We start from the raw sequence: 72,089 nt of genomic DNA, 5'->3' as shown, positions 1-72,089 counted from the left end.
TAGCAGGTTATTACAGAAGATTTGTGGAAAAGTTTGCTTCGATTTCAGCGCCTTTGACAAGGCTAACTCAGAAGGGAGCTAAGTTCCAATGGACCGATGCATGTGAACGAAGCTTCCAGTTGCTGAAAGAGAAGTTGACTTCAGCTCCAGTTCTGACTCTTCCAGAGGGACCCGATGGATATGTTATTTATTGTGACGCTTCTGGCATGGGGTTAGGCTGTGTATTAATGCAGCCCGGCAGAGTTATAGCGTATGCTTCCCGGCAGCTCAAAAAGCATGAAAAGAATTATCCTACCCACGATCTGGAGCTCGCAGCGGTGATTCATGCTCTGAAGATATGGAGACACTATTTATATGGCGTTCATGTTGATATCTATACTGATCATAAGAGTCTCCAGTATATTTTCAGGCAGAGAGAGCTTAATTTGCGGCAGCGGAGGTGGCTGGAGCTTCTGAAAGATTATGATGTGGATATTCTGTATCATCCGGGCAAGGCTAATGTTGTTGCAGATGCGCTCAGCCGGAAATCTATGGGCAGCTTGGCAGATTTACAGCCAGACAGGAGAGACATAGCCCGTGATATTCAGCAGTTGGCTAGTCTTGGGGTTCGTCTAGCCGATTCTGGAGATACCCGGATTTCTGTTCGAGGGGTTTCTGAGTCATCCATCAAGGACGATATTAAGCGGCGTCAATATGAAGATCCTATTTTAGCTCGGTACAGAGACACAACCTATGATAAGGAGAAGACTCCGTTAGAGTTTACACCAGACGGAGCCTTACTATATAGAGGCAGGTTGTGTGTGCCTGATATTGCAAGGCTACGGCAGCAGGTTATGGGCGAGGCACACTATGCTCGCTATTTTGTCCATCCTGGGTCTACGAAGATGTACCATGATCTTTGATGCCTATACTGGTGGGATGGCATGAAACGGGATATCGCAGAATTTGTCGCCCAGTGTCCAAATTGTCAGCAGGTCAAAATTAAACATCAGAAACTGGGTGGACTGTTGCAAGGAATGGAAATTTCGACGTGGAAGTGGGAGATCATTAATATGGACTTCATTACAGGTTTGCCTCGCACTCCACGGAAGTATGATTCCATCTGGGTTATTGTTGATAGGCTGACAAAATCAGCCCATTTTCTCCCCGTCAGAACTACTTATTCCGCTGAGGATTATGCTAGGATTTATATTAAAGAAATTGTGCGACTTCATGGAGTTCCTATATCTATTATCACTGACAGAGGTGCTCAGTTCACTGCGAACTTCTGGAGATCTTTTCAGGATGGATTAGGGACTCAGCTGAGCCTGAGCACAGCATTCCATCCTCAGAGTGACGGACAGGCCAAGCGCACTATACAGACACTTGAAGATATGTTGCGGGCCTGTGTTATTGATTTCAGAGGTAGCTGGGAGGATCACTTGCCATTGATTGAATTTGCTTATAATAACAGCTACCATTCCAGCATCCAGATGGCTCCGTACGAGGCTCTGTATGGCAGGAAATGCAGGTCACCTATTGGCTGGTTTGATATTGGCGAGACAGAGTTAATCGGCCCAGATATGATCCAGTAGGCCGTTGATAAGGTGAAACTTATCCGGGAGCGACTATTGGCAGCCCAGAGTCGACAGAAATCATACGCCGATAAACGGCGTCGTCCTTTGGAATTCCAGGTTGGTGATTGGGTATTTCTAAAGGTATCGCCTATGAAAGGCGTAATGAAGTTCGGCAGAAAGGGTAAGCTTAGTCCGCGTTATATTGGGCCTTATCTGGTTGTGCGGAAAATTGGAAATGTCGCCTATGAGTTAGATCTGCCATCTGATTGGAAGCGGTACATCCGGTATTCCATGTGTCTATGCTCCGCAAATGCATTGGTGATCCCTCCAGAATATTTCCTGCGGATGATATTCAGGTGACGGAGCAGTTATCTTATGAGGAGCAGCCCGTAGCTATTTTGGACCGCCAGGTATGAAAGCTCCGGAACAAAGATGTAGCCTCTGCTAAGGTGCTGTGGCGGAACAACAATAGGGAAGAAATGACCTGGGAGGCCGAAGAGGAAATGAAGAAGAAGTATCCTCATTTGTTCCCTACGCCCGCAGGTAATCTTGAATCTTTGTTTAATTCTATTTCAATAATGAATGTGTGTCATATGTGCTATCTATAAACATAAACTCCCCCAAAGTATTTTCAGACCCTATAAGATTAATTTAACATTCGCGGACGAATGTTCTAAAGCGGGGGAGGATGTTATATCCCGTGTTTTCACACGTTTGGAAAATTTGAAATATCTTGGATTTTTGAGAAATGAGGTCAAATTTGATTTTATTTGACATAGGAGTTGTGCATGAAAGAGTATGGTTGTGAAAGTGTGGGATGAGGCTAAGGGTAAAATTGGAGTTTCGAAAATTAGTTCCGGGAATTACAAAATAAAATTCGTAACAAATTGGGCTAAAAAAAAATTAATGAATTGAGGCCCAAACCATGGACCATGGCCGGCCACCTTGGCCTTGGCCCAAGTCCATTTACATGGTCATGTGCTTGACCATGTGACTATTAATTATAAGAAGACCAAGTCTTCATAGTATATCCATTAGAGAGCAAGAAAACCAAAGCAAAAAAAATAAGAGCAAGAAGATAGAAGGGTTTCGGGTTTGCTTGGGAAAAATCACTTCCAAGAATATTGCTCCTAAAATTTTTATTTTGTGGTTTTCCTACTAAATTGGGTATTCTCTACAACTTGGTGTAGTTGGGTTGGAGAGAGAAGCACTTATTTCATCGAAGTGATCACAAGTTCAAGTGAAGAAGACTTGAGGAAAAGGTGAGAATTTATTCCTTATTCTTGTGTTATAAAGTCTTGTTTGTGTTGTAGCATATAGAAATGTGTTGATTGTATGGAAAAATGGAAGTTTGCAAAGTGGGTGTGTGTTATAAGTGTGTGGCCGTGTGCATGTATATGTTGTATAGCCATAAGATGTTGAATTCATGTTATGTTCTAGTTGTGGTTGTGATGAAATGCATATTGGAATAGGAAGTTGAATGATTTAGTTGAAGTTGACAAAAAAAAAGGCTTTTGGGCGTGTGGTATGTTGTATTTGGGATGGAAATGAATTAAGTTGTTTATTATGTTAGTGTGTTATTGTGATGGTTGCAATGTAAATGAAGTTAGAATGATATAAGTTTGTATTGAATGAGAATGTAGGAACCTATGTCGTTTTATTATGATTTTTCCGACATTAAGAAAATGAAGTTGTTTAGTTGCTAATTGTGATGATCATTGATGAGTTTGGAAGTTGGAAGCATGTTATGAAGTTGTATGCCAAAGATTTGATGTTTTGCACAAGTTATGACTTTGACGGAAAGTTGTATATTATGTATATCGAGTGTATAACTTAAGGAAAACGATATGAAATGTTTCTAGAACTATATTTTGATGATCTTGATTGTTAATGAATGTGAAATCATTGGTATTAGTTTGAAAGTTTGGGTTTGAATGAAGGTTATGTCAACTTGTTAGAAGGATGACTAGTTGAAGGATAATTGTGTTTTTAATGTTCGTTGTTGATGTTGATGTCGTCGTTTGGGTTGTGGGTGATATATGTATAGGGGAAGTGCTGCCGAAATTTCGGTAGACAAATATGCATTAAGTTGAAATCATGGCATCCATAACTCACAACTGGTAAATGCGACCATTTGCAGATTTTTGACGAAACGGGAAGTGAGCTTGGATAGACTCAAAAATCTCAAAAGGTATGTAAAGGTATCCCGAGTCTTCTTTTGGCATGGCTTAGAAGTACTAGGATCAGATTTACGCCTCGGAGGATATTCTGCTCATCGGAATCCGCGTCTGAAATTGTTACATTTTCGTTCAATAGAATTGAACCCTTTTTGTATGCTTTCTTGAAAATTATGCAAACCTTCCCAAAACTTTATGAAAAGTTATAGAATGTCCGTAGAACCTTCGTAGGTGACCCCATAAGCTGAAAATGCACAATATGAGCCCACCGCCTTGTTTGTTCCGAGGTGGGCCCACTATTCCCGGTTTTGCCCATATTGTACTTAAGTTCTATTTTCGAATGGTTTTTGAAAGAAATGTTTTGACTACCATTCTCATTACTTAACAAACATGGTTTTAAATATTCCATTAAGTCTGATAAATTGTTTTGACACTCGAAACTCATTTACTATGATCCCTTCCGACTTCATTGGATCGGTTTGTCTTTGATATGCCTCATCGAGTCTATGGAAACAATTATGATATTTTAACTGCATTAGTCTCTCACTACTCCATTCGTGGATGCCCCAATATTTCCCACACTGAGCCCGGGCCAGGATATGTTGTCAAGCGTATTCCCCTGCATTGTTCGCCGTGCCTCGATGTGAGGGGGCAGGTATACGTGTACATGGGTTTGTGGAGTATGCTGTGCCATGTACACATGTTCTGATATGATTTTTTATGGCCATCTGATATGATATATTATGTTACGGGGTTATGCCCCTATTCTAATTCTTCTGTGTTGTGGCACCAGCGTCGGGAGGGTGGCCACGTTCTGTCTGCCGAGTCCCTTGGCAGGGGCCGGATTTGATATGACATATGTTCTATACACACTCTGCATGTTTTGAAATTATGTGTTTGATACCTTGGATTTTCTGCTCACTTTCTGTACGTTCTGTACCAGTTATGATCTTGTTTCTGTAATTCAGGCTTTACATATTCAGTACATATTTCGTACTGACCCCCTTTCTTCGGGGGCTGCGTTTTCATGCCGCGCAGGTACCGACGACAGGTTTGCTGATCCGTCCGCTTAGGATCTTATTCTGCTATTTTGGAGCGCTCTTTTATCCAGAGCCATCTTTTGGTATAGTCTGTCACTTCTATATATGTATCTTCTCGTTCATGGGTACGGCGGGGCCCTGTCCCGTCATATGCTTCTGTCGGTCTGTTTAGAGGTCTGTGGACATGTTTGTGGGTTGGAGTCTTTCTGTACAGATGTATGTATATGTCGTGTTTTGGCGATTCCATTCGCCGCGGCAGCCGGTCCGCATATGTGAAATGCTGCTTTGTTGGCCCTGTGTGGCCTTTGTTGGTATTTTCTGCGTGCAGGGTATATTGGATAGTCCGTAAAACAAAGGAAACTCTGCCGAAATTTTTCTGGAAATTAATTAAATATGAAATAAAGCCTTGTCGGCTTCTGCTATATACTAGAATGCGTTTGATACGATTTGAGATAACATTTGATAGATGTGTTCGGGTGCCCAGATCGGGCACTAGTCACGGCCTACGGGGTTTGGTCGTGACAATACCAAACCATGCAGGAAATTGGCTTGAAGAAAAGGAAGAAGTTTTGGAGGAAGCTATCAGATTTTATAGAGATTAGTTCACAAGAGAGGAATATCCTACTGACTTTGAAATGTTGGAGCATGTTCCACAACTTATTTCTGATGATATGAATACTGAGGTGGAACAACTGCCTACTAAATAAGAGATCAAAATCATTGTTTTCAGTCTGAATGGGGAAAGTGCAGGAGGACCTGATGGTTTTACTGGTTTATTTTATCAGCCCTGCTGGGATATAATCAAGGAGGATATTGTTAATATGAGAAGGGCCTTTTTCTGTGGAGCATAATTACCAAGATTCATTACTCATACTAACTTGTTCTTGTTACCAAAAAAAGATGTTTTTACAACATTCTCTGACATGAGACCAATTAGTTTGAGCAATTTTGCGGGTAAGATTTTTTGTAGATTGATTCATGAGAGATTGGTAAAGAGATTGACAGACATTGTCTCTTTAAATCAAGCTGGTTTTCTTAAAGGGAGGAGCATAGTGGAAAATATCTTACTTACTCAGGAAATTGTAGTTGATATTAGATTAAGAACAAAGGATGCCAATGTGGTGATGAAATTGGGTATGGCTAAGGCATATGATAGGGTATCTTGGTTGTTTTTAACCAAAGTTTTAAGGAAATTGGGCTTCAAAGAAAGACTGATTGATATGGTTTTTAGGATTATCAGCAACAATTGGTACTCAGTGTTCATAAATGGGTAGCATAATGGATTCTTTCAGTCATCAAGGGGAGTAAAACAAGGGGATCCTCTATCTCCCACTCTGTTTATTTTAACTTCAGAAGTTCTCTCAAGAAACGTAAATGCTTTGTATCAGAAGAATCAGTTCAAGGGTTTTGGAATGTCTAAATGGAGTCCAAAGGTCAATCATCTAGCATATGCTGATGATATGATTATTTTCTCATCAGCAGATGTGTTATCTATACAACTTATCATGGAGGTATTGCAGAAATATGAAAAGGTGTCAGGTTAGAAGATTAATAAGGATAAAAGTGTTGTGTATATGCATCAAAATGTTCCAGGTGATATTAGTGTGACTGTGGAAGTTGCAACTGGTATTGACATGAAGGTTTTTCCTTTTACATATTTAGGCTGTCCAATTTTTCGTAGTAGAAGAAGGAAGGATTTCTTCAATGGGATTTTATTGAAAATAATGAACAAACTTCAAGGATGTAAAGGCAAGATGCTATCTTTTTGGGGGAAGAGCAATTCTGATAAAACATGTTCTGCAAAGCATGCCAATACATCTCTTATCTGCAGTCAACCCTCCTGACTATGTGATAAAACAGATGCATAGGATTTTTGCTCAATTTCTCTGGAATAATAATACAGAGGGGAGGAGTAGGCATTGGTCTTCTTGGAATCATCTTTGTTTACCCACTAATGAGGGAGGGTTGGGGTTTAGATCATTACATGATGTGTCTTTGGCTTTTTATTGTAAATTATGGTGGAGTTTTAGAACTAAACCCTCACTTTGGAATTCTTTTATTAGCAATAAGTATTGTAGAAAAGAAAATGTTGTGGTAGTACAGTGGAAGTATGGTTCTCAAATTTGGAAGAGGATGTTAGAGGCTAGGGATATAGTGGAGCATCATATTTGGTGGCAAACAAAGATGGGAAATTCTCTTTTTTGGTTTGATAACTGGACAGGGATGGGTGCTTTATATTATGCAACTGCTGGAGAAGTCTATGATGATAGAGTTCAAAATGTGAGAGATGTGGTGGTGGATGGAGCTTGGGATGGCAATAAGTTATCAGCTTTTCTTCCAGAGGACATCATTCAGCATATTACAAGCACAATATCACCTCCTAGTGAGCATAAAGGTATGGATAGGCCATGGTGGTTACTGAATAACAAGGGAGAAGTCACAGTCAAGTCTGCATGGGATTTTGTGAGATTAAGGGGTCAGGAAATGGATACTTATAAGAATATGTGGGTGAAAGGGCTTCCTTTCAAAATATCCTTTTTCATATGGAGATGTTAGAAGTTGAAGCCGCCTTTGCATGATGTGTTGAAGACTATGAAGTATCAAATGGTATCTAGATGTTGGTGTTGTTCAAATCCTATGGAAGAGACAATCCAACATCTATTTGCCTCGTCTTTTATTGCTAACAGGACTCAGTCCTATTTTTGTTCTTTTGCAGGTATATCTATGGAGGGCCTATAGGTACAACAATTAATAATTAAATGGTGGCAAGCACCAGTGATAGGAGGAATAAAACAACTGTTCAAGGCAGTTCCTGCTGTAATTCTATGGGAAATATGGAAAAGACGAAACAACATCAAACATGGGGAATCAAGATCTTTAGGAAGAGTAATTCATCAGGTTTTTTCTACTTTATAGAGATTGGTGCAAATAAGGAATCAATCTGCTCAAAGATTGCCTAATACTTGGGATGGATTGATTACAGGGTTGGAAGGAGGGACTGCACCTCTTAAAGTCACTAAAGTAGTGTGGATATTTCCTCCTACAAATTGGTTAATGTGTAATACAGATGGGGATTCAAGAGGAAACCCAGGGAGAAGTTCCTATGGTTTTTGTCTAAGGGATTCTGAGGGGAATTTAGTATATGCTAAAGCTGAAGAAGTTGGAATTACAACCAACACAAAAGTTGAGGTGATTGCAATATGGGAAGCTATGAAGGTGTGCAAGGAAAAGGATTTCAACAACGTGATAGTTTAAATTGATTCAGAAATGGTTTATAAAATCCTATCAGAGGGTTAGAAGCCACCATGGAGCATTGCAATATGGATAGAGGAGATACTGACTATGAACAACAACATTAATGTCACTTTCAGTCATATTTTGAGAGAGTGAAAAAAGTTGGCAGATGCTTTGGCAAATCAGGCATTGGATGAAGCATCAGTTCAGTGTCATACTTTTCAAGAATTGGATGCAAATTGTAGAAAGATCTTAAACAGTGATAAATCAAAAATTCCATACCTAAGAATCAGAACAAGATACTAAGAAATTGAGAAATGGAGTCAGCTATGATAATTATATAGCAGCAGTCTAGAGGCAGGAAAAATCATATAAGCAAGCGAATAGGCAACACAACAAAGGCATTCATCATCAAATTGACACACGAGGGAGTGCAAAGAAGCAAAAGTAAAGTAAGAGAAACTTACAAGGTTCATAGAAAATCGAGAGATAGGAGCAGATCTGGAAACACTATAACAACACCAATTAGTAGTTCTCGGGTAGATAGAAGTCGAATTCAATACATGAGAAACAAAAACAATCACAAAGTCAAGGTGAAGCATCAAGATCAATATTTTCGAGGTAGGATATGTGACAGAGAAAGATACTTACATGGTAATTGTCACGCCCCAAAACCCACCCTAGACGTGACCGGCATCCGACGTCATGAACAACATCGGAAGAACCTAAATAACACGATAATAATACTTGAACCTGCCAGGTTCAACATTCGCCTCCAACAGTTTATAAAATAAATGTAACAAGTCATGAATATACTAATTAAATCAGCGGAAGTCTTTATAATTTAAATAATTCACCCAAAACATGATAGTGTGCCCGAAAGAATTAACGACAACTCTTCTTCTACCCATATACGAATGTATACTAAGGAGCTTCTAAAAATAAGGAATAAATGTCTAACCCCTCGGGACGCAACCCGAAAACTAGAATAAATAAATGGAATTAAATAAATAGAGTGTCCCACGAATGAATATGTGCGCTCACCAAATCAGCAGCAACAACAAGTCCTTCCTAAACGCCTGGAGTATCAAGAACCTGCTCTTCTCCGTTACCTAACATACCATAAAAAACGACAATGGTATGCCTGAGTACTTCGTACTCAGTGAGTTACTCGGGAACAATAAGTAATAACAAAATAGAGTACATAATACATAAAGAAATTAGTCCTGAAAATGATGTGAACCCAATGTAAGAACAGTTATTCAGTTTATGTATCTCAATAATAAGTATCAAAACCAATTATAAAGCCTCTTGTCAAGTTACACCTTCATATATGACTTTTAAATCAATTAATATAGTCATCAACAATTCCATAAGAGAATAAGAATGTCACACATGCTAATACAGGCCCAAGAATCAAGCATACCGCGCATAGCGCACCACACCGGAAAATATAATTCTCGGTGGCTATCCTTCCTCCCGAATAGCTAGGCATAAATCACACCGGACTATGTAGTACGCAGTTGCTATCCTTCCTCCCGAATAGCTAGGCATAAATCACACCCCGGGTAGTGAACCCAGCGGTGGCCACTCTTCCTCCCGAATGGCTAGGCATAAGCCACACCCCTGGTAGCGAACCCAGCGGTGGCCACTCTTCCTCCTGAATGGCTAGGCATAAATCACACCCCAGGTAGCGAACCCAGCGGTGCCCACTCTTCCTCCTGAATGGCTAGGCATTAATACACTAGGATCCATAGTGGCTACTTTTCCTCCCGAATAGCAAGGCAAACACAACAACAAAGTCCATGGCATAGAAGTCGATTAACAATTTGTCTCAACGTAGTCACACCATCAATAACATTAAAGTTCATTATGTCATCTCGAAAGAATAAGTCATTCCAATCAATGTTTTGAAAACGTATAACTTCTTTACAAAAGATTTATATGTCCCAATTCATCAATGATCATTACAAAAATCCATAATTTCATAGATAATAATGAAAACGTTTCCACTTCTTTAAACAAGATCACTCTGTCATAGTTCCTTTGTAAAATCATCATTACCAACAATTAACCATCATCACTAAGCATCTCTCATAGAGGAAAACATTCATAATATCTTATACGTATATAGGGTTTTTTACAATCTAGGCTTAATGTGGGCTCGTCCCCTCACGCATATTAACCATTAATCAAAACATGTAATAGATTTGAAGAGTGTAAATCCAATTCATCATATCATTCAAAACATGATTTTATAAAGAATCAATCTTTCAAGAGAGTTTCTAAAAAGGGACATAAAAATCACCTTTATAGTCAAAAATGATTTTAAAAAAGACATACAAATCACATCCAAAGTGTTCAAAAAATCGATCGAAAGAGTATTTTTAAAAGAGACATACCTCAAATCCCACTCAAACGCACTTTCCAAGACTCAATAATCGCACTACAATGGTTTTAGATGATAAAGATTAGAATTTGAATAGTTTCTTGAAGGTTTCTTGGAATTTCGAAAACTAGGGTTTTTCGCAAGCCTTAAATCTTATTCTTGAAGCTTATGGAAATCATTGGTGGATCCTAACCTCTTTGTTTATTATAGTCTAGTTCAAACAACAATAATAATCCCATAAAATCAAGAGTCTTACCTTTTGATGGAATCCCACACGCCTCTCTTCTTCCTCTTCTTGAATGTATAAGAACTTAGGGTTTTAGAGAGATGATTTGCTATCAAGAGGGGATGGATATAGTGTGGGAATGATCAATATTGAGTGAGAACTCACATTAGAGTAGAGAGACTTTTCTAGGGTTCTTTTCCTCAGAAATACTGATTTGCGATGAAGTGGGAAATAACACAACAAAGTAGGAGTTAAAGCAAATTCGGAATCAGAAAATAACTCCCGATCCGTGTTGAGTCCGCGTAGCGGGTTCAGCACCTGATCATGTTTTTATTTTGGTCTGCAGCTGATTTTTCTGTGTTGGGACCGCGACGCGGGGCCAGCACATTTTTTTTTGTTTTTGACAATTGACCATTGCTTAGTAACAAATGATCATAACTTTCTGTACGTAACTTTGCTTGGGGTTGATGACCTACCACTGGAAAGCTATGTCAAATATCTACAACTTTCTTCAAGGAAGTTTTTCGAAATTCGCAGCACATTCATGAAAATCGCCTAGAAAACTGACCTACCAAAACTTAGGCGAATTTAAGAGCCCTTAAGAAATTCAACTATTGGTTTCGCTTCAAAACGACCATCTTCCACCCGAATTCATCAAGAATGGATTTATATAGGTATAATATCATCTTAAACTAGATTTTTAGACATTCACACCTAACTCAAATTTACGGGATGTTACAGTAATCCACAGTATCGAAGGAAGATGAGCATTTCCACACTGGAGCCATCATCGGAGGTGAAGAATCGAGAATAAGAAGACAACAATGGCAGATAGGGTTCAAAGTTTACTTTCCTAATTAGATGTAGGACAATTGCTATGTCCGTTCATTTTTTAGTTGGGTATCTGGGGTTGGGCCATGTTTTTGAGCTCAACCCATGTGTTGAACAATTTATTTTCATAAACAAATAAATGGCCCAGCAGGGTAAAATTTAATTAAAAAATAAAGCCTAATATTTCGAGGCTCAATTACAAAGCTAGGATGGCATTGATCAAATTTTTTCCATGCCTCTCCATCACTTGGATGACTCATTACCCCAGGTTCGCGACGATATTTCCAGTGCCATATCATATGTTCAGCTATTTTGTTGACATATATATCCTGTGTAATCTTGGAGTTATTGGAAAGTTGTCACGACCCAACCCCGTAGGCCGTGACTGGAGCCCTACTTGGGCACCCTGACATACCTATCCATATCTGATCACATCCAAATAGCATATACGACCATAAACACTATATGCCGTCTCAAACTATGTCAAACTGTATCGGACACAATTCAGCGCAAACATATACATATACTTATATCGAAAAGCCAGCAAGGCTATCAAATGTATCAAAAGCCGACAATGCTAACAAATGGCACAACGGCCCCAAAACATATACAAAATGCACGCCGACAAGGCTGCCATAGCGAATAGGATCATACAAACACATCTGAACAGAAGTAGGCACACTCACCCACAAATACGTCTACAGACCTCTAAGCAGACCAAACGGATCATATGGCGGGATAGGGCCCCGCCGTACCTCGGATCCAACAACGCGATAAAATGGAATAACGAGATCCAACCGGTGAACAATGTTCTTTTATTGGATTATGCTCTTTCACCCTTGTTGTATATCAAATGCTAACTTCTAACTTACTCGAAATCCTATCGAATTTGTCTTAATAGTGGTCTTGTCTTATCATCGTTTCATCGCACTACATCTTTAAGTCCATAACTATATGTTTCCCTTTTATTCTATACTCATACTCAATTAATTACATCTGTCTTGGGTGCTTCCTTTGGTATTCCTTTCATTTCTCCAGTCTACGTTCATCCTTTATTTTGTGCACGAGGAATCTCATGCTATTCCCGTATCTTTCAGAAAACACAACTTCTACATAAGCCCTTTCTCATTTTCAAATCATATTCTGTTTATCTCTTTTTATTCTTATCACACCAGTCATTTCTGGTATTTGTTCTGTCTTGTTGCTCATCTTCCTTTGGTTCGGTCTTTCACAATTCCATCTCCAATTAGTTGATTAAAACTAATAAAAATGTCACCATGAAGCATTCTCCAACCACCACCAGAAGAAAAACTAGAATCCGACAAGCACCACAAGACTTCTAGTGCTTGATTCACATAGTTTACCTCCATATTTATTCTTAAGTCGTAAGCGAATAATTTAATTCCCAACTGCTTGTTGTACGCTTTGTATTCTTCCAATAAGGTGAAACTTAATTACCGGATGTTTTGGCCCTTCAACATAGGCTTTTTCTAAATCTAAATAAGGTTGGAACGTATTATGGTCCGTTTAAATGAATTGTGAATTCGCTGCTCATATACGCTTCTTCAAGACAAGGTCTCCCAAATAAGAATGATGCCTCTTATAAATGACGTGGGGGTATTTCTTAAAGCTTTAGTCCAACATAATACACTTACCTTGTCGGTATCAACCTTCCAAACATATTATGAGCTTAGGTCTCATCTCTTTTCTTTTTTCCTCTTTCTGGGAAAATTTGGGCAGAGTTTCCTCTATACTTCTTACTATCCTAGAACCTGCACGCAGGAAATACCAACCATGCCTCACAGGGCCAACACATATACGTATATATATATCATATCATATCGCATCATAGCCACACAGGGCTAAAAATATCAAATAAAAGTATGAAAATGTCAAAACTTACCTCACATGCCTAACTCAAACGGCATCGGAGGCACTTTCCTGTTTACTTTTCTGTTCAATCTTCAACTTTATATTTCAATCATACCTCAAATAACTTCCCCGACATACATCTTTCATACCATTGCTTACCTGAGTACTGTGTAGCTTCCAATATTATCAGTCATTGTCTTCTGTCGATGCCGTTCTTTGGCTGAAATCAAAGGATAGTAGAAAGGAATTCATTTCCTACGGCTGGCTCTATCGCACGATCTAAGATCCAAAGAAAGGTAACACCCTAAATGTCCTGTAGCCTCCTATTTATAGATGTGGTGCACAACACACCGATAAACAAGACTCTACTAGACACGGTCTGTAGACATTCCGAGGACGAACCGCTCTGATACCACTTCTGTCACGACCCAACCCCGTAGGCCGTGACTGGAGCCCTACTTGGGCACCCTGACATACCTATCCATATCTGATCACATCCAAATAGCATATACGGCCATAAAACTATATGTCGTCTCAAACTATGTCAAACTGTATCGGACACAATTCAGCGCAAACATATACATATACTTATATCGAAAAGCCGGCAAGGCTATGAAATGTATCAAAAGCCGACAAGGCTAACAAATGGCACAACGGCCCCAAAACATATACAAAATGCACGCCGACAAGGCTGCCATAGCGAATAGGATCATACAAACACATCTGAACAGAAGTAGGTACACACACCGACAAATACGTCTACCGACCTCTAAGCAGACCAAACGGATCATATGGCGGGATAGGGCCCCGCCGTACCCCTGAACAAATATATATACATGTGTATCAAACAAGTATATATACCAAAATGTAGGCTCCGGAATAAGAGGAGCACTCCAAATAGCAGAAGAGGGTGTCCTGAACTGGTGGATCACCAAACTGTGCGTCTGTACCTGCGGGCATGAAACGCAGCCCCCCGAAGAAAGGGGGTCAGTACGAAATATGTACTGAGTATGCAAAGCAGAAAATACAGAAACAAATCTGAAGCATAAATGAAATAGTAGTACAGAACATAAGTATAAATCCAACATATCAAAATGTTTACTTTAAAACATAAGTCCTGCGTAGGGTACAGAAGAATATGGTCGTCCGCCCGTCGATGGCGCCATAACACAGCATAACACCAGAATGTTTCAAATCTCCGTATCCCCGTCACATATCACATCACAACATAACGCCATACACAGCATAACACCAAATATATGTGGAACCCGACCCTCTTTTGCAAGTAGCTCGGTGAACCATAAACACAGCATAACTCCGGAGTATATCAAAGTGCGCACGATAACAGAACCGGCCCGGGAACCGGCGAAAGATATAACAGAACGCACGAGCAGAGTCATGAGTAACCATATGCATAAAATCATTATCATAGACTCAAATATAAGTAAATGACCATACTTGAAATTCGAAATGATAATCATAGCAAATTCTTTCAAAAGTCATCCGAATTACATAAAGGAAAGTCGCGGGATCCACGGACGGGTATTGACCCTAGTCGGGTCCGCCTATGGAAAACATACTCATTATATGCCATATAAACTTCTACAAAAATATTGAAGCAATCCGATCCTTTCTGTGAAAGATATGGCGTTCACAAATTACAAAGTTCTTTAAAGTGAAACCTTTTTATGCAAAGTTCGGAAAGAGATTATTTCAAAGACATAATGGTTCATATTTCATCAAATCATACATAAGAGTGCCAAGGAATATATATATAAGGATCATAACATGCTCGGATTTTGAATTTAGAATTTCCTCGAGGCTCGTGATATAGCCTATTGAAAACTAAGGCATGCCAAAAGAAAGAAGGGTTGCGCTTTACATACCTTGTCGCTTCTCAAGTTAACCATTACTTAGGTCTTCGACTTCACCAATCTACAAATAATACCAAATATGCTAATAATTAAATTAGGATACTCTTTCAAACCAACCCTTAATTACTTAGAAATCTAACGATATTCGGGCAACATCTTCCCTAAAAACATAATAATCCTTGTGATTCCAACTTAGCTAAAATATCAATCACCATACCAACAACAATATCAATTTATCCGATTTCCAATACAGTTTTCGTAATTCTTTCATCTAGCAACGTAGATACGATTCGGATAGCTCAAATATGTCTAAAAGAGGGGATTATTACCTCATGTGCCAAGAAATAATTTTCTTCCGCCTTACTTCACTTCCAAGAAAGCCCGGATCCAACAACGCGATAAAATGGAATAACGAGATCCAACCGGTGAACAAACCCGAATATTATTCCCGAGAAAAATAATTAAAAAGAAAGAATTAAAATTGATCTCATGAATTTCTTGATCATGTTGCTGTAAACACAGTGTGTTGGCTACGTGTAATCACAAGGAACGAAAATTTGTTTCATTTAGGTGCTACCTCCGTGAAATTGCATCTATGTATGGCTTGGTATTTTTTTTTTTCAAACTGAAAATATCTCGTTGCTGCCTCCATTGTTGTTCCCAGCGCCCCTTTTCTGTATTTTCCTTTCATTTTTTTGAAGTGAGCTATCAACAATTCACTAGCTCTACACATTAATATAGAAAATGATGGACCTTTGGCGCTTACACATGCCTTATGGCTAGGCCCACTAAAGTCTACTAATTATATGGTCTTGCTTCCACATGTCCTTTATTCACAAGGGTATGTCCCTTAAAAGTTATCCACTAATCAATATATTTAGTTTCACTATACGTCCCCACTTAATTAATTATACACATAATTAATTTATTAATCTCAATTCACTTGAACATGAACCAATTTTAACTCACTTCGTATACTCATTATCATAACCATGAGGTAGAACTCTAGTTCATAGCCTCTTTACACATACACCAAATATTATTCTCAGTCACCGTCATCACACTTTTTAAGTCCTAAATTATTTTGGGACCTCAAACTCTTTGTACACAGAGCACTCAATTTTTATCCTTGAATATGATCGAGTTCTCCGGGCTCGAATAATTTTGCTCATATTGGACGATTAAATTTTTCTAGTCCAAAAATATGGGATATTATAGCTTGGACCGTATTTCATCAAATAAATTTCGAACCTCGACAAAGCTTATTTTCTTAGATTTGTTTAACTTCAATTATTTATAACACATTTGTACCATCACTACAACCACCCATAAGCTTGGGAGGATAACCTCGTTTTCGTTACTAATATCATTTTACTCACATGCTTTCCTATACATGAAAATACGGGATGTAACAAAAGTAACGCAATACTTTATATGGAACATCTTTTTTCCTTCCATTGCCTCTTTTCTTAGACTTATAGTGCGGTTTACCACATTTTGGACAATCTCTTTTGTCTTTGTTATCCATGTAATATAGGATGCAACCTGTTCGACATATATCTATCTTTTAATATACTATCCCAAGTTTTGCAACCATTTGTTTAGTCCTATAGTAATCATTGGGTAACTTAGCATCTTCGGTTAAGAGCACCTTCAAAAATAGAAAAAATTGATTATAGCAATTGACGCTGATGTTAAACTTAGACTTAATGTTTAGCAACCCGCACACCGCTGATAGCTGAGAATGAGTCAAACATCCATCAAATAATGGCTCTTCTGAAGCTTTTATCATATCAAAAAATTCTTGAGCATTTCGATTAGGAGGTTCTTCGTCTTCACCATCCTAATCAAATCCATCAGTATCAAAGTTGAAACTAGGACCAATTGCATCCAAGACCATAGCGCGGTATGGATTTATTTGTGGTTTATCAGCACCTATTCAATCGCCTGTTTAGGTTGATGTCACGAACCAACTAGTGGGCCATGACGGGTACCCGGAGCTGACTACCGAGCACCCCCCATTCTGCTACCTATCATACTCAACCTGGACATGCATCAACCTCAACACAAGACTTATTATGAACAATCTCCAAATATTCCTCAAAACACACACACACACACACACACACACACATATATATATATATATATATATATATATATATATATATATATATATATATATATATATATATATATATATGCATAAACCCACGAGGCAACAAAAATGAAGTACAAAATATACAACGAAGAGGTCACATAGCATCTACAACCCCACACATATGTATCTATGAACCTCTAACTAGAGTACTGAAAACATAAGGTCGGGACAGGACGCCGCCATGCCCCAATGTATATACAAAAGAATATACCAAGGAATGGCGAATCTGGAGTAGTGGAGTGCTCCTACAAATCTGCTGAGTGAGCTCCTAAGCGTCTGTGCCGTCAACCTGTCAACCTGTGGGCATGAACACCATCTCCCTGTCTACCTGTGGGCATGAACACAACATCCATAAAAGAAAGGATGTCAGTACGAACAATGTACTGCGTATGGAAGGCATGTGCAACGGCATAATAAAGAAATATAGGAGCATAAGATGAGAAGCAAACCTGTAATTGATTGCCTCTTAAGGCGGAGTCATGCATGTTAACTTTTATAATAAAAATAATATCATATCATACATATATAAGCTGCCTGACATATAGGTACGGTGTGATCATCATTAGCCCGCGTCCAGGCCTCTCGCGTCCGGGGCGTAAGCTACCAACTGTAGTGGTGTGTCTGCCCGGCCGCCTATAGGGCGGCGCTGTATTATACTGTCAAGCCATATAGGCACGGTGTGATCATACATGAAAATAAAATAAAAGCATGCATGAGAGCTCAAATAAAAGCAATAACCCTATCGGAGTGACATAAGTTCGGTAACATCCAATTATAGTATGGAACAATCGTGATCGTCATGTCTCACCTTGGAGGAACTTGTGGCATGAGGTGAGACTAACAACAATGAATATCATCAAGGAAAACATTGCATAAGCTCATAAACTCTATAAAGGCGTTTATTTATGCCTTTGGGGTCTTTAGAATTATAATTGTCATCATCGATATCATGGAACACATCTCATCTCTTTCTCTTTAAGAATCTTCAACAACATTTAACTTTCCACATTTGGAATATATGGAAGTCATGAAAATATAGAGGAAATCGTAGGGTAAGAGTCATGCCTTTGGAAGAAAGGGACTAGCCTTACATACCTTTACGTCGCTCTAGCTTTATCGACCAAATGTTTCCATCCAATATTCATAATTCTACATTCAAGATAATTCGTACTAAGGTTAGATAGTTGGAAACATACTTTAGGTCTCAATTAACAATCTAAGAGCTAACGAAAATTGGGCAGCATCTCCTTTGTTTCAATGACTTCCTCCACATAATAAACAACTCCCAAACATCAATAATAACACCCACAATATCATAATCAATAACTTCATCAAGCTAGACATTATTCAATCCTCAACATTCCCTATCAAAATCATTCATAACCATAACTATGGCACAATACCGTACCCATTCTCATATAATACTTCTTTAACACCATTTGCATCATTCACAACAATATTTTACTCATGTCATGTCAATAATCATAATTCATGTCAAGCCACTATTCAAGAATACCATTATTTCTACATTTGAGCTTCATTTTCCATTTCCTTCCCCAATCCAAGTTATTCAACCATTTAGTACTCTTAATAACATGAAATGAATATAAAACTAACCTTTAATGATGTAGGAATGAGCTTTGGATGGCAATATTTTACTTGGAGAGAAACCCACCTTCAATTCCAAAGAGATGCTTGGCTCCTACCAAGCCTAATGAACATCCAAACACTTGATTTCCTTGATTATTGGTGTTTGATTCTTGATTCCCCTTGAATTTATGTTGGTATGGTGCATGGAATGTTATGGATCTCTTGAGAGGTGTGGAGAAGATCGAAAATGAAAAATATGAACTTGGGACTAATATTTATAAAAAATACAAAGCTGCCCGTCAAGAATTACACAAACACTTATACGGTCCGTATTGTTACACCTCGGAAAATTTCATGTCGTCATGTGGTAGATAGAATAACGTAGGGTAAGAAGTATATGATGTTTCTACAAGTAAGAAGTAGTACTTAACGGTTCTAATTAAGACTCCAAAAACATTTGAGGCAAGAGAAGAAAGTTCGTTGAAGAATGTAAGGTATAAGTCGTGTTTTGGAAGGGTTTTGCAAAGCACCAAAATGTTGACTTAATAATGTCTTGAGGAAGAGTATGACTCTCCTTAGGTTGTTAATGAGGTGTTAAACAAGTTCTAAGAAGGTTCTATAAGGATTGGAGATCAAACGAAATGACGAGAACAAGTAAAGGTGGATTATACGACCATTTATGCGGTCCGTATAATGGTCTGTTTAACCATTACAGTGAAGGGCCATCACTGACGGTCACTTATACAGATCGCATAATATTATATGGACGGTATAAGGGTCCGTATAACTCTTGTCGGGCAGTTTTAATTTTTATAAAAAGATGACTTCAAGGTCTTATTTCTCATTTCTTATTTTCTCCACTTCTCTCTAAACCTCTAGAATATTCCACACACTTCATGTACATAAATTCAAGGGAAATAATATATCATGTACCAAAAACTAGTAGAATCAAGTGCAAGAATGCTAACTAGGGTTGATGGAAGCTAGAAATCTCTTTGGAATTGAAGGTAGGGTTTTCTCCAAGTGAAGTATTTCCATCCAAAACTCATTCCTTCACAATCAAAGGTGTGTTTTATGTTCATTTCATGCTATTAAGAGTATTGAATGGTTGAAAGACTTGGATTATGGATGAAAGTAGAGAATGGGTTACAAATATAAGAATAGTGGTATTCTTGAATAGTAGTTTGACATGAATCATGATTCTTGAGATGTTATGAGTGAAATCTTGTTGTAAATGATACAAATGATGTTAAAGAGGTATTATATGAGAACGAATACGATGTTATGCCATAGCTATGGTCATGAATCATTTTGGTAGGGAATTGTGGGAATTGGATAATGTCAAACTTGAAAAAATTATTGATTATGATATTATGAATGTTGTTGTTGATGTTGGGAGTTGTTATAGCATATGGAGGAAGCTGTAGAAACAAAGGAGACGCTGCCCAATTTTCGTTAGCTTTAGCTTAAGCTTAAGTATGTTTCCGATTATCTAATCTTAGTACGAATTTTCCTAAATGTAGAATCGCGAACATTGGAGGAAAGCGTTCAATTGATAAAGTTTTAGAAACGTAAAGGTTTGTAAGGCTAGTCCTTTCTTATCTAAGGCATGATTCCTATAACGTGACTTGCTTTATCTTTCCTTGACTCTCTTATATTCCGGAAACTATGAGTCTATGATTATTAAAAGCTTCTCATGAAACAAATATGAGAGATGCATTATGAATATGAAGATGATGATGATGATGATGAGTCTAAGTCTAAAGATTCCAAAGCTTATGATATGATATTCTTATGATGCTAATGATTCCTTGATGTTATTCATTGTTGCTAGACTCACCTTATAATGCTAGTCCCTTCAAGGTGAGGCATGCTGATCATGACTACTCCATAATGGAATCGGGGGTTCTTGACCTTACGTCACCCCGATAGAGTTATAGTTTGTACTTGAGTTCTAATGCATGCTTTATGATAAGTGTATGATTATGAGATTACATCGCCCCTATATGGCCGGGCAGACATCACATGGTGGGCAGCATATACACCATGTCTAGATAGCATGGGAAGACACCACTAGTGGGCGACAAGAGATGGTTAACCCGAACGCGGGATAATGATGATCACACCGTACCTATATGGTCGGGCAGCTTATATATGCATACTTGATATGATGTTGTTTATGATGTAAGTCAGCATGCATTATTCTGTCTTAAGTGACATTTAGTTACAGGTTATTTCCTTATCTCTTCGATATGTTATTATTGTTCATGCGTTACATACTCAGTACATTTTTCGTACTGACGTCCTTTCTTGTTGGACGCTGTGTTCATGCCAACAGGTAGACAGGGAGGTGGCCCAGACCCCTAGGAGCTACTCAGCAGATTTACAGGAGCACTCCACTATTCCGAAGGTGCCATTTTTGATACATTATTTTGTGTATATATATTTGGGCACGACGGGATCATGTCCCATCTTTATCTCTTAGTACTATAGTAGAGGCTCGTAGATACTGATGCGTGGGTATTAGTTGTCTCATGAATACATCAGTGTATATTCTTTTGTATCATTTTTGCAGCCGTGTGGGCTTATGTATATTTATGTAATGCCTTGAAGAGTATATGTTCTCAAGTTCGGTATGATGATTAGCATTATGAGTGGTGCTCGGTAGTCAGCTCCGGGCACCCGTCATGGCCTCTTAATCGGGTCGTGACAAAAGTAGTATCAGAGCAGTTCCGTCCTAGGGTATGTCTATGAGCCGTATCCAGTAGAATTTTATTTATGGGTGTGAAGCGCACCACACTTATAAACAAGAGGCCGCGGGGCATTTAGGAAAAATGATTGTTCTTCTTCTTATTAGATCGTGCGATAGAGCTATGTTATAAGATTCCCCTTATACTAATTGTGCGTTATGATTTCAGCGATACCGGTAAAGAGAAAAGCCACCGCCGCCCAGAAAGGCAAGGCTACTACAGTGCGGCGAATGGAAAGGGAGCCGCTAATGAATGTAGAAGAAGGTGAATCTCATAATGAGGCTCCATCCAATACCTCTCACATCCCGCCTATCCTCGAAGAGCAAGGAGGGGCTTCAGCTCCAGCTCCAATACCTCTAGTTCCTCCACCGGGTCCTTCGGGTCAACAAATAATTGAAGCTATTCAGCTATTGACACAGCTAGTTGCCGCTCAGGCTTAGTGGCAAAGTACAGGTCCAGGTGACAGGGCGACTAGTGCTAGAGCCGGTGATTTTATAAGTTTGAATCCCCCAGAATTTTTCGGGTCAAAGCCGGAAGAAGACCCGCTAGGTTTTATAGATAAAATGTTGAGGACGCTAAGAATCATCCATGCCTCCGACACTGAATCTGTGGAGTTGACATCTTATAGACTCCAGGATATAGCGGTCCTTTGGTAGAATAATTGGATTTCTTCAAGAGGAGAGGATGCACCTCCCCCGGTTTGGCAAGAGTTCGTCAAAGCTTTCATTTGTCATTATTTGCCACCCGAGCTTCGTTGGGCCAGAGCTGATAAATTCTTGAATCTTAAGCAAAGGAATATAAGTGCCCGGGAGTATAGCCTTTACTTTATTTCATTGGCTAGATGTGCTCCGACTATGGTGGCTGACATGGGAGATAGAGTACATAGATTTGTGAGTGGCTTAGGGCCACATTTGTTAAAGGATTGTCTGACGGCTTCATTACAGGAGGGGATGGATATTTCCCGTATTCAGGCCCATGTCCAGAACATAGAGGAGCAACAGTAGCTGCGCTGAGGCGAGCGTGATGTTGATAGAGGACAGAGCAAGAGGGCCAGATCTGCTAGTAGTGAGTATAGAGAGGGTCAGCAACAGTATTCCAGATACTCGGGTCAGTCCGCGATGAGTGTACCTCCTCGGTTTGCAGGCAGAAGATTTGATCGCCCTATTTATTCTGGTCAGGGTCAAAGTTCGAGAGTCTCAGGTTCTCATTTTGGAGGTGATCCCAGCCAGCGGAGACCACCGGTGCTGCGGTGTAGCTAGTGTGGTAGATTACATTTCGATCAGTGTCGCCGAGGTTCAGATGCTAGCTATGCCTGTGGTCAGGTTGGGCATATGATGCGTCATTGTCCATAGATAGGTGGTAGAGTTGGCGCTCATCCTATAGGATCAGCAGCTGGTTCTTCCTCGTTTGTGCGCCCAATAGGGCAGCAGACTCCCCAGGCTCCAACAGGCCGCAGTAAGGGCAGAGGAGGAGCATCCAGTTCAGGTGGCACCTAGCGCCATAATTATGCTTTAGCTGGACGTCAGGATCTTGAGTCCTCCACGGATGTGGTTACATGTATACTATCCATATTCCCTCATGACGTTTATACATTGATTTATCCGGGTTCTACAATGTCTTATATTACTCCTTATATTGTTGGCCGCATTGGGGTGAAACCCGAGCCAATTAAACCTTTCGAGGTATCTACTCCGGTTAGTGATCCAGTAATAGGCAGATAAGTGTATAAAAATTGTGTGATTGTGGTATGTGATCGTCAGACTAAAGTCGATTTAGTGGAGCTGGAAATGTTGGATTTCGATGTAGGTATGGGCATGGATTGGTTAACCTCTTGTTATGCCAGTGTTGATTGCAGAATAAAAATAGTTCGATTCCAATTCCTGGGAGAACCAGTGCTTAAATGGAAAGGTAATACAGTGTCCCCAAGAGGTAGGTTTATTTCCTACCTTAAGGCGAGGAAGATGATCGGCAAAGGTTATATTTATCATCTAGTCTGAGTTCATGACACCGAAGCAAAGCCACCGACTTTCCAATCTGTTCCGGTAGTGAATGAATTTTCAGATGTATTTTTAGATGAACTTCCAGGCCTTCCTCTGGAAAGGGATATTGATTTTTCGATTGATGTGTTGCTAGACACCAAGCCCATATCTATTCCTCCTTACCGAATGGCTCCTGCAGAATTGAAAGAGCTAAAGGCGCAATTGAAAGATTTGCTCGAGAAGGGATTTATTTGCCCAGTTCATCACCGTGGGAAGCACCTATCCTATTTGTGAGAAAGAAAGATGGATCCCTACGGATGTACATTGATTATAGGCAATTGAACAAGGTGACGATAAAGAATAAATATCCACTTCCAAGAATCGATGATTTGTTTGACCAATTACAGGGTGCTAAATGGTTTTCCAAAATTGATCTAAGATCGGGGTATCACCAAGTGAGAGTTAGAGGAGAAGATATTCCCAAAACCGCTATCAGAACGAGATATGACCATTATGAATTTCGAGTGAAGTCATTTTGGTTGACTAACGCTCCGGCAGTGTTTATGAATCTGATGAATAATGTATTCAGACCCTTTCTAGACCTATTTGTGATCGTGTGCATCGATGACATGTTAGTATATTCTCGGTCAGAAACGGAGCATGCAGACCATTTGCGTATTGTCCTTGGAATTCTTCGGGCTCATGAGTTGTATGCAAAATTTTCAAAATGCGAGTTTCGGCTAAATTCTATGACTTTTCTGGGCCATATTATCTCAGCTAATGGCATTCGAGTGGATGTTCAAAAGATTGAGGCTGTGAAGACTTGGCCGAGGCCTACAACACCTATAGAGGTTTGAAGCTTTCTAGGATTGGCAGGTTACTATAGAAGATTTGTGGAAGGGTTTTCTTCTATTTCAGCACCATTGACAAAGCTAACTCAGAAATCAGCAAAATTTTAATAGACTGATGCTTGTGAACGGAGTTTCCAGGAATTGAAGGGTAAATTAACTTCAACTCCGGTCTTGACACTCCCAGAAGGACCAGATGATTATGTTATGTATTGTGATGCCTCTGGTGTTGGGTTAGGCTGTGTGCTGATGCAATACGTTAAGGCCATTGCCTATGCTTCATGGCAGTTGCGGAAACATGAAAAGAGCTGTCCGGCCCATAATCTTGAATTGGCTGCGATTATGCATGCACTAAAGATGTGGAGACACTATTTGTATGGCGTTCATGGTTATATTTATACAGATCACAAAAGTCTCCAATATATTTTCAAACAGAAGGAGTTGAATCTTCGGCAGAGGCGATGGTTAGAATTATTAAAAGATTATGATGTGAGTATTTTATATCATCCTGGAAAGGCGAATGTAGTAGCTGATGCACTTAGCCGCAAATCAATGGGAAGTCTATGGAGGTCCCTCCAGGGAAAAAGGAATTAATCCTTGAGCTTCACCAGCTAGCTAGCCTCAGAGTTCGTATAATTGATTCAGGCAATGTGAGAATTGGTATTCATAGCCCAGCTATTTCATCCTTAGATATGGAGGTTTGAGAGCGCCAATATGAAGATTCCTAGTTGAATCACTATAGGGATACATTTCCTGAGAAAGAGAAGTCGCCATTCGAGGTTTCTACCGATGGAGTTCTTAGGTACCGGGGCAGGCTATGTCTTCCAAATGTTATAGTGCTACGTCGTCGGATTCTAGAAGAAGCTCATTACACCCGGTATTCCATTCACCCAGGAGCTACCAAGATGTATCATGATCTTAAGTGAATATATTAGTGGGATGGAATGAAGAAAGACATAGCAGAATTTGTAGCCCAATGTCCAAATTGCCAACAAGTGAAAATTGAGCATCAAAACCCAGGAGGATTGTTACAAGCCATGGAAATTCTAGCCTGGAAATGGGAAGTAATCAACATGGATTTTATTGTAGGTTTTCCTCGCTCTCGACGCAAGTATGACTCCATATGGGTGATCATGGACAGACTGATGAAATCAGCTCATTTTCTTCCAGTCAAAACCACATATTCAGCAGAGGATTATGCAAGGTTGTATCTTAAGGAGATAATGCGACTTCATGGTGTCTCGATATCTATTATCACAGATAGAGGAGCACAATTTACAGCTAAATTCTAGAAGTCTTTCTAAGAAGGTTTCGGTACTCAGGTAAGGCTTAGCACAGCGTTACATACACAAACTGATGGGCAAGCCGAACGCACTATTCAAACCTTGGAAGATATGTTACGAGCATGTGTGCTAGATTTCGGTGGTAGTTGGGATGATCACTTGCCTCTTATTGAGTTCGCATACAACAACACCTATCTTTCCAATATTCAAATGGCCCCATATAAAGCTCTATATGGAAGAAAGCGTAGATCCCCAATTGGGTGGTTTGAAGTAGGAGAAAAGACTTAGAATTCAAAGTCACTAGAAATCTTATGCGGACAACCGTCGGGGAGACTTAGAATTCCAAGTTGATGATTGGGTATTCCTTAAGGTATCACCGATGAAAGGCCTGATGAGATTTGGCAAGAAGGGAAAATTAAGTCCTCGATACATTGGACCTTATAAGATTGTCCGCAAGATAGGCCAAGTAGCTTATGAACTGGACTTACCTCTAGAACTTGAATAAGTCCATCCAGTTTTCCATGTATCATTGCTCCATAAGTGTGTCGGAGACCCTACTAGAATCGTGCCGGTAGATGATGTTCAAGTTACGGAAAAGTTGGCTTATGAGGAGGTACCCATTGCCATACTAGATAGGCAAGTACGAAAACTTAGAAATAAAGAAGTAGCCTCAATTAAGGTCTTGTGGAGAAACAACAATCGAGAGGAAATAACTTGGGAAGCGGAAGAAAACACGAAGTCCAAATATCCGCAACTGTTTCCACCCCGGAAGAGATTCAAGATGAGACATCAGTAATATGAGGTATGTAATGCTTTCTTTTCAATGCTTTTGGTCCTGTGTGGCCATAATTGTTGCTATTGTGTTTTAGCCCTGTAAAGTGATGTTATTATGGGTTGTTGTGACAACATGGTAGCGCCATATTATAAAGGAAACTCTGGCAAAATTTTTGTAGAATTCCCGAGAACTTAACATTTGAGGACGAATGTTTTTAAAGGAGGGAAGAATGTTACACTTTGGAAATTTCATGTCGTCATGTGGTAGATAGACTAACATAGGGTAAGAAGTATATGATGCTTCTACAAGTAAGAAGTAGTACTTAACGGTTCTAATTAAGATTCCAAAGACATTTAAGGCAAGAGAAGAAAGTTTGTTGAAGAATGTAAGGTATAAGTCGTGTTTTGGAAGGGTTTTGCAAAGTATCAAAATAATGTTGAATTAATAATGTATTGAGGAAGAGTATGATGCCCCTTAGGTTGTTAATGAGGTGTTAATCAAGTGCTAATAATGTTCTATAAGGATTGGAGATCAAACAAGACGACGAGAACAAGTTCGGAGAAAAGGTGGATTATACGACCATATATACGGTCCGTATAATGGTCCGTATAACAATTACAGTGAAGGACCATCACTGATGGAGTTATATGGTCACTTATACGGACCGTATAAGCGTCCGTATAACTCCCGTCGGGCAGTTTTAATTTTTATAAAAAGATGACTTCAAGGTCTTATTTCTCATTTCTTATTTTCTCCACTTCTCTCTAAACCTCTAGAATATTCCACACATTTCATTTACATAAATTCAAGGTAAATCAAAGATCAAGTACCAAAAACTAGTAGAATCGAGTGCAAGAATGCTACCTAGGGTTGAGGGAAGCTAGAAATCTCTTAGGAATTTAAACTAGGGATTTCTTCAAGTGATGTATTTCACTCCAAAACCCATTCCTTCACAATCAAAGGTGAGTTTTATGTTTATTTCATGCTATTAATAGTATTGAATGGTTGAATGACTTGGATTATGGAAGAAACTAGAGAATTGGTTACAAATATAAGAATAGTGGTATTCTTGAATAGTAGTTTGACATGAATCATGATTCTTGAGATGTTATGAGTGAAATCTTGTTGTAAATGATACAAATGATGTTAAAGAGGTATTATATGAGAACGAATACGATGTTATGCCATAGCTATGGTCATGAATCATTTTGGTAGGGAATTGTGGGAATTGGATAATGTCGAACTTGACAAAGTTATTGATTATGATATTATGAATGTTATTATTGATGTTGGGAGTTGTTATAGAATATGGAGGAAGTTGTAGAAACAAAGGAGATGCTGCCCAATATTCGTTAGCTTTGGCTTAAGCTTAAGTATGTTTCCGATTATCTAACTTAGTACGAATTTTCTTAAATGCAGAATCGCGAACATTGGAGGAAAGCGTTTAATTGATAAAGTTGGAGAAACATAAAGGTATGTAAGGCTAGTCCCTTCTTCTCTAAGGCATGATTCCTGTAACGTGACTTGCTTTATCTTTCCTTGACTCTCTTATAATCCGGACACTGTGAGTCTATTATTATTAAGAGCTTCTCATGAAACAAAGATGAGAGATGCGTTGTGAATATGAAGATAATGATGATGAGTCTAAGTCTAAAGATTCCAAAGCATATGCTTGGTCCTGATTCCGGGACCAAGAAAATCGAAGAAAATAAGTTTGTCAAAAATTTGGAAAAAGTTGGCAAAATTTTGGGTCAACTTTCGAGGGGTATATCTCTGGGTATATTAGGAGTTTTGAGGTGTTTCAAAAACCTAAAATGAATTACGTCGAGTCTAGTTTCGAACGCAACAAACCGTTCATCAATGCGACATCAGAGTAGGGAGTTATGGGCGTTTTAAAACGAATAGTCAGAGGAAAACGAAGCTGGGTGGAAAATCCCGGAAGCTCACTTAAAAGCCCACATATGTTTTGACCCGGCCCAATCCGACTTTGGCACCTATAAAAGGGCCTCTACACTTCATTTTATTCATTTTTCTTCAACTCCACAACCCTCTAGAAATATCGTAACGTCTCCACACCTCTCTAGAATCTCTCACACTTCTCTCTCCATTATAAGAGTGTTCTTGATGATTCTCCACCATTCCAAAACATTCTATACCATCACAAAAGAGGATCAAACTCCAAAACCCCAAGCTAATTCATGGAGAAGGATGGTTCTTGTGTCTACTTAATGTTGTGATGAATTTAGTCTTGGAAGAAGTTGAGTGGGGTGAAGTTCTTCTAGTGTAAGGTATGTTCTCCATCCTATTTCTCATGATTAAGTTGATTTGAAGGTTAAGCAAGTCCTATAAAAGAAGAGAATCATAGTAGAGAAGTTCCAAAGGATTAAAGTGAAGATGATGACTATGGAATGAATTTGAAAGGAGATTTTGGATTAATTTGAGATTAAATTGAATATAATACTTTTATTATGGTATTGTGGATATTGTTATGGCAAGTTGAGAAATTGGGAAAACACCGTGTGGGATGTTTTATGAAGTATATTGGTGTTGATGATGATGTTGTTGATATTAGTATTGCTATTGTTGTTGTTTTGTTGGTATTGTGATTTCGGGCTAGGGCTATAAATAGGGGAGATGCTGCCCAAATTTCGGCAGATTTTAAAAGGAATTAATTTGAAGACTTAAGATTTACGAGCTTGGAAGGATAATCGTTAAATAGTGGGAGACCAAAAAGGTATGTTAAGGCTAGTCCCTTTCTTTCAAAAGGCATGATTCCTATGTTTTGATTCGATACATATTTTCCATAACCTTCTTACTTCTAGAAGCTAGAAGTTCATGATTCGTAAAGGTTCTTATGATGTTAAAGATGAGATGTTTTCTATGATAACCATGATGATGATGATTTTATTTCTAGAAATTCCAAAGCTTATGATTTTAATGCTATTATGAGATTATTGAGTTATTTCATGCTTTTCTTGATTCCATTCATTGTTGTCGATCTCACCTTATCATAATTGTTCCTTCAAGGTAGGATAAAGGGATGATGATTATTCCATAACTTAAATCGGAGGTTATCGACCTTGCGTCACTCCGATAGAGTTGTAGCTTTTATTTGGGCACTTATGCATGCTTTATGTGTATGTATATGTATGATTACACCGGGCCTAGTTGCTCGGGCAGACACCACTACGGTGGGCATAGTGGGCGGCTTATGGATAATGATAATAACACCGTGTCTATCTGGCACGGGCAGTCACCACTAGTGGGCAGCGCGAGATGATCACCCCGGACATGGGAGGCCCGGACGCGGGCTAATGATTATGTTATGTACATGTATGTGATATGAGAAATGTTTTATTTAAAGGTTAAGTATGCATGTTATCTACATTGAGAGGCAGTCAAATGTACAAGTTATTTCTTTATCTCATGTTATGTTCCATATTTCTTATTATGATATTATTCATGCCTTACATACTCAGTACATTATTCATACTGACGTCCTTTCTTGTGGACGCTGCGCTGCGTTCATGCACGCAGGTTCATGTAGTCAGCCAGACAATCCAGACCAGTAGGACCTCCCCTCAACTGCAGTCAGTGCGCTCCATTTGGTTCGAAGCTGCAGCCATTTTTGGTATGCTATCTTGATATGTAGATATGTGGGTATTACAGGGCCTTGTCCTGTCTTTTCTACAGTTTATATTCCATAGAGGTCTGTAGACAGTTGTATATAGTTGGAACGTCATGTAGTTCTTCCATCTATTATTTTTTGTACAACACATGTAGCGGCCAAGTCGGCCTACTTTGTTATCCTTAGCACATACTGTTACACCCCGTAGTTTCGTGTGTTGAGATTCGAGCTACCTTTCACGAGGTATGTGAGATTATATGTGTTTATCATATGGTTATGAGGTTTTACGTTCATATAATAAGTCATGGAAGGATTGGAGGAAAAGTGATTTAAGGAAATTAAGTTTGTGGAAATTTTGGAGAAAATTTGAAGGGCAATTTTGGCCTAACGTGGAGGAAGAATATCTTTTAGTATACATGGAGTTTTGAGTCAAAGCAAAATCCTAAAGGGAAGTTCACGAAGTCTAGTTTCCAACGCAACAAACGTCTCAGCGATACGGTATCGGATCAAGGAGATATGGACGTTACAAGTCGGGATGGCAGGCCAGGAAAATGTTCTGCGCGAACACCAGGGAGTGGCGCGAATGCGCTGAGGACCAAGGGCTAACTCAGCGCGAACGCGCCACCAGTAGGCATATGAGTCTATGTTCATGAATAGCCATATGAGTTAAAGACAAGAGATATTATGAACACGATGATGATGAGCTTAAGTCCAAAGATTCTAGAGTTCATAATATGATGTTTCCACAAAGCTAATGATGTTAACTACGATCCATTGATGTTGTTTATTGTATACACTCACCTTATATGCTAATTCCTTCAAGGTGAGGCAGAATGCTTGTGAATGCTCCATAATGGAATCAGGGGTTCACGACCTTATGCCACACCGATAAAGTATAGTTGTCTTTGAGTTCTATGCATGCATTACGATGAGTACATGATGATGATATTACACCACGCCTGTATGGCCGTGCAGACACCACTAAGGCGGGCAGCGTATACACCATGTCTAGATGGCATGGGCAGACACCACTAGTGGGCGGCATGAGATGGTACCCTGGACGCGGGAGGCCTGGACGCGGGCTAATGATTATCACACCGTACCTATATGGTTGGGAAGTTTATACATATATGCATACATGATATGATAATGATTCTTGAGTAAGCCAGCATGCATTACTTCTTTTATAATTTATAGCCAGTTATAGGTTGCTCCTCATTTGATGCTTCCTTATTTCATTGATGTACTATTATTGTTGATGCCTTACATACTCAGTACAATCTTCGTACTGACGTCCTTTTCTTTGGACGCTGTGTTCATGCCCACAGGTAGATCGGGAGGTGATCCAGACTCATAGGAGCTATCAGCTGACTCGTGGGCACTCAATTATTCTGGAGGTTCCATTGATTTATTCTTTTGTGTATGTATATGTTTTGGGCATGACGGGGTCCTGTCCCGTTCATATGTCTAGTACTCTAGTAGAGGCTCGTAGATTCGTATGTGTGGGTATTATGGTCTCACGGTTTGTCCTCGTATGTATATGTATTATTTTGATAGTCTGAGGGCTTATGTATATAAGGTAAATATGTTTCAAGAGAAAAATGGTTTTCCTATGATTTGAGTACAAGACTAATGAATGAACGCTTGATGTGTACGATGGGTAATGGTACGAGCGGTGCTCGCTGGTTAGCCCCGGGTACCCGTTATGGCCCCTAGTCGGGTCGTGACAGAAGTGGTATCAGAGCAGTTCAATCCTAGGAAGTGTCTATGAGCCGTGTCTAGTAGAGTCTTGTTTATGGTGTGTTGCGCACCACACTAATAAACAGGAGGCTATAGAGGATTTACGAAAAATTACCATCTTTCATCTTGAGATACCGTGCGATAGAGCTGTGTTATGAGATTATCTCCTCCCTAATAGTGTGCTATGATTTTAGAAATGTCGCCAAAGGGAAAATCTATAGCCGCCTAGAAGGGTAAGACTACGATGAAAAGGCGGGTAGAAATAGAGCCGCCAGTTAATGTAGAAGAGGGCGAATCACATAATGAGGCTCCATCTAATACTTCTCCCACTCCGCATATTATAGAAAAACAGGAAGGGGCATCAGCTCCAGCTCCTATGCCTCCAGTTCCTCCACCGGCTACTTCGGGTCAACAAGTGACCGAGGCTATTCATCTATTGACGCAGTTAGTTACCGCCCAGGTATAGCGGCAGGGTTCGGGTTCAAGTGACAGGGCCGTTAGTACTAGAGCCCGTGATTTCATGAGTTTGAATCCTCCAGAGTTTTTCGGGTCAAAGCCGAATGAAGACCCGCAAAGTTTTATTGATTAAATGTTGAGAATATTGAAGATTATTCATGCCTCCGAAACTGAATCTATGGAGTTCTCATCTTATAGACTCTGAGATGTGGCGGTATTATGGTACAATAATTGGATATCATCAATAAAAGAGAACGCGCCTCCTCCCGTTTGGCAAGAATTTGTAGATGCCTTCATCCGTCACTATTTGTCACCCGAAGTCCACCGAGCTAGAGCGGATAGGTTCTTAAACCTAAAACAAGCAAATATGATGGCCAGGGAGTATAGCCTTCAGTTTTATTCATTGGATAGATATGCCCCGACTATGGTGGCTGACATGGGGGATAGAGTGCACAAATTCGTGAGTGGATTAGGGCTACATTTGTTCAAGGACTGCTTGACGGCTTCGTTGCAAGATGGGATGGATATTTCCCGCATTCAAGCCCATGCCTAGAATTTAGAAGGACAACAACATCCGCAAAGGGGTGATCGTGATATTGATAGAGGGCAAAGCAAGAGGGCCAGATCTATAGGGGCAGGTAGTGATTATAGAGGCGGATCAAGGCAGGCATTTCTAGACACTCAGGCCAGTCGGCAACTAGTGCGCCTCCACGATTTGCAGGTAGGAGATTTGATCGCTCCATTCCTTCAGCACAGGGTCAGAGTTCGAGAGCATCAGGTTCTCAGTTTGGGGGAGATTATACCTAGAGAAGGCCTCCAGTACCTCAGTGCAGCCAGTGCGGTAGATTACATTCCGGATAGTGTCGCCAAGCTTCAGATTCCTGCTATGCCTGTGGCCAGGTTGGGCACATGATGCGAGATTGCCTGTCGATGAGTGGTAGAGTTGGGGTTCAGCCCACAGGATCAACAGTTGGTTCCTCTTCAGTGTGCCCAGTAGGGCAGACTCCCCATATCCCAGCAGGTCGAGGTAGAGGCAGAGGGGGAGCATCTACTTCAGGTGCCACTCAGCCCCGTATGTATGTTTTAGCCGGACGACAGGATCTTGAGTCCTCCCCGGATGTGGTTATAGGTGTATTATCTGTATTTTCCCATGATGTATATGCATTGATAGATCCGAGTTCTACCCTATCTTATATTACTCCGTCTGTTACGGGTCGTATTGGGGTGAAACCCGAACTGATTAAACCTTTTGAGGTATCTACTCCGGTTGGTGATCCCGTGATAGCTAGACATGTGTACAAAGATTGTGTAATTGTGATATGCGACCGCCAGACCAAAGCTGATTTAGTTGAGCTGGAAATGTTAGATTTTGATGTGATTATGGGTATGGATTGGTTAGCCTCATGTTATGCTAATATTGATTGCCGAATTGAAAGTAGTTCGATTTCAATTTTCGGGAGAGCCCGTGTTTGAATGGAAGGGTAACCCAGCATCTCCCAGGGGTAGGTTCATTTCCTACCTTAAGGCAAGAAAGATGATAGCTAAGGGCTATATTTATCACTTAGTCCAAGTTCATGACACCGAAGCAAAGTCGCGAACTTTCCAATCCGTTTCGGTGGTGAATGAATTTCCGGATGTATTTCCAGATGAACTTACAGGCCTTCCTCCGGAAAGAGAGATTGATTTCACTATTGATGTGTTGCCGGATACCAAGCCTATTACTATTCCTCCTTACCGAATGGCTCCGGCATAGTTGAAAGAGCTAAAGGCACAGTTGAAAGATTTTCTTGAGAAGGGGTTTATTAGATCCAGTTCATCACCGTGGGGAGCACCTGTCCTATTTGTAAGAAAGAAAGATGGCTCCCTACGAATGTGCATCAATTATAGGCAGATGAATAAGGTGACGATAAAGAACAAATATCCTCTTCCGAGAATTGATGATTTATTTGATCAATTATAGGGTGCCAAGTGGTTTTCCAAAATCGACTTGAGGTCAGGTTATCATCAAGTGAGAGTTAGAGAAGAAGATATTCCCAAAACAGCCGTTAGAATGAGATATGGAAATTATGAATTTCGGCTGATGTCATTTGGGATAACTAATGCTCCGGCAGTGTTCATGAATCTGATGAATAATTTATTCAGGCCTCTCTTGGATTTATTCGTAATAGTATTCGTTGACGATATCTTGGTAAACTCTCGAACAGAATCAGAACATGCAGACCATTCACGTATTGTTCTTGGAATTCTTCGAACTCGAGAATTATATGCAAAATTTTCAAAGTGCGAGTTTTGGCTAAATTCTGTGACATTCTTAGGTCATGTTATTTCAGATGATGGCATTCGAGTTGATACTCAGAAAATTGAAGCTGTGAAGACTTGGCCAAGGCCTACGACACCCACAGAAGTCCGTAGTTTTCTGGGATTGGCAGGTTACTATAGAAGGTTCGTAGAAGGATTTTCCTCTATTTCTGCCCCATTGACGAAGCTAACATAGAAGTCAACTAAATTTCAGCGGAATGATGCTTATGAACGCAGCTTCCAAGAGTTGAAGGCCAGATTAACCTGAGCCCAGTCTTAACACTCCCAGAAGGGCCAGATGGTTATGTTGTATATTGTGATGCTTCCGGTGTTGGGTTAGGATGTGTGTTAATGCAGCACGGTAAAGTCATCGCTTATGCTTCGAGACAGCTGTGGAAACATGAAAAGAATTACCCAACTCATGATCTCGAATTGGCTGTAGTTATTCATGCATTAAAGATGTGGAGACATTACTTGTATGGTGTGCATGTTGATATCTATACAGATCACAAGAGTCTTCAATACATTTTCAAACAGAAGGAGTTGAATCTGCGGCAGAGGCGGTGGTTAGAATTATTGAAAGATTATGATGTGAGTATTATATACCACCCCGGGAAGGCAAATGTAGTAGCTGATGCTCTTAGCCGCCGAACGATGGGCAGCCTATGTGAAGTCCCTCCAGAGAAGGAAGAATTAATTCATGAGCTCCGCCAACTAGCTAATCTGGGAGTACGTGTAGTTGATTTAGGTAGTGCAGGGATTGGTATTAATAATCCCACAGTTTCGTCCTTGAATATGGAAGTGAAAGAGCGTCAGTATGAAGATCCTCAGTTGAGCCATTATAGAGACACATTTCATGAAAAAGAGGAGTCCCCATTTGGAACTTCTATGGATGGAATTCTTAGATACTAAGGCAGGCTATGTGTTCCGAATGTTGCAGAATTACGTCGCCGAATTCTACAAGAAGCTCATTATTCTCGGTATTCTATTCATCCAGGAGCGACAAAGATATATCATGATCTCAAGTTGATATATTGGTGGGATGGCATGAAGAAAGACATAGCAGAATTTGTAGCTCAATGCCCAAACTGTCAGCAAGTGAAAATCGAGCATCAATAGCCAGGAGGATTATTGCAGGTAATGGAAATCCCTACTTGGAAATGGGAAGTGATCAACATGGATTTTATTGTGGGGTTACCCCGTTCCCGAGGCAAGTATGATTCCATATGGGTGATCATGGACAGACTCACAAAAACAGCTCATTTTCTTCCAGTCAGAACCCCACACTCAGCAAAAGATTATGCAAGGTTGTATCTCAAGGAGATTGTGAGACTCCATGGTATTCTGATATCCATTATCATAGATAGAGGAGCGCAATTTACAGCTATGTTCTGGAAATCCTTCCAAGAAGGTTTGGGTACTTAAGTAAAACTTAGCACGGTGTTTCATCCGCAAACTGATAGGCAGGCTGAACGTACTATTCAAACCTTGGAGGATATGCTAAGAGCATGTGCTCTAGATTTTAGTGGTAGTTGGGATGACCACTTACCTCTAATTGAGTTTGCATACAATAATAGCTAAAATTCGAGTATCCAAATGGCTCCGTATGAAGCTTTTTATAGAAGGAAGTGCAGGTCTCCAATTGGATGGTTTGAAATAGGAGAAGTACAACTAATAGGCCCTGAGTTGATTCAACAAGTAGTAGAAAAAGTCAAGATGTTCCGAGATTGATTATTGACAGCCCAAAGTCGCAAAAAATCTGATGCGGACAACCGCCGGCGAGACTTAGAATTTCAAGTTGATGGTTGGGTATTCTTAAAGGTTTCACCAATGAAAGGAGTGATGAGATTTGGTAAGAAAGGAAAGTTAAGTCCTCGATACATTAGACCCTATAAGATTTTCTGCAAGATGGGTCAAGTAGATTATGAATTAGACTTGCCTCCAGAACATGAATCAGTCCATCCAGTTTTTCATGTCTCAGTGCTCCGCAAGTGTGTTAGAGATCCTACGAGGATTGTTCCAATAGATGATGTTCAAGTGACAGAAAAGCTAGTATATGAAGAAGTGCCCATTGCCATATTAGATAGGCAGGTACGGAGGCTTCGAAATAAAGAAGTAGCATCAGTTAAGGTCTTATGGAGAAATAACAACCAAGAAGAAATGACTTGGGAAGCAGAAGAGAGTATGAAATCCAAATACCCGCACTTATTTCAGCCCCCAGAAGAGATCCACGATGAAACATCGGGATTATGAGGTATGTATGTTTTCTTTTTACGCATATGGGCCGTGTGTGGCCAACTTATATTGCTATTATGTTGTGGCCCTGTGAGGCATTGTTATTATGGACTGTTGTGACGGGATGGTAGTGCCATATTACAGAGGAAACTCTGGCGAAATTTTCATAGAATTCCTGAGTGCTTAACATTCGAGGACGAATGTTCCAAAAGGGGGGAAGAATGTTACACCTCGGAAATTTCCCCGTTGATGCACAGTGAACAGACCAACGAAAGGCACGAAGTATACGGTATTGCAATAAGTGATAAATGACATTTGATGACCCTAATTGAGATTATCAATGACATTCGGAGTAAGAGGAGAAAGTTTGCCAAGAGAGGGCAAGGCATATGATATGTAGCGGAAAGGATTTACAAGTAATAAGTTAATGATGCTTTAATAGTGTCTTGGAGAAGAGTTATAACGTCCCTTATAACATTAATGACGTGTTAAACGAGTATCAAGACGGTTCCACAAGGATTGGAGATCAAACGAAGTGACGAGAACAAGATCAGAGAAAAGATGGGCTACACGACCGATTATACGGTCCGTATAATGGTCCGCAGAATCGTCACCGTGAAGGTCCCTCACTGATGGGATTATACTGTCACTTATACGGACAGTATAAAATTATACGGACCATATAATGTGCCGTATAATTGTCACAGAAGCGAGATGTTGAAGCGGCGATATCACGGTCACTTATACGGACCGTATAAGTGTCCGTATATTTTCCCGACGGGTCAGATTTTTAAGTTATTAAAAAGGGAACCAAGTTCATTATTTCATTTCATTTTCACCCAACACTTCAAGAACTCTCTATAACCCTCTCCACTCTTCATCCATAAGAACTCAATAGAAATTTATGATCAACTTCATCAAACTAAGAAAACCAAGTGTAAGAAACTCATTAGAGATCATCCAAGTCAAGAAATTGCATTGGAGGAGAACTAGGGTTTTGGCTCAAGTGAAGTATTTCCACCCAAGGCTTATTCCTACGCCATCTAAGGTAAGTTTTATGGTCTTTCCATGTTATTTAAGGTATTGAGAGGTTAAAATACTTGGATTGTAGAAGGAGATAGAAAATGGGTCATGAATATGGGAATAGTGTCATTTTTGAGTAGTAGCTTGGATTGAGTCACGATTCTTGATATGTTATGATTATGATCACGTTATAAATGATATTAAGAACATGGGATAAACATTGTATATGAGTGAACACAATAGTGAACTATGACCATGATTATAGAGGAATTGAAGTGAAATTGTGAGATGTGGATAATGTAGATGAATGATGATTGTTGCTTATAATATTGTGAATGCTATTATGGATGTTTGGGAGTTAATATGTGATATGAGGAAAGTTGTATAAACAAAGGAAATGCTGCCCAATTTTCTCTAGCTTTAGTAAGCACGTTCTTATAATAGTTTAGCTGATGTTAATACGAACTCCCTTGAAGGTAAAGACGTGAGCAATGAAGGAGAACGATCAAGCGGTAGAATAGCTAAAGGAAAAGGTATGTGAGGCTAGTCCTTTCATTCTAAAGCATGAATCTTATGGCATGACTTTCCCTCCTTCTCCATGAATTTCCTACATTCTTGAAAACTAAGAATCTATGTTCATGAATAGCCATATGAGTTAAAGAAAAGAGATATTATGAACACGATGATGATGAGCTTAAGTCCAAAGATTCTAGAGTTCACGATATGATGTTTCCACAAAGCTAATGATGTTAACTACGATCCATTGATGTTGTTTATTCTATACACTCACCTTATATGCTAATTCCTTCAAGGTGAGGCAGAATGCTTGTGAATGCTCCATAATGGAATCGGGGGTTCACGACCTTATGTCACCCTGATAAAGTATAGTTGTCTTTGAGTTCTATGCATGCATTATGACGAGTACATGATGATGATATTACACCGTGCCTATATGGCCGGGCAGACACTGCTAAGGCGGGCAGCGTATACACAATGTCTAGATGGCATGGGAAGACACCACTAGTGGGCGGCTTGAGATGGTACCCCAGACGCGGGAGGCCTGGACGCGGCCTATGATTATCACACCGTACCTATATGGTCGGGAAGTTTATACATATATGCATACATGGTAGGATAATGATTATGGAGTAAGCCAGCATGCATTATTTCTTTTATAATTGATAGTCAGTTACTGGTTGCTCCTAATTTGATGCTTCCTTATTTCATTGATGTACTATTATTGTTGATGCCTTACATACTCAGTACAATGTTCGTACTGAGGTTCTTTTTATTGGACGCTATGTTCATGCCCACAGGTAGACCGGGAGGTGATCCAGACTCATAGGAGCTATCAGCTGACTCGAGGGCACTCCATTATTCCGGAGGTGCCATTGATTTATTCTTTTGTGTATGTATATGTTTTGGGCATGACGGGGTCCTGTCCCATCCATATGTCTAGTACTCTAGTAGAGGCGTGTAGATACGTATGTATGGGTAGTATGGTCTCACGGTTTATCCTCGTATGTATGTGTATTATTTTGATAGTAGGAGGGCTTATGTATATAAGGTAAATATGTTTCAAGTGAAAAATGTTTTTCCTATGATTTGAGTATAAGATTAATGAATGAACGCTTGATGTGTACGATGGGTAATGGTACGAGCGGTGCTCGCTGGTTAGCCCCGGGTACCCGTCATGCCCCCTAGTCGGGTCGTGACAACAACATATCAAGAATCATGACTCAATCCAAGCTACTACTCAAAAATGATACTATTCTCACATTTATGACCCATTTTCTATCTCCTTCTACAATCCAAGCCTTTCAACCTCTCAATGCCTTAAACAACATGGAAATACCATAAAACTTTCCTTAGATGGTGTAGGAATGAGCCTTGAGTGGAAATACTGTACTTGAAGAAAAACCCTAGCTTCAATCCATAAAGTTTTCTTGACTCTAACAAACCCTAAGAGCTTCCTTATACTTGATTCCCTTGGATTAATGATATGAGCCTTTGATTTCCTTTGGATTCTTGTATATGAAATATATGGAATGTCCTACAGACTTGGAGAGAAGTGGAGAAGTGTGAAAAATGTAAATAATGAAGTGGGATCACATTTATATACGTGAAAATCATTCAGCCCGTCAGGTGTTATGCGAATACTTATACTGTCTGTATAACATTGTACGGTCCGTATAAGTGGCCGTGGTTCACCATCAGGGAAATCACCATCCTGCTGGGAGTTATACGGACCCCTTATACGGACCATATAAGTGGTCGTATAACTCCACTTCCCTGAAATGGTTTCCGTCGTTTCGTTCGATCTCCAATCCTTATGGAACCTTCTCAACACTTGTTTAGCACCTCATCAACAATCTAAGGGACATTATAACTCTCTTCCAAAGCATCATTAAGTCACCATTGATTCGTAAATCTTATCCGACACATAACGTATACCTTGCCTTTCGTGGCAAACTTTCTTCTCTTACCTCGAATGTCTTTGAAACCTCAATTAAGATCAACAAATGCTATTTCTTACTTATTGAAACATCAGACACTTCGTGCCCTTCGTTAGTCTATTCATTGTGCATGAACAAATTTTTTTTGAGGTGTAACAATTATCCCCAGCTGATCAGTGGGATGGAATGCATACATACATACATACATACACATGAAAATAGATATATGAAATCAACATACATACATACACATGAAAATACATACTTGAAATCAACATCATCGTTAGCATTACCATTATTACAATATCATTCCTTGAAGGATCAACCATCATAGGATGAAATCGATGATGTCACTGGAGTCTCAAGAATCATGAACTTAGGTAGCACTGAAAATAGAATCATTATCTTCGCTACATCTCACCTCAAAGGAGCGAATGACATGAGGTGAGACCATCAACAATAAGTAAGACCATGGGATTCATGGAATGGCTCAATAATCTCATAATGCTCTCAAATTATAGCTTCGGAGTTTCTAGAAGAGAATCATCATCATCGTCACAATCATCATAATACATTTTTCATTTAACATCATAAGAGGCTTTAAGAGTCATGAACTTCTAGCTTTTGAAAACACGGAGGTTACAGAAACATTTATGGAATCATAACACAGGAATCATGCCTTTGAAAGAAAGAGACGAGCCTTAACATACTTGATTGATCTCCTACGAATTAACGCTTATTCTCCCGAACTTGCAAATCTACACTCAAGAGAAATTATACTACCGTTAGACTTAACGGCATATGCCTATCTCAAGTCCTTAAACCAAACTCCTTTAGAATCTGCCAAAATTCGGGCAGCATCTCCCCTGTTTATATGCCTAGCCCGAAATCACAATCCAGCAACCAACAACAACAACAACAACAATACCAACATCAACAACAATTTTATCAATACCAATATATTCCATAAAACATCCCACACGATGTTTTTCAACATACAACAACAATATACACTTCCTTTCTTCCCAATCAAGGAGCATATTCTCATCAACACACCAACAACATTAGATACCATCTCTATACATGTTAATCAACCTAGCCACATGGCCACAACATGCTCAAAACAGTCCATAAACACAATAACAACTATGCCCTTTCCTCCGTAACTATTTTCACTTTTAAGATTTGTTAAACCATCAAATCAACTCAACATAAAAGATAGGATGGAGAACATACCTTATACTTGAATAAATTCAGCCATACCAACTTTCTTCAAGACCAAACTTACCACAACATCAAGTAGAAGCAAGAACAATTACCTTTCATGGACTAGTTTGGTGTAATCTCGTTAAATTCTTGATTTAATGGGCTATAAATATTTGGGGGTTGTGTTGGGAAGTTTCTAGGACTATTAAGAATGTAAAGAGCTGAAAAACTGGAGTTAATGGGGTATTTATTGTCACACCCCGACTTTACTAGGGCGTGATGGGCACCCGACCCCATACTCGGAGCCGAGCGAACCCGCTGACTCTTAGTACGTACTTAATTTCCTTAGACTCTTACATTAATAAGAAATGGAAACGTAGTAAAACCTTCAAAAAATTTCTTTTTTTGTACTCAATTCAAACAAAATCTGTAATTATATGAAACTTATATTATAGCACGAATGACACATCGGCTGGTGGAGCCGCTTGCTGAACTGATAACCAATAACCACAACTCTGTCTGCAAAGTCTCTAACTTCGCACAAGACATCATAGCATAGTACGCTGACTCGGCTACACTCCAGGTCCAAATGGAGATCGCCAACTTCGCTGGAACATCTTCTATAATAGCTTTGCTCATCTGGGTGTACCTGCGCGGCATGCAACGCAGCCCCCGAAGAAAGAGGGGTCAGTACGAGTAATGTACTGAGTATGTAAGGCATGAATAGTAACATAGTAAGGAATATAAATATGAATAATAACATGATGGAAATATAAAACATATCGTGAGGTAAAAGAGTGACCTGTACATGTGAGTGCCCCTTAGGGCGGATGCCATGCATGCTTATCATTCCTTTGAAAAAATTTCTTTTTCATATATAGAAAATAGAAAATATCATATTGCTGAGGCGTCGGCAGCCGATCCATTTAACCACATATATCCCGCGTCCGAGCATCCCGCGCCCGGGACGATATCATGTCAAACAGTGCCAACTGATCAGGTGGATAGCGTCTATAGCGCTCTGCCCCTTTTTCCCATCTTCCTCATATACATATATATATATATATATATATATATATATATATATATATATATATATAGCAGCATGCAGGAGAGCCCAAAGAAAGTCATGTAACTATCGGAGTGACGTAAGGTCGGGAACCTCCGATTACATTATGGAATAATCAGGATCGTCATGTCTCACCTTAAAGGAACTAGTACTATAAGGCGAGACTATCAATAAAGAATGCCGTTAGGAGAAAACATAGAATAAGATCATAAGCCTCATAAAACATCAATTCATACACTTTGGTGTCTTTAGAAAATAGTCATATTTAAGGAATAAGGTTAAAGATCAAGAACTAACTCCATATCCTTATATTCATATTGAATCCTTATCTTGAGACTTTCAAACATGGAACCATTCTCATCATGACCATCTTAGACATATTCTCATCTTTGACAACATCGTTTTCGTTACAAAAACATGAGCCGTCGTTATAGTCATAAAAGCTCATAAAATCATAAACCATTGTTTTGGAAAAGTATAGACATTTTGGAAAAACATTTACGGTTTATCAGGAAAAAAATCATGCCTTAGGGTCTTAAACAACAAACTTTTGAAAACAAGGAAAATATGGAAATACTTATGAAATCATAACATCGGGATCATGCCTTTGAAAGAAAGGGACGAGCCTTAACATACCTGTTCCGCGTCCTATTAGCTACGCTTAATCGTCCGAACTTGTTAGTCTACATTCAAGAAGATTGATACTATCGTTAGATTCATCGACATATACTTGTCTTAGCCTTTCAAACAAATTCACTTATGATCTGTCGAAATTTCGGCAGCATATCCCCTGTAAATACACCACCCCCGAGAATCTAACTCGGCCCAATTCATCAATCAACAACCCGGATCCTCCAACTTCAACAAAAATATTAACCACACATTTTTCTCATTCTAGATTCATAAACCATATCAACAACCATGCATTAACAACGTCATTCATACAATGTAAGAATCCAAGCTAGTGTCGCATTAACTTTCTTCAACAATTCTATAACGATTACAACTTCATTTACAAGTCATTAAACCTTCATTTTCTTATGGATTCCACAACAACAACAACTAAAATATCACATAGAATCAATTTACCACTACTTGCCAAACCAACCCCTATTCGGCCACAATAACATCATACATATTTTCATGTGTTTTCATTCATTTCTACACATTACAACAACAACCAAAAACTAAGTAAAATTGATCTATTTCTTCTACACAACACCACACAGACACGGCCAATACCAACCATGCACGGCTACAACATAACACCCACATTTTCAGGACTTTTATTCATCTCTACACACTACAACATGTACCAAATATCCATAACTCATAAAAGAAGATTGGTTCTTACCTTTTTCCCTTCAAGTTCCCACTTGGCTAGGGTTATGAATTTGTACAATTGAATGTTGTAGAGGACCTTCCAATTGCTTGGAAAACTAGAAGAAAATATTTTTTTGCTAAGTCTTCCATGGAGCCAAATTTGGCTAGCCATGGCCGAATGCCTTGGCTTCTTTTTCTCTCTTTTTTTTTTTTTTTTTTTGTTCTTTCTTTCTCTCCAAATGTCTTGAATTAAAATGATGACCCCTCATATATATATATATAGTTCTTACAAGCATGTGAGGGGCACATGCCCTCTCCTCCATTTTTCTAGAAATTTCTTCCTTTTTCTTCAATTTTTCTAAAATAAGCAAAGATGACTATTAGTCTTATTGTGTAGTCTATATATTCATCACATGGCCATAAAAGAGTGGGTCCCACACATACATATATATATATATATATATATATATATATATATATGATTAATCCTCATTAAATAAAATTGTGGACATATACTTATTCCACACGGCCAACATGGCAATTTCAAAAAATTTCTTGAACATTTTGTGAAATTTCCATTTTGCCCCTATTCTTCCACAATATTACCATGGACCATTTTGCGAATTTAACTTTTTGCCCTTAACCTTTCTCAATATTTCCATACTACTAATCTTAATAAATAATATCCATAAGTAACTTGTACACTAAAATAACTTTGGACAATGGTCTTGCCCTTCACTTACCACGACTTCCTTGAAATATCGTATGAGGGCCCACGACCTATGGTTGGAAAGCTCTTGCAATTATCTACAACTTTACTTTTTGGTCTGTTTCCAAATTCCAAACATATAATGGCGTTTTGTCCACTCCAAGTCAAATAATCCGAAAACGTATCCTTAAATCATCTTTTTGGAGGGCTTATGCACATATTTGGCTTGAGGATCCTTCTTAAGACTTGTTCAAATTCCCATGTACTACTCATATCACCTTTCATATGTCCTTTATAAAATCCCGACATGTGGGCCCCACCTTAACTTACGGTTACGAGGGCTATTCATCAAGTAACATGTTAACTGATTTACTCCATACAGTCGCCAAATGTCATATATATGTTATTCTTATACTCATATAATATAATCTTCATCCCTAGTCCTTGTATAACTTTACCCTCCCTTGAGCTCATACTAAGCCGTCTACAGTCTTGATAACAAGAAATTTTTCGGGGTGTAACAATTCAGGGCTGTAGAAGCCCATAGATGCCCTATTAACGACGGCCTGTCGACATGTCGACGGCCCCATCGAAGATGACTGGTGTCTGCAGAGTTCTCCGGTTCAGTTCAAATCGCGGTGATTCGATTTGTTCAACTTCTAATCCCGTAAATTGCCAGGATAACCTGTTGGTACCCTAGTACACGGGGTAAGACACTTTGTACTCCAAAAATCGAGCTCGAGTCTATATTCCAAGGGCATACCCGACTAGAAAATCATAGGTTCTCCTACGACAAAAATGAGAGGCGTAACATTCTCCCCCCTTAGGAACATTCGTCCTCGAATGTTCAAACAATCATGAGTTATAAAAATTTTGGCAGAGTTTTTCGTGTAAGGATACAACCCAACCTGCACAGAGCAACTCAAAATAATGCCACACAGGGCGACATACTGTAACATGCAATACCATGGCCTCACACGACAAATCACTATAGCTGAAAATGAAATAATCCCTAGGGGCGATGATGCCTCAGACTGAACCTCCTATATTGCTGGAAACAATTGCGGGTACTTCATCTTCGTTGCTTCTTCCACTTCCCAAGTCACTTCCTCGACATTCTTATTCCTCCACAAAACATTTACGGAAGCTACATCCTTGGTTCACAACCAACGGACCTGTCTGTCCAATATAGCCACAGGAACCTCTTTGTATGATAACTGCTTGGTCACACGGATATCATCTACTGGTACTACCCTGGAAGGATCCCTAATGTATTTACGAAGCATAGACACATGAAATACCGGATGTACAGACTCAAACTCAGAAGGAAATTCTAGCTCATATGCTACCTTACCCACAGTATGAATGATCTTATATGGCTCAATATATCAAGGACTGTCACGACTCGACTAGGGGCCATGACGGGTACCCGAAGCTACCCTACCGAGCACCACCTATCATACTTGACATCAAACTCAACGTGAATACACATTATTCCCAACACGAAACTTATCATAAGATGGTCATCTATATATATATATATATATATATATATATAGACACACACACATCAGCCCACGAGGCTACAAAAAATGATATACAAAATATACAATGATGTATTCATGGGACAACTACAACCCACGCATACGTATCTACGAGCCTGTACTGGAGTACTGAGACATAATGACGGGACAGGACCTCCTCATACCAAAATATGAACACAAAAGAATGCATCAATAAGCTGCACCTCCGGAGTAGTGGGGTGCTCCTGTATAGGCTGATATAGCTCCTAAGAATCTGGGCTGCCTCTTTGTCCACCTGTGGGCATGACACAACATCCATAAAAAGAAATACATCAGTATGAACAATGTACTGAGTTGTAATCATGTCACGCCGCCCACTAGTGGTGTCTGCCCACGCTATATAGACATGGTGTAGTAAGCCGCCCACCTTAGCGGTGCTACCCGGCCTAGGCACGATATAATCGTCATTATATACTTATCATGAAGCATGCGTAAGAGCTCAAATAAAAGTTGCACTCTATCGGAGTGACGTAATGTCGGGAACCTCCGATTGCATTATGGAATAATCCTCATCAGTATATCTCACCTCAAAGGAACTATATCATAAGATGAGGTAACAACAAGAAATGACATCCATGGAATCATAAAGGTAAGAATGTCGAGCTCATCATGGCATCACTATCATTATTGTTATCATAAAACATGTCTTATCTCTAGTTCATAAGAAGCTCTTGAGAATCTCTAACTTTTATCTTTTACGATGTAAGAAGATCATGGGAATGTAAGAAAGGAGTCACATAATAAGAGTCATGCCTTTGAAGGAAAGGGACTAGCCTTACATACCTTTACGCCTCTCTAACTTTGCCGACTAAACGCCTCGTTCCAAGTTCACGATTCTACATTCAAAAGGATTCGTACTAAGATTAGATAAACGGAAACATACTTGAAGCTAAGCTAAGGTGACTAAGGGCTAACGAAAATTGGGCAACACTTCCTTTGTTCCTACAACTTTCTCCATATGATACAACAACTCCCAAACATCAATAACAACATCCATAATATCATAATCAATAACTTCTTCAAGTTAGGCTTTATTCAATCCTCACAATTCTCTTTTAAATCATCCACCCCCATTACTACAATACAACAACATATTCATTTTTCACATAATACTCCCCCCAACGACATTAGCATCGTTCATAACAAAACTATATTCATTTCATGCTAAGAATCATGACTTAATTGAACTTGCTACTAAAAATACCATTATTTCCATATTTGAGCTCATATTCTATATTCTTTAATCCAAGTCTTTCAACCACTTAATACCTCTAATAACGTGCAATAAGTGCAAAACTCACCTTCGAATATGTAGGAATGGTCTTCGGGTGAAGATATTCCACTTGACAAAAACCCCAACTTCAATACTAAAGAAGTTATTGACTTGTATCTACACTAGTGAGCATTCATATTCTTGATGTTTAACCCTTGATTTCTCTTGGGTATATGTTAAAATAGTATGCGGAATGTTCTAGAGCGTTCTTAAGGTGTGGAGAATGAATGAAATGAAAAATGAGGACTTGGGGGTCTCTTTTTATAGAAATTAAAAGTTGCTCGACGAGGATTACACGGACCGTATAAGTTATACGGGCCGTATAGCTCACAATTTTCGAAATTGCTTCTGTTGTTTCGTTTAACTTCCAATCCTTATGGAACCTTATTAACACTTGTTTAATACTTCACTAACCATCTATAGAGACTTATATCTTCTCCTCGAGCCATTACTAAATTACCGTTAGCTCGGTACTTTGCAAAACCTTTCCAAAACACGACTTATAGTTCGCCTTCCTCAACAAACTTTCTTCTCTTGCCTCGAATGTCTTTGGAATCTTAATTAGAATCGTTAAGTACCCCTTGTTACTCATAGGAACATCATATGCATCTTACCATGCGTTAGTCTACTTACCGCACATTGATATGAAATTTTCTGAGGTGTAACACTCTTCCCCCCTTTAAGAACATTCGTCCTCGAATGTTAAGTTCTTGGGAATTCTACAGAAAGTTCGCCAGAGTTTTGCCTGTAATATGGCACTACCATCCTATCACAACAACCCACAATAACATCGCCTCACAGGGCCACAACATAATGGCAAGAAAAAACTATGGCCACACACGACCAAAAACATTTAAAGAAAGTATACATACCTAATGATAATGACGTCTCATCTTGAATCCCTTCTGGGTGTGGAAACAATTGGGGTTACTTGGACTTCATGTCTTCTTCCGCTTCCCAAGTCATGTCCTCCCGGTTATTGTTTCTCCACAAGTCCTTAACCGAGGCTACCTCTATATTTCTAAGTTTCCGTGCTTGCCGATCTAATATAGCAATGGGCATCTCTTCATAAGCCAACTTATCCGTAACTTGAACATCATCTACCGGCATGATCCTGGAAGGATCTCCAACGCACTTACGGAGCATCGACACATGGAAAACTGGATGGACTGACTCAAGTTCTGGAGGTAAGTCCAGTTCATAAGCTACTTGGCCCACTTTGTGGACAATCTTATAAGGTCTGATATATCGGGGACTAAGCTTGCCCTTGTTACCGAATCTCATTCCGCCTTTCATCGGCGACACTTTCAAGAACACCTAATCATTGATTTGAAATTCCAGGTTTCGTCGACGATTATCTGTATAAGATTTTTGGTGACTTTGGGCTGTCAACAATAGGTCTCGAATAAGCTTGATCTTATCCACCACTTCCTAAATCAATTCTGGACCTATTAGTTGTGTCTCGCCGATTTTAAACCATCCAATTGGCGACCTGCACTTCCTTTCATACAGAGCTTCATACGGAGCCATCTGGATACTGAATGATAACTAATATTATAAGCAAATTCGATAAGTGGCAAATGTTCATCTAATTTCCTCCGAAGTCTAATATACATGCCTGTAACATGTCCTCCAAGGTCTGAATAGTGCGTTTGGCTTGCCCATCAGTTTGTGGATGAAACGCTGTGCTGAGTCTTACTTGAGTTCCCAATCCTTCTTGAAAAGACTTCCAGAATTTGGCAGTAAATTGTACTTCTCTATCTGTGATAATAGATACCGGAACACCATGAAGTCGCACTATCTCCTTAAGATACAACCTTGCATAATCTTCTGCTAAATATGTGGTTCTGACTAGAAGAAAATGAGCCGACTTCGTGTGTCTATCAACAATTACCCATAAAGAGTCAGATTTGCATCGAGAACGAGGCAAGCCTACAATGAAATCTATGTTAATTACTTCCCACTTCCAAGTTGGGATTTTCGTAGCTTGCAATAACCCTCCTGGCTTCTGATGTTCAATCTTCACTTGTTGCCAATTGGGACATTGGGTTACAAATTCTGCTATATCTTTCTTCATTCCTGTCACGACCCAGCCCCGTGGGCCATGACTAGTGCTCGAGCTGGACACTCGTATACGTACCTGTTAGATATAGTCAAACTGAATCCAAGAACAATATAGAAACTTGCAAAAGAACTCCAAAGGTTCATAACATCATCATATATATATCCCGATAACCTGTCTCCTGAGGAGTCATAACTAATTAAAACATAATATGATACACAAGCCGACAAGGCTGCCACTCCATGTCAATATGATACGCAAGCCGACAAGGCTGCCACTACATGTCAATATCATACACATAGCACATCATATAGACACAGTTGGACAAAACTTATACACAACCCATACATATGCCTACAGACCTCTAAGAGTATCGATAGTGAAATTATGATGGGACAGGGCCCCGCCATACCCCTGGATAAACATATATATACATCAAAAGATCTATACCAAAAGTCTAGGCTCCGGAACAATGGAGCTCTCCTAGACAGCTGAGTGGAAATCCTAAGCTGGAGGATCACCAAATCGAGTATCTGTACCTGCGGGCTTGAAACACAGCCCCCCGAAGAAAGGGGGTCAGTACGAGATATGTACTGAGTATATAAAGCATGAAATACAATAAAGAGGATCATGACTGAAATAGAGGTTACAGGAGACAAGTATGACATTCGAAATACAAATACACTTGCCTTATGAAATGTAAATCATGCATATCAATATCATATATCATGCCCGGCACATTATGGGACTCGGTGAACAAAGTCATCAAATACCATCCATGGCGCCATAATCACATCATCATACCATCACATCATCATATCATCATATCATATATATATATATATATATATATATATATATATATATATATATATATATATATATATACCGTACCCGGCCCTCTAGTGAGGGACTTGGTGAACAATGCAGTGAAACTGTGCACGAGAACATACCCGGCCCGGAACTCGGTGAAAGATATAATAACAGCATGCACGAGCAGAGTAGTGAATAACCATATGCAAATCAAATCATCATTTGAGACTCGATAGAATAGATAGAATGAACTAACACTTGAATATCAACGGAGACAGTCATGTCAAGTATCCCTCGAACGTCATTATGAATTATGTCAAATGGAACTTCAGGAATCATAGACACGTATCGAGACAATATGAAATAGCTTATGGAAATAAAGAACATTAACCATCCTAGTGTCTCTAAGAATAGGAGCTCATACATTCGTCGTTTGTTCGTCTCATATAAATCATGCCAAAAAGAAAGAAGGGTTAGCTTTAAATACCTTTAACGCTTATTTAAATATCCAACGTCTACTTTTCGAGCTCGTAGGTCTAAAATTAAGATATCATAAGCCACAGTTAGATCATCCACATCACTTACTAACCAATCCAAGTACGAATGAAACTTAACGAAATTCGGGCAGCATTTCCCCTGAAAACTTAACAATCTCGAGATTCGAATTTAGCCAAACATCAATCAAAATACCAACAACAACAACACCAACAATTTCATATCAAACTAGAATTAAATCCATTCTTAAATCACTTCCGAAACAGCCCAATATACATTCGTATACCAATGCTTGTATACACTTCTTTATTTTCCTATATCCATAGTATAACAACAAACACAACAACAACAACTACATTCAATCCCACGATATTCCAGCGCACAAAACAATTCATAACAACCACCAAACAGCCCCAAAATATTGTCACAAAACATCCACGAAAATCATATAAAACAGCCCCAAAATATCATCACAAAACAGCCACGAAAATCATATAAAACAGCCCGGTGTACGCTTTGTATATGATATCTTCATACACTTTATTCTCCCAAATTCAAGTACAACAACTTGTCAACAACATCAACAATTATTATACATCATAACTTAGCTAATTCCATCCATTTAATCCAACTAAAACAGCGCCCGATCCATAAATCTCAACAAAACAACAAACAAATTTATAACGCTATTTTCTGTGTTCTAATCCGTTAAAATTCGAAATTAACTTATTAACAATAAAAAAGGGACCTTCATCTTACCTTAAGTATGCAGCAACCACGTTAAAACTCTTCTTCATGGCTGATTTTTAGCTAAAATTGAAGGCAACGCAACGTACAACACTTTTCTCTTCATGAGCTTCGGGATTCGAGGCTCAGATTGTGATCGTAATTTGGTTTCTCTCTCTCTAAAGGCTCTCTTCCCTCTCTCTAGAATTTTCTAGATTTGTTTTGGTATGAAAATGAGGAAGATAAGCTGAAAATTTCCCTTAAATAGCAAGGGAAATGGGCCTGACCCGACTTGGAATCGGGTTGGGCCGAGCTCACTGCCCAGCTTGACCTTTCTGCCTTACAACGTCCATAACTCTTTATCCCGAGGTCACATACAGGCCCACGACCTATGGTTGGAAAGGTATTTCCATTATCTACAACTTTCATATTTTAAGTTTTCCCAAATTCCCAAATAATGATGGGGTTATGGCTCCCGAAGTCAGATCACCCGAAAACGTAACTTAAAAACACTTTTTGGAGGGCTTACACTTGGATTTGGCTCAAGGGTCCTTCTTGAGTTGTGTTTAACTTCACATATATTGTCCATATAACTTATCATATGTCCTTTATAAAAATCCCATCATGTGGGCCCCACCTTAGCTTACGGTTACGAGTGCTATATATTTTTTAACGTATTATTCCAATCATATTATACGAATTCCAAATATCATACTCATGCTAGTACGGTAGAATTTCATTCTTTATACTTGTGATATTTACTCCTCCTCGAGCTCACATTAAGTCGTCTGTAGCCTTAGTAATACGAAATATTCTGGGGTGTAACATCCTTCCCCCCTTTGGAACATTCGTCCTCGAATGTTAAACTAATCCTGCACTTCCAATACTTCCTTAAACGTTCTTTTACTGAATTATGCCCTGCACATGCCTCCTTCATTGGTCGATCCCTTCAGTTTATTATAACGCATTCCAGATCTCCAAGTAACCATTCGCATAATATTTGTTCTTGCTCTTGCCTCTCGAGGGGATAATTCCACGTCGTTGTCTTTACTCTCCTTTTCATTTCGCAGTTGGTTGACGATTGTATTGCGAGCTCTTCCGCTGAAATCTTACTCTCTCCTGGTGCACGTAGTCTTAACTCGACTCTTTCTTCTTCTATAGTTACTCCTTTAAGACGTATCGTTCACTTCATCTTACCTTTCACGCGTAGACGTCTCTCGTCGATTTATTAGACTTTACAATCCCTGGAGTATTTTATGCCTCTGGTAACCTGTAGACCCTTCACAGACTCTACGAATAAGAAGAAATTTCCCTTGGTGTAACATTATTTTGCTTCAATAACCTTACATTGCTCTGTGATCAATCTATTATTAATTGGTACAATTCTGAAAGAATTTTTGATTTTGACATATAAATTCAGTGTCATCCAGTAACCAGTTTGTTCCGATCGTCTCGCTTGAACTGTTTCACCATTTCCCTTACTCCAATTTGTAACACTTTAGGCATATTATCTCGTGCCGCTTCTTTATTTTATTTTTCTCTTAGCTTTTCTGTCACACATTATGTTGCGATCTTTTCAAGAGCATACGAAAGTGCTCAAATACCTTAGCGTCGTTTCACTAGTCTTTATGCTTTTCTTGCATTCTTCTCTTGTATCTTACAATTGGTATCGGGGCTCAACTATGGCCATGTCCTATTTGCCCTCAGTACTAATTCTATCTCGGTAATCTAGCTCAAACCATCCCTTAATGTATCCAAACTATCACAACCGCATTGTTATTACTGAATCCTTACTCTTCTTATAAAGTACTCACTTGGTCTCACCCTTAGTATATAAATATTTGTAGGTTGCATAACTATTCTTGTACAACTTATATAAAACATATCCAATCTTAGTCATAGCATTTCCTTCTCCTGATTCATTATGCTCTACTTAATTCATCCGTACTAAAACGCGTTCGTAGCCTATCTTGTCATACTTCTTTCCCCTCCTTTATTCACCCTTTGATTTTCTCGTATCCTACTAAAGGAGATTCTCTACCCCTTCTCCTTCCTACTTATAAGTCGCAATATCATTAGCGAACAACTCTATTGCCAACATCTTAGCCTTTAACCCAGTATAGCGTAGCTATCCTTTATAATATCTCTTAAGTTACTCGTTACCATTCTCTTGTCGTACTCTTTCTTTTTACAAGCACCCACTTCCTAATGTCATATCATACAAGATTTTTACAAATGATCCTCGGTCTTGTCTCAAATACCATCCTGACTTCTATCCGTTTATTGCTGGCCTTCAGATCTTACTAATTTGTTTCGGCAAGGGATCTCACTTGAAGTTTAAGTATCCATATCAAACATATTGCAGTGTCAATTGCTTCCATCTTACACTTGCTTTTTCTCACACTCGCTTCCCCCTTTAGGGTGTACTTATACCATTATCTTTTTATGTTCTGCTCTACGTCCCTATTTCCACTCTTCAAATTCATCTGATCCCTGTTTTTTTAATTCACTTGGCACACTGTACCATATCCATATATTTTCTTTATAATTTATGATTTTGATTATCCACGTACGAAACCTTAACAAAATCATGAAGCGATGAGAACCTTTCCATATATAGTATAAAATCTTATCTGATAATTTGTACTCGAGTAATGCAACCCATGTAACAACTCATCCAAGGTCACCTTCCACTTACTCCAATCAGTAATTAATTAGTACTTATAGCCGTTCCAAATTCCCAATTTAGGTAGCACTTATATCCTGGTGATAAGTATCCAAAGTTTATTTTTTGTAACATTATATTTACCCCAACCTATACATAATCAGAAAGCACACTATACAGGTAGTTTTCCATGTCCCTCGATACATTTCCTTCCACTCCATACTGTCCCATGATTTTATGCTCCTCCTGAATAGTTATTGTGCCCCAAGTCGTTAGATGGTAGTGGACTCTTTCCTCTCCTTATAAAGCTTAGAACCTCTTACTAGCAATAGCCACCTTCTTTAATCACTTAATTCATATACCCCTCCAAACCATCAAGTCATGAAGCTAGTCATGAAGATGTACAGGGTATATGAACTCCTGGACATCGCTCTTAGACTTTAGTCTTCGTGTTACAATGCCCGTCTATCATGGTCCATCGTAATTTGCCCCGGGGTATAAAAGTACTGTAGTCATATGAACTTACCTTAGACCAAGTGTTTCTACTCTCATCCTTTTGTTATAGTCAATTTCAAGCCTTATTCTTGGTGTCGACTTTATTGTTTCCAACTTGATAATTCCTTTATCTTAGACTTTTCTTGCACTGTTGTTATAAATCCTTTGTCATGATCGTCACCTTGATTAATCCCTTCGGTAATAATTTCTTAGAAATATAACTAATTCAACACGAATACACCATAGTCCATCAATTACAACAATACAATTGCTTAGTTATAACTACACCTTTAAGTTTGTAGCTATATGTTTCCCTTTTATTTTATACTCGTACTCAATTAATTACGTCTATCTTGGGTGTTTCCTTTAATATTCCCTTACCATTCCCCCAGTCTATGTCCATCTTTTATTCTATACACGAGGAATCTCATGCTACCTCTGTACCCTTAAGAAAACACTACTTCTGCATAATCCCCTCCTCATTTTCAAAACGTATTCTGTTCTTCCCTATTTGTTCTTATCATCCTAATCCTTTTTCTGGCACTCATTCTACCTCGTTGCTCATCTTGCTATAGTTTGGTCTTTCACAGTTCCGTCACTTATATTACTCGTGTTCTCAGCTATACATGTAATAACCTATTACTGCACTATTATCTCGCTTTCTTCTTATTTCCTTCCTTCAATTAACTCCTTCTTCTCTTGTGCTCGCTACCATTTCTGTTATCGCATAATCTTTATTCTGAACTTTCCCTATAGAAGAACTTTGTAAGTCTTTCTTATTCATTCTATAGTTCGCCTTAATACTTTAATCACATAGTTCACACCATATCTTTTAGTCACTTCCTCGCTAGGCTTTACTTATTTTCATAACAACCCTTATGATATTCACATTACATCCTGTTCGTAATTAATCCTATAGCGTAACACTTCTTAACCTTTTACCCTTTCTGGTCAATCTTATCCTTAATACCTCACAAGTTGTCTTATCAATACATTCATATTTATCACAATTCTTCTTCCTCTGTACCCTTGTCTCAATCATACTATTACTTTTTTTAACTATAAACTCATCGTAATTTATTCCTACTTATCAGTTCACTCGATACCTCAATAAAACATTCTGTTAAGATTTGCCACCTTTTCTAAATCATCCCTTAGTGTCACAAGCCCTTCCAAATTTTCCTAGCATTTCATCAACAACACATGAAACACATGATCTAAGACAGCCCACAAGTTTGAGTTTTCCTTCTACAAATTCCATCTCCAATTAGTTGATTAAGAACTAATAAACTCGAGGACATAAAGATATGATGAAATGTTACCTCAAGAACAAGAGAACGCTCCAACTCCAAGATTACGTCACCGTGAAGCATTCTCCAAAACCACCACAAGAAGAAGAACTAGAGTCCGACAAGCACCACGGGACGTCTAATGCTTGATTCACATAGTTTACTTCCAGATTTGTTCTTGGGTCATGAACGAACTATTTAGTTCATAAACTACTTGTTGTATGCTTTGTACTCTTCAAGTAAAAGTGAAACTCAATTGTTGGACGTTTTTGCTCTTCAACATGAGCTTTTTCTAAGGTAAAATGTGACTGCAAAGTATTCTGGTCCGTTCAAATGAATTCCAAACTTTGCTGCTTATATTTGCTTCTTCGAAATCAAATTTCCCAAATAAGAATGATGCCTCTTACGGATGACATGGAGGGTATCTCTTAAAGATTTAATCCAACATGATAAATTTACCATGTCAGTGTCGACCTCATAATTACTATTATTATCAATTCAACCGTTAACTTTATTTCTCGAAGTCAGACGTACTTGCAACTTAGTCAAATCTTATCATTACTGTTGACATGACCTTTCAAGACTTTTTATGAACTTATATAAATTCTCTTTTTTATTTCTAGGAAAATTTTGGCAGAGTTTCCTCTGTATTTCTTACTATCTCAAAACATGCATGCAGGAAATACCAACAATGCCTCACAGGGCCAACATATATATGTATATATTATACCGTATCATAGCCGCACAGGACTTCCCATAGCAATAACAGTATGAAAATGATGAACTTACCTCGTATGTCCAACTCGAACCGTACTTGTTACACTTTCCTGTTTACTTTCCCTCTAAATCTTTAACTACAGGTTTCAATCATACCTGCAACATTCATACTGTATCTGACATGTACCCTGCTTACCTATCCTTTTACTGATTCGTTCAGCTTCTTCTGTTCACACCTTATAACTGAACTTATCAACAATATATATACATTCAATCCATTTTCTTACTATACTTCAATAACTTACCTTGATGATGGCCAGTTTGCCGTTCTGTATATATAATTTCTGATAACGTAACCTCGATGAAATATCTTACCTTTGTAACTCCCAGTAGCATTATTTACCTTCTCTTGTCGACACCATTCTCATGCTGAAATCAAAGGTCAGTATATAAGGGATATCATTTCCTATCTCTTGGCTCTATCGCACGATCTAGAGTAAGAAGGAAAGGTAACATCCTAAATGTCTTGTAGCTTCCAGTTTATAGATGTGGTGCAAAACACACCGATAAACAAGACTCTACTAGACACGGTCTGTAGACACTCCGAGGATGAACTGCTCTGATACCACTTTAATCACGACCCAGCCCCGTGGGCCATGACTAGTGCCCGAGCTAGACACTCGTATACGTACCCTGTTAGATATAGTCAAACTGAATCTAAGAACAATATGCAAACTTGCAAAAGAACTCCAAGGGTTCATAACATCATCATATATATATATCTCGATAACCTATCTCTTGAGGAGTCACAACTAATTAAAACATAATATGATACACAAGCCGACAAGGCTGCCACTCCATGTCAATATGATACGCAAGCCGACAAGGCTGCCACTACATGTCAATATCATACACATAGCACATCATATAGACACAGCTGGACAAAACTTATACACAACCCACACATATGCCTACAGACCTCTAAGAGTATCGCTAGTGAAATTATGATGGGACAGGGCCCCGCCATACCCCTGGATAAACATATATATACATCAAAAGATCTATACCAAAAGTCTAGGCTCCGGAACAATGGAGCTCTCCCAGACAGCTGAGTGGAAATCCTAAGCTGGAGGATCACCAAATCGAGTATCTGTACCTATGGGCTTGAAACGCAGCCCCCCAATGAAAGGGGGTCAGTACGAGATATGTACTGAGTATATAAAGCATGAAATACAATAAAGAGGATCATGACTGAAATAGAGGTTACAAGAGACAAGTATGACATTCCAAATACAAATACACTTGCCTTATGAAATGTAAATCATGCATATCAATATCATATATCATGCCCGGCCCTTTATGGGACTCAGTGAACAAAGTCATCAAATACCATCCATGGCGCCATAATCACATCATCATACCATCACATCATCATATCATCATATCATATATATATATATATATATATATATATATATATATATATATATATATATATATATAAATATATATACCGTACCCGGCCCGCTAGTGAGGGACTTGGTGAACAATGCAGTGAAACTGTGCACGAGAACATACCCGACCCGGGACTCGGTGAAAGATATATTAACAGCATGCACGAGCAGAGTAGTGAGTAACCATATGTAAATCAAATCATCATTTGAGAAGAATAGATAGAATGAACTAACACTTGAATATCAACGGAGACAGTCATGTCAAGTATCCCTCGAACGTCATTATGAATTATGTTAAATGGAACTGCAGGAATCATAGACACGTATCGAGACAATATGAAATAGCTTATGGAAATCAAGAACATTAACCATCCTAGTGTCTCTAAGAATAGGAGCTCATACATTCGTCGTTTGTTCGTCTCATATAAATCATGCCAAAAAGAAAGAAGGGTTAGCTTTACATACCTTTAACGCTTATTTAAATGTCCAACGTCTACTTCTCGAGCTCGTAGGTCTAAAATTAAGATAACATAAGCCACAGTTAGATCATCCACATCACTTACTAACCGATCCAAGTATGAATGAAACATAACGAAATTCGGGCAGCATTTCCCCTGAAAACTTAACAATCCTTGAGATTCCAATTTAGCCAAACATCAATCAAAATACAAACAACAACAACACCAACAATTTCATATCAAACTAGAATTAAATCCATTCTTAAATCACTTCTGAAACAGCCCAATATACATTTGTATACCAATGCTTGTATACACTTCTTTATTTTCGTATATCCATAGTATAACAACAAACACAACAACAACAACTACAACCAATCCCACGATATTCCAGCACACAAAACAATACATAAAAACCACCAAAAAGCCCCAAAATATTGTCACAAAACAGCCACGAAAATCATATAAAACAGCCCCAAATTATCATCACAAAACAGCCACGAAAATCATATAAAACAGCCCGGTATACGCTTTGTATATGATATCTTCATACACTTTATTCTCCCAAATTCAAGTACAGCAACTTGTCAACAACATCAACAATTATTATACATCATAACTCAGCTAATTCCATCCATTTAATCCAACTAAAACAGCCCCCGATCCATAAATCTCAACAAAACAACAAACGAATTTATAGCGCTATTTTCTCCGTTCTAATCCGTTAAAATTCGAAATAAACTTATTAACAATGATAAAGGGACCTTCATCTTACCTTAAGTATTCAGCAACCACATCAACACTCTTGTTGTTGGCAGATTCTTAGCTCAAATTGAAGGTAACGCAACGTACAACACTTTTCTCTTCATGAGCTTCGGGATTCGAGGCTCAGATTGTGATCAAAATTTGATTTCTCTCTCTAAAGGCTCTCTTCCCTCTCTCTAGAATTTTCTAGATTTTTTTTGGTATGAAGATGAGGAAGATAAACTGAAAATTTCCCTTAAATAGCAAGGGAAATGGGCCTGACCCGACTTGGTGTTATGTCCCGTATTTTCGTATAACGGGAAATCAAGAAAATAAATAAGACTTGTGTGTGTTGAGGAAATAATTTGATTCAAGTTGCTATGCTCATGTTGATTATGGAATCATTGATGTCAAGACCTCGGGGAAGGCCGAGGGTAAATTTGGAATTTTAGAAATTAGTTTCGGGAATTACCAAACGGGACATTTCACGAATTGGGCCAAGTTTGGACAACAAGGAATTGAAGCCCAAGTCCTTGAAGAGGCCGGCCAAGGGGGGGGGGGGCAAGCCCAAGCCCATTTCATTAAGGTCATGTGCTATGCACATGACCTATGAGTGGATATATATCAAGCACACTTGGTAATTATCAAGAAAATAGATCAAAAAAATCAAGAACATAAAGAAAGAGGGGTTTCGGCCACTAGAGAGAAAAAGAAAGAAAAATTTCCAAGCTTGATTGTTGATCCAAAAATCTCAAGTTTTACATAGTTGTGGAGTACTCAAGACGCTCTCCGACGTGATACAAGTAGTTTGGAGAAAGAGCGACGTTTGCGACAAGTCGGAAATTCAAGAAAAAGGTAAGATTTTTATGTTTTAATGTTATGAAATGGATATATATGTGTTAGTGATTGGATTAGTGTGAAGATTGTGGGATGAGGTTGTGTTTGTGCATGGTGTGTGTGTATATAAAAGGGTGTGTTTGGCCGTGAGTCCCATGTGGTGCAAGGCATAAGAATTTTATCTTGTTTAGTTTGAATAATGTGTTGTTGTGATCTTTATGTCGTAAAGGATCGATTAAAGAATTGAGTTGGTGCTAGAAAATAATTTCGGACGTTATCGGAAAGTGTATACCTTTGGTATATTTGTATATATCATAGTATATTTATGATACTAAGGACTTTAAATATGATTTATGGGCGATGATAATGAATTTGGAATGAAACGACGCAAGTTAGAACGTTCGTCGTAACTTTTGGTGTTTTGAATGAAAATTGGAAAGTAATGAACTTTGAATAAGTTTGTATGTGGTTTGGAACTTGTTGGTGGTGTGTTTGGATAATTTTGAATGAGTGAATGAATGGACTAATGTGGAAATAGATTTGGAATCTTGAAGTTTGAATATAGAATTACCAACTTATGTAATAAGGTGCCATTTTGAAGTTAGTGTGTTTGATTGTGATTCCTATTGTGTATTGATGTTTGGGCTGTTGATGTTGTTATATTTTGAGCCGAGCTAAGTCTCGGGGGTGTTAGATTTATAGGGGAAGTGCTGCCGAAATTTCGGTAGCCAAATATAGCCTAAAGACTAAAATGTTAATTCTCATGAATAGTAACTGGTAAAAGTGACCATTTGCAGTTTCTGGACGAAACGGGAATTGCGATTTGAGGAGCGTAAGGCGCCAACCAGGTATGTAAAGCCTACCTATCATTCTTTTGGCATGTCCTAGACATACTAGGTTAAGATCGGCCCCTCGGGAATAATCCTACTCTTGGAAATCGAGGTTCAAGTTCGAGCACTATTCACTCAGCGCGATTGAACCCTCTTTGTCACATTTGGTTAAAAGAATGTTCGTACCTCCATAACTTGTGTTGTTGTGTCCGAAACTCTTCGAAACTTTTGTAGATGGCTCTATGGAGCCGAAAGTCTGTGATTTGTGTCCGCCACCTCAATTTGACTCGAGGTGGGCCCGCGAGCCCCGAGGCTCCCCTTATTCGGTTTGTTTGATTCGTTTGTGTCCGTTATGATCCGCAACCGTCTGTTTAGGACCCAAGGATGTGTTTGAAACTTCCTATGCCATTAATGTACGTTCTATACTTTGAATGATGTGAGATTTTCGGAAAATGACTTATGAACAGTTTTCTTGCGAATTTGGCAGTTTGGAACTTCGTAACTTTTATACGCATACTTTGATCAGTCTGATTCCTACTCCGATCCTTCGGGCGTCAGTATATACCTCTACGTAAACTATATGTTAAGTCCGACAAATTATTTTTGATATGTATATGATTTCTGCACTACTCTGTTCGTGCTGTCTGCTATGATTTCGTTCGTCGGTACCCGGGCCGACTTTGTGATCGTGCGCACTATAATATATTCGGGAGTTATGATGTGTTACGGTTTCCGAGGCCTCGCCATAGGGCCGGTTACCGTTTATGGAGTTATGATGTGATATGGCATTTGATACGTTCTGATGATATGATGTGTGTGTGATATGATGTGTCTGGAGATTGTACGGATATTTGAAACCTTCTGGAGTTATGATGTGTTGTGGCACCAGCGTCGGGGGGTGACCACGTTCCTAAACCCTATACATGATTTGATTTGCATTTGTACGTTCGCCTCCCGCACAGGTTTGCTTTGTTTGCGATGTTGGTGTGGTGGTTCTTTCTGACTCCAGCTGTGTTTGTGATTTCTGTACCTTCTGCTTTACATACTCAGTACTTCTCCCGTACTGACCCCCGTTTCTTCGGGGGCTGTGTTTCATGCCCGCAGGTACAGAAGCTCGTTTGGGTGGTCCTCCAGTTTAGGCTACTCATTCTGCTGTGTTGGAGAGCTCCCCTTTGATCCGGAGCCTACTTTGGTACATGTCTTTTGTTGTGTCTGTATTCTGTACATTTGTGGATGTGTGGGTACGGCGGGGCCCTGTCCCGTCGTATGTTCATATGTTCTGTTTTGTCTAGAGGCCTGTAGTCAGATTTGTGGGTCGTGGGTCCGGTGTGTTTGCATGTGAGTCTGTTTTACGGTCTTAAGTGGCCCGTACGCTACTATGGCCAAGTCGGCCTCTGAGTTTGTATGTATGTGTATGCATTTGGGGGCGATGTGCATTCCGCCACCTTTCTGATGTGTGTGTGTGAAATTTGGCGATGTATATTCCGCCTCCTTTCTGATTTGTGATTTGTTTGATCTGTACGGGCGACTGCTTAGGATAAGTGTTCGGTAGTTGTCTGATTGCGATGTTGAGTTCGAATAACGTACGTTGAGTTTGGTTGAGTTTGATTACGATGATTTGGGTGTGAGTTCGTTTGGGGTGTCCCGGAAGGGCACCAGTCGCGGCCCACGGGGCTGGGTCGTGACAAAAGTGGTATCAGAGCGGTTTGTCCTCGGAATGTCTACAGGCCGTGTCTAGTAGAGTCTTGTTTATCGATGTGTTGTGCACCACATCTATAAACAGGAAGCTACAGGACATCTAGGATGTTGTGTGACCCTTTCTTGGGATCTTAGATCGTGCGATAAAGCTATACTGTTAGGATGGTTCCTCCCAACGAATTGCTGTGTTCACAGCAAGGCTCCGAAAAGAATGTTAGCGTCAGTATTTGGGGAAAAATGATTCTGACCCTCTTCCTGCAGGTGATTGTAGGTTGGTGAAGGATGAAGAGGACGACTTCCGACGATGAGGATGGGGGTGCCAGGAAGGCCCCCAGGCTGTCACCGGGGCCGAGTAGGCAGGGCCCCAGTTACTCGATCGAGACGGATCCTTCGGAGGATTCCCCGGAGGATAGCTACGATACGGATCCGTCGGAGGACCCCTCTACGACTCCTCCAGAGTCCCCGATTCCTGGGGCGGAGGATCCCGTGGAGGATGGCTACGACACAGATATCTCGGAGGATCTGGCGATGACCCCTCCGGAGCTTCTTACCTCCGCGGAGGAGAATAGTGATGAGGCAGGCCCATCGGAGCATTCTTCTGGGATGACTCAGGAGGAGATTTTCAAATATGCGCCAGCTCTTATCGTTAGGGAGAACCCTGATAGCCCAGCCACCTCGGAGAGTGCTATGGATTTCTCCGGTTCTTGGCCTGGGTCGTCAGTGAGCCGGGATTTGTCTGATCGTCCGTATCCCTCCGATTCAGATGCGGGCGATAATGGAGACCGGATAGGCAGGGAGCAGATAGACGTGGATGATAGTGGACATACCTCTCACGGCAGCTCCCCAGGTCAGACCCGATATTGATTATTTATAAGTGTATGAGTTTTTAGAATTTTCTATATGTGTATGATATTCGCAAAACGTTGTCCTATGAAGACGACAGAAATTTAAAGGAATGAGAGACCGGGTGACCCAAGGCAAGGGCGACTAAATACCCCCACCGTTCGAGTGATTTTGGAAATCCTGGATGAAGGTAAACAGGAAAACGCCTCCGATGCCGTTTGAGTTGGGCACGTGTGGTAAGTGTCGACGATGTTATAATTCCTATTTGAAGTCATCAGCCCTGCGTGGCTGCGTTACGACGTGATATGATGTGTATGTGTGTACATATGTGTTGGCCCTGTGAGGCGTGGTTGGTATTTCTGGTGTACAGGTTTCGGATAGTAAGAAATACAGAGGAAACTCTGCCCAATTTTTTCCAGAAATATAGAAGTAAATATGTAGACTAAGTACAAAAGGCCCCGCGATACTTATCGGGCTTTAGTTTTCTTCTGTCGGTGGCCAGAGAACACCTTACGGTGGCATTTCTATCGGATCACATCGACTATTTGGAGGCTTAAATTCGTGGGTTAGTTGTGATCATATGTATAGGTGTATGAAAGTGAATGTTGGAAATTCAGAAAGGCGACAAGGTAATGGTACGGCTTAGCCGAGAGTGGGACCCGCTACGAAAAATTTCCGAAAGATTTGCTAAGACCCCGTTTGGCCTAAAATTGCGTGACAAAGGTCGTGCAGGGCAATTGATGGAATTATATCAGCCCTAACGCATCAAAATGCGTGAAAGTTTCGGGGTTAAGCGTGCTCAAGCCAGAGCAATTCTGGGATGGGTGACCCCCTGGGAAGTAATGCAAAGTTTTTCATAAGTGTAAGTATGATTAATGTAGATGGGAATTTGAGGTAACCAAAAGGTAATAGGATGTGTGTGGAGTAATTAGTGCCCTTTCGAGAGTCGCGCGGAACGAGGCGGACTAAATGGGCAAAAAGGAAAGGGTACAACACTTCTTGGGAAATTGAACGAATTTGAATAATAGCCAGAGATGTTCGCCAGTAAGGTATGAGTAAACGTGTGTATGTGCATGTGTGTATATGATTTTCATTCAGTGCCATGTGGGTTGAGAGCCGAGCCCCGGAAACTAATGTTGTGGTAAATAAAAGATAAGCAGTGTGAGTAATTGGAATCCTTGAAGGAGTTGGTACGTAAGACGCAAGGTAAATTGTGTGACGACTTGGTGAATGAGTTTGAAAATAAAGGGGCATTCTCATGAATTATTGGAGCTTTAATATGAATGATTTGATTCTAAATTGACATCCCATCTGTGGTGCTTCTGCACTTCCGATTCCGATGAGGCTCTACCTAGTACACCTCTGTACTTCTGCGTTCGACTAGGTTCCCGTCCGATGAACCTTTTGTGCGTTTGATTCTGAATCTGTTCTTGTCTGGCGCACCTCTGTGGGTCTGAATCTGGATATAAATCCGTCTGATATGCTTCGGTGCGTTTGATTTTGACCGCGTGTGTGTTTGATACACTTCGGTTTGACTGGTCGCAACTTTGTATGAAACAATCCTGTATATTTGATTCTGATTTCGGATCCGTTTGATATGAGTCCATACGTTTGACTTCAATTGTGAATCTGTCTAGTGTATCTTCGTGTGTTGATTCTGCTTACAAATTCGTCCGATACGCCTTTGTACGTCTAACTCCGAGCCCAGATTTGTTTGACACATCTCAGTCTGTCTGATATACTTCCGTACCTCTGACTTCGACTACGAATCCGTCCGCCATAGTTGAGTATGTCTGCCTCCGATTATGAATCCGTCCGGTTTTAGTTCTGAATCTGTTTGGCATGAAGTGTCTGATATGAAGTAAAGTGAGATTACGACGATGTGGTAAGGAAACTCAGGAGTGTGAAAAGAAGATGATATTGACGATGATGTCTGGAAAGTGTCCGTCCCTTACAAGAATATAGTGCAGAGTTCGGTGATTACGTAGAGTATGAGAAAATGTATTATGAAGGTATTTGAGTCAGTGATGTGAAAAAAATCTACCCTAGTATTGGTAAAGAAGACATGTCGGAGAAATCAATAAAGGACAACTATCAAGAGAACCCTCCCGGAGTAGTACGACACCCATGAGTTCGATTCAACATTCGAGGACGAATGTTCTTAAGGGGGGGAGAATGTTATGTCCCGTATTTTCGTATAACGGGAAATCAAGAAAATAAATAAGACTTGTGTGTGTTGAGGAAATAATTTGATTCAAGTTGCTATGCTCATGTTGATTATGGAATCATTGATGTCAAGACCTCGGGGAAGGCCGAGCGTAAATTTGGAATTTTAGAAATTAGTTTCGGGAATTACCAAACGGGACATTTCACGAATTGGGCCAAGTTTGGACAACAAGGAATTGAAGCCCAAGTCCTTGAAGAGGCCGGCCAAGGGGGGGGCAAGCCCAAGCCCATTTCATTAAGGTCATGTGCTATGCACATGACCTATGAGTGGATATATATCAAGCACACTTGGTAATTATCAAGAAAATAGATCAAAAAAATCAAGAACATAAAGAAAGAGGGGTTTCGGCCACTAGAGAGAAAAAGAAAGAAAAATTTCCAAGCTTGATTGTTGATCCAAAAATCTCAAGTTTTACATAGTTGTGGAGTACTCAAGACGCTCTCCGACGTGATGCAAGTAGTTTGGAGAAAGAGCGACGTTTGCGACAAGTCAGAAATTCAAGAAAAAGGTAAGATTTTTATGTTTTAATGTTATGAAATGGATATATATGTGTTAGTGATTGGATTAGTGTGAAGATTGTGGGATGAGGTTGTGTTTGTGCATGGTGTGTGTGTATATAAAAGGGTGTGTTTGGCCGTGAGTCCCATGTGGTGCAAGGCATAAGAATTTTATCTTGTTTAGTTTGAATAATGTGTTGTTGTGATCTTTATGTCGTAAAGGATCGATTAAAGAATTGAGTTGGTGCTAGAAAATAATTTCGGACGTTATCGGAAAGTGTATACCTTTGGTATATTTGTATATATCATAGTATATTTATGATACTAAGGACTTTAAATATGATTTATGGGCGATGATAATGAATTTGGAATGAAACGACGCAAGTTAGAACGTTCGTCGTAACTTTTGGTGTTTTGAATGAAAATTGGAAAGTAATGAACTTTGAATAAGTTTGTATGTGGTTTGGAACTTGTTGGTGGTGTGTTTGGATAATTTTGAATGAGTGAATGAATGGACTAATGTGGAAATAGATTTGGAATCTTGAAGTTTGAATATAGAATTACCAACTTATGTAATAAGGTGCCATTTTGAAGTTAGTGTGTTTGATTGTGATTCGTATTGTGTATTGATGTTTGGGCTGTTGATGTTGTTATATTTTGAGCCGAGCTAAGTCTCGGGGGTGTTAGATTTATAGGGGAAGTGCTGCCGAAATTTCGGTAGCCAAATATAGCCTAAAGACTAAAATGTTAATTCTCATGAATAGTAACTGGTAAAAGTGACCATTTGTAGTTTCTGGACGAAACGGGAATTGCGATTTGAGGAGCGTAAGGCGCCAACCAGGTATGTAAAGCCTACCTATCATTCTTTTGGCATGTCCTAGACATACTAGGTTAAGATCGGCCCCTCGGGAATAATCCTACTCTTGGAAATCGAGGTTCAAGTTCGAGCACTATTCACTCAGCGCGATTGAACCCTCTTTGTCACATTTGGTTAAAAGAATGTTCGTACCTCCATAACTTGTGCTGTTGTGTCCGAAACTCTTCGAAACTTTTGTAGATGGCTCTATGGAGCCGAAAGTCTGTGATTTGTGTCCGCCACCTCAATTTGACTCGAGGTGGGCCCGCGAGCCCCGAGGCTCCCCTTATTCGGTTTGTTTGATTCGTTTGTGTCCGTTATGATCCGCAACCGTCTGTTTAGGACCCAAGGATGTGTTTGAAACTTCCTATGCCATTAATGTACGTTCTATACTTTGAATGATGTGAGATTTTCGGAAAATGACTTATGAACAGTTTTCTTGCGAATTTGGCAGTTTGGAACTTCGTAACTTTTATACGCATACTTTGATCAGTCTGATTCCTACTCCGATCCTTCGGGCGTCAGTATATACCTCTACGTAAACTATATGTTAAGTCCGACAAATTATTTTTGATATGCATATGATTTCTGCACTACTCTGTTCGTGCTGTCTGCTATGATTTCGTTCGTCGGTACCCGGGACGACTTTGTGATCGTGCGCACTATAATATATTCGGGAGTTATGATGTGTTACGGTTTCCGAGGCCTCGCCATAGGGCCGGTTACCGTTTATGGAGTTATGATGTGATATGGCATTTGATACGTTCTGATGATATGATGTGTGTGTGATATGATGTGTCTGGAGATTGTACGGAGATTTGAAACCTTCTGGAGTTATGATGTGTTGTGGCACCAGCGTCGGGGGGTGACCACGTTCCTAAACCCTATACATGATTTGATTTGCATTTGTACGTTCGCCTCCCGCACAGGTTTGCTTTGTTTGCGATGTTGGTGTGGTGGTTCTTTCTGACTCCAGCTGTGTTTGTGATTTCTGTACCTTCTGCTTTACATACTCAGTACTTCTCCCGTACTGACCCCCGTTTCTTCGGGGGCTGTGTTTCATGCCCGCAGGTACAGAAGCTCGTTTGGGTGGTCCTCCAGTTTAGGCTACTCATTCTGCTGTGTTGGAGAGCTCCCCTTTGATCCGGAGCCTACTTTGGTACATGTCTTTTGTTGTGTCTGTATTCTGTACATTTGTGGATGTGTGGGTACGGCGGGGCCCTGTCCCGTCGTATGTTCATATGTTCTGTTTTGTCTAGAGGCCTGTAGTCAGATTTGTGGGTCGTGGGTCCGGTGTGTTTGCATGTGAGTCTGTTTTACGATCTTAAGTGGCCCGTACGCTACTATGGCCAAGTCGGCCTCTGAGTTTGTATGTATGTGTATGCATTTGGGGGCGATGTGCATTCCGCCACCTTTCTGATGTGTGTGTGTGAAATTTGGCGATGTATATTCCGCCTCCTTTCTGATTTGTGATTTGTTTGATCTGTACGGGCGACTGCTTAGGATAAGTGTTCGGTAGTTGTCTGATTGCGATGTTGAGTTCGAATAACGTACGTTGAGTTTGGTCGAGTCTGATTACGATGATTTGGGTGTGAGTTCGTTTGGGGTGTCCCGGAAGGGCACCAGTCGCGGCCCACGGGGCTGGGTCGTGACACTTGGAATCGGGTTGGGCCGAGCTCACTGCCCAGCTTGACCTTTCTGCCTTAAAACGCCCATAACTCTTTATCCCGATGTCATATATTGGCCCACGACCTATGGTTGGAAAGGTATTTCAATTATCTACAACTCTAATTTTAGGAGTTTTCCGAAATTCCCAAATAATAATGGGGTTATGGCCTCCCGAAGTCAAATCACCCGAACACGTAACTTAAAAACATCTTTTTGGAGGGCTTACACTTGGATTTGGCTCAAGGGTCCTTCTTGAGTTGTGTTTAACTTCACATATATTGTCCATATAACTTATCATATGTCCTTTATAAAAATCCCATCATGTGTGCCCCACCTCAGCTTGCGGTTTTGAGGGCTATATATATTTTAACGTATTATTCCAATCATATTGTACGAATTCCAAATATCATACTCATGCTACTACAGTAGAATTTCATTCTTTATCCTTGTGATATTTGATCCTCCTCGAGCTCACATTAAGCCGTCTGTAGCCTTATTAACACGAAATTTTCTGGGGTGTAACAATTCCATCCCACCAATACATTAACTTGAGATCATGATATATCTTTATTGCTCCTGGATGAGTGGAATACCGAGAATAATGAGCTTCTTCTAGAATCTGACGACGTAGTCCTACAACATCTGGAACACATAGCCTGTCTCGGTACCTAAGAATACCCTTTATAGAAACCTCAAATGGTGACTTCTCTTTCTGAGGAAGTGTATCGCGGTAGTGACTCAACTGGGAATATTCATATTGGCGCCTTCTTACTTCTGTGTCTAAAGATGAAATAGCTGGAATATGAATACCAACTCCTGCATTGCCTAAATCAATTAAACGAACTCCCAGGCTAGCTAGTTGATGGAGCTCACAGATTAATTCCTTCTTTTCCGATTGACCATCACATAAACTGCCCATGGATTTGAGACTGAGAGTATTGGCCACCACATTTGCCTTTCCGAGATGATATAGTATACTAACATCATAATCTTTCAATAACTCTAACCATCGCCTCTGCCGAAGATTCAACTCCTTTTATTTGAAGATATACTGGAGACTCTTATGATCTGTATAAATATCAACATGTACATCATACAAGTAATGCCTCCATATCTTTAGTGCATGAATAATAACAGCTAATTCAAGGTCATGAGTCGGATAATTCTTTTCGTGTTTTCATAGTTGCATGGAAGCATAGGCTATAACCTTTCTATTTTGCATTAAAAAAATAGCCTAAGCCGACACCAGAGGTATCACAATAAACAACATAGCCCTCTGATCCTTCCAGAAGCGTCAGGACACGGGCTGAAGTCTATCTATCATTTAATTCCTGGAAACCGCTCTCACATGCATCAGTCCATTGAAATTTTATTGATTTCTGAGTTAGCTTCGTCAATGGTGCAGAAACAGAAGAAATCCCTTCCACAAATCTTCTATAGTAACCTGCCAATCCTAGAAAGCTACAGACTTCTGTAGGCATTATAGGCCTTGGCCAAGTCTTCACGTCCTCGATATTTTGAGTATTCACGTGAATACCATTAGCTGAGATAATATGGCCGAGAAAAGTCACAGAATTTAGCCAAAACTCACATTTCAAAAAATTTCATATAACTCTCAAGTCCGAAGAATTCCAGGGACGGTACGTAGATGATCTGCATGCTCTGCTTCCGACTGAGAGTATACTAGAATATCGTCGACAAACACGATCACAAATAGATCTAGAAAAGGCCTGGATACTTTATTCATCATGTTCATAAACACATCTTGCGCGTTAGTCAACCCAAATGACATTACCCAAAATTCATAATGACCATATCTAGTACTGAAAGCCGTTTTCAGAATGTCTTTCTCCTTGACTCTTACTTGGTGATACCCCGATCTCAGATCGATCTTTGAAAATCACTTGGCACCTTGCAATTGATCGAACAAATTATCGATTCTCGAGAGTGGATATTTATTCTTTATTGTCACATTGTTCAACTGTCTATAATCAATGCACATTCGTAAGGAGCCATCTTTCTTTCTCACAAACAAGACATGTGCTGTTACGACCCAACCCCATGGGCCATGACTAGTCCCCGAGCTGGACACTCATATACGTAAATGTTAGGTATAGTCAAACCGAATCAATGAAATAATATGGAAACTTGCATAAAAACTCCAAAGGTTCGTAACGTCATCATATATATACATACTCAAAGAACCTGTCTCCTGAGGAGTCACAACTAATCACAACATACTATGATACGCAAACCGACAAGGCTGCCACTACATATCAATATCATACGCAACCCGACAAGGCTGTCGCAACATATCAATATCATACGCAAGCCGACAAGGCTGCCACAACATATCAATATCCATAGCACATCGTATAGACACAGCTGAACAAACTTATACACAACCCACACATATGTCTACAGACCTCTAAGAGTATCAACAGTGAAATATGACCGGACAGGGCCCCGTCGAACCCCTGGATAAACATATATATATATATATATATATATATATATATATATATATATATATCATAAGATCTGTACCAAAAGTCTAAACTCCGGAACAACGGAGCTCTCCAAGACAGCTGAGTTGGAGTCCTAAGCTGAAGGGTCACCAAACCGACTATCTGTACCTGCGGGCATGAAACGCAGCCCCCCGAAGGAAGGGGTCAGTACGTAATATGTACTGAGTATATAAAGCATGAAATACAGTAAGGAGAATCATACTAAAATAGATATTACCAGAAACAAGTATGACTTTTAAAACATCAATACACTTGCCTCATGTAATGAAAATCATGCATATCAATATCATATATCATATCCGGCCCATTATGGGACTCGCTGAATAAGGTCGCCACATACCATCCTTGGCGCCATAAACACATCATAACTCCATAAACACATCATAACGCCATAAACACATCATAACTCCATAAACACATCATAACGCCATAAACACATCATAACTCCATAAACACATCATAACTCCATAAATATATCATAACCTCATCATATATATATATATATATTGTATCCCGGTCCTCTAGTGAGGGGCTCGGCGAACAATGTAGTGAAACTGTGCACGAAAATGTATCATGGCCCGGGACTCAGTGAAAGATGTATTG

The sequence above is a fragment of the Lycium barbarum genome, chromosome 8 (assembly GCF_019175385.1).
Source record: "Lycium barbarum isolate Lr01 chromosome 8, ASM1917538v2, whole genome shotgun sequence".
NCBI lineage: Eukaryota > Viridiplantae > Streptophyta > Magnoliopsida > Solanales > Solanaceae > Lycium > Lycium barbarum.
This window is presented reverse-complemented; position numbering follows the sequence as displayed.